Below are 72,089 nucleotides of genomic sequence, written 5' to 3'. Positions count from 1 at the left end.
CTGTACAACTTGAGGGGAAACCATTTATATAGACTATGGTGTAAATAGAGTTTCCTGGAACTACACAGAGTGGTGGTGATTAATATAAAAAGATGACCTAGGGAAGGAATATAAAGTGAAGAGAAAAGTAAGCTTTTATAACTACATTTTGAATAACTTCAACATTTAATTAAATACCAGGCAGGAAGGAAAGAGTTATTAAGGGAGAGTGAAGAGAAGCAGCAGAAAGCTGGGAGGAAAACCATAAGAGTGATGTTAGTGACACCAACTGAAAAGAGGACTTCTAGGGAAGAGTGGTCAGCAGGGTCAACTGCTGCTGAGAAGTCTAGTAAGATGAGGTCTGGACAAATGGTCATCCTAGTCTTGGTAGACTTAATAAAAGCTCTTTTGGTGGAATAATAAGGTTAGATTGGAATGGGTTGAGGAGTGAGTGGGAGGTGAAGAAATATGGACAATGGATGTGTCTTATGATGTGATATTTGAAAAATGCCCTTGCCTGGTCATGCAGGATGAGCCCCAGATAGGGTGATTTCAGTGCAGAGGGAGGTGGCAACTTTGCAATAACCCTAATTTGGAGGTGTTGGGCCTAGTAGTGGTTAGATTTCTGAGCAATAGGTCTTCCTTTTTTCTCTTTTTCTGCCATTTTATTGTCTTGAATATGACATTGGTTAGAATATCAATGTCCAAGGTGATGGCCAAAAGAATGATTTTGGAAAAGGGGCTGGAATTACCTGCACACACATTGAGTTGATTCTACTGTTATATCTGAATGACACTAATAAATTGGGAAAACATGGTATAGACCAGACACAGATTTTGGAAGGTCCTCTACTAATGTGAGGAACATATTCCTTAAGCCCTTTTGTTTAAATATGCCCTATTATTATTTTTCAGTGTATCCATTGCCCTTTAAGGTGTATCAATCTTCTGATCACATGCAACTTATGACGTTTTTCAGCCTAGTGTTCCCTAATGTTCATTGGGGTGAACTCCCAGTGTTCCCTAGTGTTCCTTAGGTGAGAATTATTTGGGTGGAAGAATCTAGAGAGCTCAATGGCTTTAGGATACATTTTTTGGGACTGGCAGATCCTCCTCCTGCTCTTGTGCTTATGGTTTCTGTGTATTGTTTGTGCACTTTAGGAGTGCCATTCAAGGACCATGAGAGGGAAAGTTAGGAGAAAAGAAATCTATATCATGGAGCTGCCTGCCACAATGCTTTTTAGAGAGCGCTAAGAATTGGAATTTATGTAAGTTCAGAAGAGGATCTTGTAAGTTTTTTTTTCAGATACATTTCCCCCCAAAATTAAAAAAATCTCATAGACCCAATTTGTGTGGCTCAGTTGGTTGGAGTGTCATTCCATAACAGAAAGCCTGAGGGTTTGATTCCCAGTCAGGGCACATACCTATGTTTCAGGTTCAAGCCCTGGTCTAGGTGTGTAAGATGTCCAGTCTGGGTGCTTCCAGCTCAGGTGTGTACACAGGAGGTAACTAATGTTTCTTTCTTACATTGAAGTTTCAATCCCTCATTTTCTCTCTTTCTAAAAGCAATAAAAATATCATAGAAAAAATGGTTTATATATGTTTGAGATAGCCCATAATATAAATTCAGTGCATGTTGCAATGTAGTTCACTGGAAGGAAATTATGCTAGCAATAGACATTTCTAAGCAGGGACCCTGGCACTAATTATTGCCTTCTTCTTAATACTCATATCTGCCAAATCTAACATGTTTTAACTTTATACAGAATAGTTGTGACACCAAATGTTAGTCTCATTTACACATAACTTGTGATTCAGGAATTCACTAAGTACATGTAAGCGATGTTAAAAGAGTAAACACATATTTGCTCTTCTTCTTTTTTTTTTTTTTTAAGATTTATTTATTTTTTTTTAGAGAGGGAAGGGAGGGAGAGAGAGAGAGAGAGAGAGAAACATCAATGTGCGGTTGCTGGGAGTTATGGCCTGCAACCCAGGCATGTACCCTGGCTGGGAATCGAACCTGGGACACTTTGGTTCCCAGCCCGTGCTCAATCCACTGAGCTACGCCAGCCAGGGCTGCTCTTCTAACATAATTCTGCACACACAAAGAGTTGATAACCTGAAAAAGTGAAAAATACATATAATAATTATGTGAAACAAAAAAATCAAGTGAAAGCGATACTGTTTTAGTGTTCAAAAGGAGAGTAAGGGTCAACAGATTCTCATTTCGCAAAGTTCAATAGATGCAGTTCTGCCCAGCTAGCCTTCCTTCAGTTTGGAATGAATTAAAGTTTGGAAAAGCTGTGGGGGTGGGGCCCCATATGACTCTTTGGGAGCAACTGGGAAGCTAATGAGAAAGAAAGAGGTCTTGTATTAAGGAATCTTATTGACAACATGCCTAACAGAAAAAAGGTCATCAATATTTTTATTTTTCAGTCTCTGAATATTTCCAAATCTTCTGGACTGTGTGTTCCCATTTGCAGTCTTTTATTTTTAGAATGAAAATCTCTTCAAGAGTTAAGCATTATTCTTTCAAGGAAAGCTCCACAACAACCCACATGACAGGCTCTTATTCTTGCTCTCACTATTACTTTACCACTTGCTTCTATTGTATTTTCTCTTTGAACATTCAAATGTCAAGCATTTGCAGGAGTTTCTGGGCAGGAAGACTTAGTCTGCTAAGTTGGTGATAGGCAAGTTATCAGATAGCTCAACCTTGAGCAACTATTACAGGTTGTTGATATTGTAATATTTTGGAATGACCTCCCAGTGATACCTCCAAATAGTGTCACAGCCATTTGAAATCTCTCAAGAATTGATGTCATGAAGGAATTCACTGACCAGCATGTTTAGAACTATTAAAAGATTTTAAGCAATGTTGCATGCATTCAGAGTTGAGAAGTTAAAGAAACAAAGAAGGAAGGCCTGTTCAATATGGAATTTTAAAATTCTTATTATAAAAACCATACTTGCTTATTGCAGACAACTTGGAAAAGACTCACGTAATGTTAAGAGAAAAATGTTCCTTTTATGGGAACTTTGTGTTTTTATGGTCTGTAAGTGTTGTTAGGGACTTGATTTCATGTTGTTATAGGACAACAGTATCTCATGCCACTGTTCTCCCCACTTTGTACCTCTATTGTAGTGTTTTTCCTTTCACAACATAGTAAACAAAATCACATGTTATTTGTGGGGTAAAATTAAAGGAAAGAATTGCTCAACAAATAAAATAACTATAAATGAAATATAATAAACTCAGGCTTATTATGGTTTTTCTTTTTTTTTAAGTTGTTCATAGCAAGTTTGAAGTAGCCAGTGTGAGCCAATAGTCATATCTCTAGCCATTTGTTTTTCTCTGTGGACTGCCCCTGAGCTGACTTTCAATTCACTAGAGACAATTTATCTCATACAACAAGATTTTTCACTTTCCCAGTTACTTTCAGCTTCAAACTGAAGTCAACTTCAGTTTGGCTATAATGATATTGAATATATTTACTCATTGTGTTTGTACTGGTGTTGGAGCTGTCCATGTGAACAGACTTGACCAGGTTATGAATTATAAATTAGTCACTCTCTACAATTTCTCCTGACAGCCATTTTATTTTCCTAAATCCAGTTTATAGAATATGGGTATACCCAAAAACATCATTTACCTTCAGACATGTTTAAATTTCTCCTGTCTTACACATATATACACACACACACACACACACACACACTCATTCACATGCCAACTTAGAAGAACTCTGGCTGATGTCTTTCATGTTTCCTTCTTGGAATGTGCCAGGATTAAAGGTTTTAGTATAAGAACACTTACAGTTTTTAAACTTGTCCCCCTTCTTGCAGGATCCTAGTTTTCCGTGTCTGGTGGAAGGAAGGTGAACTATACCGGGGGCATCAGGACAAGGGCTGTAAGAGCACTTGGAATTAAACGCTTGGGAGAAAGGTTTGGAAGAAGTTTTAATATGTCAAGGCAATAGAAGAAGAAGGAAGAAAGTGATATTAAGAAGTGTAAATGGGCACTGGCTGGTGTGGCTTTGTTGGTTGGAGCATCGTCCTGTAAATCAAAAGGTCATGGATTCAATTCCTGGTCAGAGCAAATGCCTGGGTTTCAGGTTTGGTTCCAGGTTGGGGAATATATGAGAGGCCACTGAGAGGCAACCAATTGATGTTTCTCTCCCTCTTTTTCTGCCCCCCTTCCCTTCTCTCAAAAATAAATAAGCATGTCTTCAGGTGAGAATATAAAAATTAAGGAAAAAGAAATGTACATGGGATCTATGTCCTTCATGCTATTTGAATTATTTTGAAATTATTTTGGTTTTATGAAGTTGGGATTCAACCTGAAGTATGGTATCATTTTTTAATATACTTATTGATTATGCTATTATGGTTGTCCCATATTTTTTCCCCTTTATTCCCTTCTGCCATGTACCATCCTCCCACCATCATTCCCCCACCTTAGTTCATATCCATGGGTCATACATATAAGTTCTTTAGTTTCTCCATTTCCTATACCATTCTTAACCTCCCCCTATTTATTTTGTACCTACCTTTTATACTTCTTATTCCTTGTACCTTACCCCCAATTCTGTCACCATCCCCTTGTTACAGGGTGCAGCCAAGAGGGGGGGCCCCAAATAGGCATTTGAAATGGGGTCCAGAACTTAAGGTGCCCAGGAGATTTTGGGATGTCTCCATTCCCCCCCCCCGGCCCCCAGGGTGTGTGTTGGGGGAAGGGACAAATGGAGCAGGGCCATTGAGAGCTGTTTTGCATAGCAACGGCCTTGCAGCTAAGCTCTAGCGTGGTCATTTGGCATATCTATAACCTTTGACTGGTTGCATAGATATGTTGAGTAGCTGTGATCAGCTCTAAGCCAGGGGAATGGAAGTAACTTCCCCACCCAGATGTAACTGGGGGGGCCAGGTTCCCTGAGTTACAGCGCCTGCGTGGGAGCTCAGAGAAGATTGGCTCCAGGACATGGGGCCACGCCTGCCCAGACTCATGATGGCAGCCCAGTAAAGCTGGAAGGACACGAGTTCTGGCATGTGAAGCCGAGTGTGGGAGGAGTTGGAAATGAGGCTGCAGAGGAAGATTGGCCGCAGGGATTTAAAACCCAGATTTGGCAGCCATTGAGGGGGAGAACCATGCTGCTTTGAGGAGGGGAACCACGCGGCAGCCATTGAGGAGGAGAAGCACTCAGACTTGACAGAGTGTAGACTCCTGCAGCCCTGAGAGAGGGAGAACCATGCGGCAGCCCTGAGGGAGAGAACCATGCGTCTTTAGCAGAGTGGAGACTCCTGCATCCCAGAGACAGGGAACCACGCAGCCTGGCAGAGTGGGGACCCCCACAGCTTTAGAAGGGGGAACCACCACCTGGTTTTAGCAGAGATCCTGGCGACTCAGCTGAGGGTGCTGGGAACCCAGGGAGGTCTCCCAGTCGAGATCGAGTACTAACTGGGAAGAACCAGAGGACTGCCTAAGCCATGGACTTCTATTTCCTTTCCTGAGATACGGTACTCTGGACTGGGCAAAGGGGGAAGGAAGGAAGGACTGTGTCTGTTTGTGGGTGTTTTTAGGGACTTTGGGATTTTGGTAAAGACATTAGGTCACTACTTTAAGTTGGTATAGCATTAAATAAACGTTTCCTTTCCTTTTCACAAATCTCTGGCATTGAGAGACGTCTTTCCTCAGGCGGCGGACATAACGGACCCGGGGCCTTCTTTCAATAATAGTATATCATCCCAGGCCCCCCTTGTTGTGTGTTCTGTAACACCCTCCCTGCTGATGACCCTCCATGTGATTTCTACTTTTGTGAATCTGTTCCTGCTCTAGGTTTCTTAGTTCATATTTGTTTTTTTAATTCTTTTAAATTTTTTAAAAATATTTTATTTATTTATTTTTAGAGAGGGAAGGGAGGGAGATAGAGAGAGAAAGAGAGAGGAACATCAATGTGCGGTTGCTGGGGGTCATGGTCTGCAACCTAGGCATGTACCCTGACTGGGAATTGAACCTGCAACACTTTGGTCCGCAGCTTGCACTCAATCCACTGAGCTATGCCAGCCAGGTTTTTTTTTTTTTTTTTTTTTTAATATTTTTAAATTTATTTTTAGAGAGAGGGGAAGGGAGGGAGAAAGAGGAGAGAAAGATCAATGTGTGCTTGCCTCTCCTGGGCCCCCTACTGGGGACTGGGCCTGCAACATAGGCATGTGCACTGACTGGGAATCAAACTAGCAACCCTTTGCTTCACAGTCCTGTGCTCAATCCACTGAGCCACACCAGCCAGAGCTGTTTTTTTTTTTTAGGTTCTGTTGTTGATAGTGTGAGTTTGTTGTCATTTCAATGTTTGTATTATGATCTTCTTTTTCTTAAATAAGTCCCTTTAACATTTGATATAATAAGGGCTTGGTGATGGTGAACTCCTTGAACTTGACCTTATCTGAGAAGCACTTTATCTGACCTTCCATTCTAAATGATAGCTTTGCTGGATAGAGTAATCTTGGAAAAGGTCCTTTCCTTTCACGGCTTTGAATACTTCTTTGAAGCCCCTTCTTGCCTTGAGGTTTTCTTTTTCTTTTAAGAAATCAGCTGAGGGCCTTATGGGAAGTCCTTTGTAGATAACTGTTTCCATTTCTCTTGATGTTTCCTTTTCTCTTGATTCTCTCATTATCTGTAATCTTGGGTAATGTAATTATAATATGCTTTGATGTGTACTTCCTTGGGTCCCACTTTTTTGGGACTCTTTGAGCTTCCTGGGCTTCTTGCAAGTTTATTTCTTTTGCCATATTAGGGAAGTTCTCCTTCATTATGTTTTCAAATAAGTTTTCAATTTCTTGGTCCTCCTCTTCTCCTTTTGGCATCCGTATGATTTGGATATTGGGGCATTTAAAGTTGTCCTGGAGGTTCCTAAGCCCTTCCTCATTTTTTTTTGAATTCTTATTTCTTCATTCTGCTCCAGTTGAATGTTTGTTTCTTCCTTCTGCTCCAAACTGTTGATTTGAGTCCCAGTTTCCTTCCCTTCAGTGTTGGTTCCCTGTATATTTTCCTTTATTTCACTTTTCATAGCCTTCACTTTTTCTCTATTTTGCCACCATATTCAACCATATCTATGATCATCATAATTACCAGTGCTTTGAATTGTGCATCTAATATGTTGGCTATCTCTTTAACAGTTGTATTTTTTCTGGAGCTTTGAACTGTTCATTCATTTGGGTTGTATTTCTTTGTCTAGGTGTTCCTATTACATAGTAAATGGCAGAGATTTATGTATTTTCCAGGGTGGGGTAACACACAATGCTGTGTTGTGGCACTGTATGTAGGGAAGTGGTCAGACAGGGAACATTGCCACTTGCTCAGTTCTCTGATGGCATTCAGTCATTTCCTCCATGACCCACAAGCAAATTGGGCCTTTCTGGTGCTGATTCTCAGGTGTGTGGTTTTTTGTATGTTCTAAGACCCTATGGGTCTCTCCAATGAACTCTCCCGTGAGGCTGAGAGTTTCTCCTGCTATCTCAATCCCTCTGTTTTTTCAATCAGAGGTTTTGAGGCTTTATTTCCCCATGTTAGGACCCTGGGTTGAGTGGTCTGTCTTGCTCCCTAGTTGTTCCTTTAGGTTTATCTGCATGCAAATGTGGGACTGCCAGCTCTACCAGCTGTCACCTTGCCTGGCCCTCCAGCTGCCACCTCACCCACCGTGGTCCTCCAGCCACTGCCTTGCCATGAGTCCTGTCACCCTGGCTGCCCATCTCTGCCCCTCTTACCAGTCTGAATAAATGTTTCTTCTTTAATTCCTTGATTGTAGGATTTCCATGCAGTTTGATTTTCTGGCAGTTCTGGTTATTTTTTTTTGTTGTTTTAAAGTTTATTGTCCTTCTTTTGGTTGTGCAAGGAGGCAAAGTGTACCTACCTATGCCTCCATCTTGGCTGGAAGTCAGAATCAAGCTTTTGAAATGCTCTGATTATATGGTCCAAGTAGGCACCATTCTTGTCTTCCTGGACTTCATATTTAGCCCCTGGAACTGTGACCCAAAGTGACCCCCACTTAAATACAGGATACCTAATTCTTTCCTGTTGATTCTTTTTTAAAAGTATGCTTTATTGGTTATGCTATTACTGTTGCCCCAATGTTTTCTCCCCTTTTTCCCCCTCATCCCTGCACTTCTCCCCTCACTCTTCAGCATTCTCTCCACCCCCACAGTTCATGTCTATGGGTTATACATATAAGTTCTTTGGCTTCTCCATTTCCTATACTGTTATTAACCTCCTCATGAATATTTTGTAGCTACCTATTCTGCTACTAATTCCTTCCACCCCCATTCTCCCCCTCTCCCTCCCCACTGATAACCCTCCATGGCTCTCCATGTCTGTGATTCTCTTCCTGTTCTAGTTGTTTGCTTAGTGGTTTTTTTTTTTGTTTGTTTGTTTTTTAGGTTGAGTTATTGATAGTTGTGAGTTGTCATTTTACTGTCCATAGTTTTTGATCTTCTATTTCTTAGATAAGTCCTTTTAACATTTCATATAATAAGGGTTTGGTGATGATGAACTCCTTTAACTTGACCTTATCTGAGAAGCACTTTATCTGACCTTCCATTCTAAATGAAAGCTTTGCTGGATAGAATAATCTTGGATGTAGGTCCTTACCTTTTACAACTTTGAATATTTCTTTGAAGCCCCTTCTTGCCTCCAGCTTTCTTTTAAGAAATCAGCTGATAATCTTAAGGGAACTCTTTCCTTTCCTCTTGCTGCTTTTAAGATTCTCTCCTTTAATCTTGGGTAGCTTAATTATGATGTGCCTTGATGTGTTATTACTTGGGTCCAATTTCGTTGGGACTCTCTGGGATTCATGGACTTTCTGGAAGTCTATTTCCTTTCCCAGACTGGGGAAGTTTTCCTTCATTATTGTTCAAATAAGTTCTCAATTTCTTGCTCTTCCTCTTCTCCTTCCAGCACTCCTGTGATTTGTATGTTGGAACACTTATAAAGTTGTCCTGGAGGTTCCTAAGCCTCTCTTCATTTTTAACATTGTTTCTTCATTCTGTTCCAGTTGGATGCTTATTTCTCCCTTTTGTTCCAAATCATTGATTTGAGTCCCAGTTTCCTTTCTTTCACTTTTGGTTCCCTGTATATTTTCTTTTATTTCACTTTGTGTAGCCTTCACTTTTTCCTTCATTTTGTGGCCTAGCTTAATCAATTATGTGAGTGTCTTGATTACCAGTGTTTCAAACTCTGTATTAGACAGGTTGTCTATCTCCTTGTTGCTTAGTTCTTTTTCTGGAGTTTTGATCTATTCTTTTATTTGGGCCACATGTCTTTGTCTTGGTGCACCTGTTACTTGTAAGGGGTGCAGCCTTAGGTATTCACTGGGGTGGAACATCCCCCTTCACTGGTGCACTGTGACACTGTGAGGGAGGTGTCAGAGAGGAAACAATGCCACTTGCTCTGCTCTCATCCCATTTTCCATCACTTCCCTTGCTTCCCACAAGCAGTTTGTGCCCTTTAGGTGCTGATTTCAGGTGGGTAGGTTTGTGTACATTTTAGGACCCTGTGGGTCTGTCCTTTGAGGCTGGGAGTTTCTCCTGCTGCTACAATCCCCACAGATTTTTTATAGCCTGGGGTTTTGAGTCTTTAGTTTCCTGCAGCAAAACCCTGGTTTTCACAGTCCATCTCACTCCCGCACTGTTCCCCTGGGCTTTTCTGTACATGAAGGTGGCAGTGACCTTGCAGTCTGCCAGCTGCCACTTTGCCCACCCAGTCCTCCAGCTACCATCTTGTCATGTCCTCTTTGCCCAGCTGCATGTCTCAGCCCCTCCTACGATCTGGTTGAATGTTTCTTTAACTCCTTGGTTGTTGGACTTCCATGCAAATGTTTTTTTCTGGTAGTTCTGGTTGTTCTTTGTTTTCAAATTGGTTGTTATCCTTCTTTTGGGTGTGTGAGGAAGGGAAGCATTTGTACATTTGCATCCATCTTCGCCTTTCTATTCTGTTGATTCTTAAATCACTCTTTGCTGTCATCATCAAGACTCCGGAAGATGCAGTGACTGTCTTTGGGTGACAGTCTCTTCTATCTTCACATTCTTTGCAGTACCTCTCTCTTCTCTCTCCATCATGTCCATTAAAGCAGCATGCTTGGTTAGCTGCTACACTTGATCTTAGCCAAAAGGCTTAGGAGCAGTTGGTTAGCTGCTTAGAGGAAGAAATATAAGATTTCCCTATGGTTGTTTACAATAGCTAGATCATGTACATATATGGCATATAAATATGTAATATTTATATTATATATATACACACTCAATATTTTTGGTGTGTGGAGGGGGACATGTTTCATATGTATTTTATATATACATATGTTGATATTTTTAGAATGTACAGGGATATGGACTTAAGCCATCACCTATGCAGGAACAAAGAAGATATGCATCACTGGCTAAATACCTGACCACGAGATCCCCCATATCAAAAAAGTGACTGAGGTATAGCTGGTGGCATCCTGCTGGAAACCAGTTGAATCTTCACTGCCCCGTCCCTGATCCCTCAAGCTTTCTACAGAATCAGCCCTTCCCGATCTGATACTCAGGACACCTGGAGCATATCAGCAGGGTGACTCACCCTTCCTCAGGGGTCTGCTACACATCTTAAAAGCCCTTCTACCATTTCCCTTGGGGCTGCCATCCATTTGGACTCAGCCCACCTGATCATAGTGTCCTGCCTGGAATAAAAGTCCTTAATTGCACTTTTCTGGCTTCAGGTCCTTTCTTAGTCACTTGGCTACCTAATGGATATATTATTTTATATATCAATATATTTAAACATTTATATATTGTTATACTTAATACATTTTTTATATTCCCCCTTATTTTCTATCTTTGTTTTTTTTTCTTTTTTGTACTTTCTAGGAGGTTTCCTGAGTTTTAACTTCTAGACCTTTTAATGAGTTTTTCATTTCTAATATATTTTTAATTTCTAAGACTTTTTAAATATTTGTTTTCTGACTACTTTAAAACATCAGGTTCTCTTTTTTTCCTTAAGTACAATAGTCTCCCTTCTTTCAATGTGTTTATTACTGACAGATTTTTTCTTTTTGTGAGCATTCTTCTTCCTGCATGGTCTGTTTCCCTAAGGCACTATTTTCTTTTTGTTTATTTTACAGTTGTCTTTCATAAAAAAGTTCTCCTCCAAAGTCTGATATTCTTTATTGCCTGCTCATATGCAAATATGGGGCATCAGAAGGAGATTGGAAACACTGTGTGTGTGGTCCACTAGAAGGTGATTTGGCAGGACAGTGTATAGGGCGAATTTCTGATATTAATAATTTTAGGTTTTTTTCTCTTGGGCTGATTAGATTTCCCAGAGCAGGCAGTTCCAGTGTCTTGCCAGAGGGCATACACCTGACTGTTAGTGTTATGAGAACTGAGTGAGAAAAAATTCTGGTGCCTCAACATCTTCCTGTTTTTACTTCATCTACCTGTTTTCAATGTGGATGTTTTCAATCCACCCTTAGTAGTGCCTGCTGTCTTTCCATCGAGAGATCTGTTTTACCCTACTTGGAGAACAGACTTTGTCAACTTGTGAGGGAGGGAGGATGAGAGATTTGGTGGATGGAAATGTTGGAATCTGAAATCTGAAGGCTTTAAAAAAACTGATTTTAGCCTGTCCTTAGTCTCTATTTTCAGGGGTGCCCAAGCCTTTTGGAGGTTCTAAGTTATAAATTGGATTGCTTTTTTGTTCATTTTTTGTTTTCTATTTACTGTCCCAGCTTTCCCCCATTACCCTCCTCTGTCCAGCCAAACTCCACTGCCACAGTCAATCCCCACACCATTGTCCATGTTCATGGGTCATGCATGCTCTTAGACTACTCCCTTCCTTTTCTTTCCACCATTATATCCCACCCTCATACACTCTGACCATTGTCAGTCTGTCCCATGTTTCTATGTCTGTGGTTTGATTATGCTGGTTAGTTTATATAGTTCATTACATTCCTTTTATAAGTGAGACCATATGGCATTTGTCTTTCTTGAAATTAGGTGTTTCTCTTAGCATGATATTTTCCAGTTCCACCCATTCTGTTACAAAAGGTAGGAGTTCCTTCTTTCTTTCTGCTGTGTAGTATTCCATTGTGTAAATGTACACAGTGTTTTGATTCACTCATCTACTGATGAGCACTTAGGCTTTTTCCAGCTCTTGGCTATTGCAAATAGCACTGCTATTGTAACAGGAAAAGACACTGGTGTTTGGGCTGCCTGTCACTACCAAATCCAATAAGCAATGACAGCGATTGAATCTTTTATGGGCGTTTTATTCAGATGGCCGGTGATCTGAGAAGATGACGGGTTCATATCCCAACAAGCCATCTTGCCTTCTCTTTCCTGGCCAGATCTTTTATAAGGGGGGTGGGGGAGGACAAGCAAGGTGCAGTGAGGGCTTTGAAATTCAGGGAGGATTAAGTGAGCAAAGCTTCAGCCTTCCTGTTCTCAGCAGTTAGCTGTTCCCAAGGGGTGGGGGAGGATCACACAGAAGGCCCGGATGCCTCTAACATGTCCCTAGGTGGTAATCTTTAGCCAGTGCCCCAGGAGGTAGGCTGCTTTTCCTAGGAGCCAGGATGGGCCTTATCTGTAGTTCCTGAAACAAAACCTTAACATACACATTACTTGCTAGACTTATAACTTTTTACCTTAAGCTAAAATTTTCCAAGTCTTGAGTCCCCTATCACTATGAACATAGGGGTAGGTACATAAGTTCTTTAAAATTGGTGTTTCAGGTTTCTTAGGGTATAATCCCAGCAGTGGAATCACTGGGTCAAAAGGCAGTTCCATTTTCAGATTTTGAGGACATTTCATACTGTTTTCCACAGTGGATGCATCAGTTTTCATTATCACCAACAGTGCACTAGGGTTCTCTTTTCTCCACATCCTCCCCAGCACTTGTTTGCTGATTTATTAGTGGTAGCCATTTGACAGGTGTGAGGTGATATCATTGTGGTTTTAATTTGCATCCCTCTGATGTCTAGTGATGTTGAGCATCTTTTCATATGTCTGTGGGCCATCTGTATGTCCTCTTGGAAGAAAAGTCTATTCAGGTCCTTTGCCCATTTTTTAAATTGCATTGTCTTCCTGGTGTTGAATGGTATGAGTTTATTTTGTATTCTGGAGATTAAATCCTTGCCTAATGTATCATTGGCAAATATGTTCTCCCATATGGCTGGTTCTGCTTTCATTTGATCATGGTTTTGCTACCCATGCAGAAGCTTTGTAATGTGATGTAGCCCTATTTATTTATATTTTCCTTGCCCTAGGAGATATATCTGCGAAAATTCTGCTACATGAGCTATCTGAAATTTTACTACCTATGTTTTCTATTAGGATTTTTATGATATTATGATTTGTATTTAATTCTTTTATTCATTTTGTGTTTTTTTCTGGTGTATGATGAACCACTAGGTGTAAGATTGGTGGTTAATTTCATTTTTTTTTTTGCCTATACCAGGCCAGCTCTCCCAGCACCATTTATTGAGGAGAATATTTTTGCTCCATTGTATGCTCATGCCTACTTTGTCAAATATTAATTGATCATAGAAATATGGACTTGTTTCTGAGATTTCTACTGTGTTCCATTGATCTATGTGTCTGTTCTTATGCCAGTATTAGACTGTTTTGAGTACAGTGGCCTTGTGGTATAGTTGGATATCAGGTAGTGTGATCCCTCTGATTTTGTTCTACTTTTTTCAAGATTGCTGAGGCTATTCAGCATCTTTTTGGGTTCCATATTCAATTTTTAAATATTTGTTCTAGATACGTGAAATATGTCATTGGTATTTTAATAGGCATTGCACCGAATCTGTAGATTGATTTGGGTAGTATGGATATTTTAATGATGTTAATTCTCCCAATTCATGAACACAATATATGTTTGTATTTATTTGTGTCTTCCTCAGTTTCCTTCTTCAGTGTTCTATATTTTTCTGAGTACAGGTCTTTTACTTCCTTGGTTAAATTTATTCCTAGGTACTTTATTTTTCTTGTAGCTATATTAGGATTTTTTACCTGATTTCTGTATATGGCATTTCCTTGTTGGTGTACAAAAATTCCCTCAATTTCTGAATAGTGACTTTGAATCTGCTATTTTGCCAGTTTCACTTATTAGGTCAAGTAGTTTTTTGGTGTAGACTACAGGGTTTTCTATACACACCATCAGGCCCTCTGCAAATAATGGTAGTTTCGCTTTCTCATTTCCAATTTCGATGCATTTTCCTTTTTCTCATCTGATGGCTGTAACAAGAAGTTCAAGTAATATGCTGAATGAGAGTAGTGAAATCTGACACACATTTTTGTTTCCTGATCTTAAGGAAAAAACTTTTGCCCCATTGAGTATGATGTTGGCAGATGTTTTCTTGTATATGGTCTTTATTATGTTGAGGTACACTCCCTCTATTCACATTTTGCTGAATGGTTTTATCATAAATGAGCACTGGATTTTATCAAATGCCTTTCCAGAATCTATTGATATGATCATGATATGATATGATTTGATTTTTGTTCTTTATTTTAAGTGCTGTATTATGTTTATTGATTTGTGAATATTGTAGCATCCTTGCAACCCTGGGATGAATTCCATTTGATCATGGTGTGTGATCTTTTTAATGTGTTGCTGGGTCCAGATTACCAATATTTTGTTGACAATTTTAGCATCTATCTTCATCAGAGTTATTGGCCCATAGTTTTCTTTCTTTGTTATGTCTTTATCTGGTTGTGGAATTAGGATAATACTGGCTTCATAAAAAGTGTTTGAGAGTATTCACACTTCTTGAATTTTTTTGGAATAGTTTGAGAAGGATAGGCACTAGTTCTTTTTTATAATTTTTTATTGTTGTTCAAATACAATTTTCTTCATTTTCGCACAAACACTTCCCCCCACCCTACTCACCTCGCCCTTCCACACTCAATCCTACCCCCCTTTGGCTTGTCCATGGGTATTTTATAAATGTTGTTTGATGACACTTTCCCTTCTTTCTCCAGTTATTTCCCTCCTTTCTCTCCTCTGGTAATTGTCAGTTTTATTTTATTTCAGTGTATGTGGTTATATTTTGATTGCTTGTTTGTTTCATTGATTAGGTTCTGCTTATAGCTGAGATCATATGATATTTGTCTTTCACTAACCGGCTGACTTCACTTAGCAAAATGCTCTCCAATTCCATCCATGCTATTGCAAAGGGTAGGAGCACTTTCTTTCTTTCTGCTGCACAGTATTCCATTGTGTAAATGTACCACAGTTTTTTGGTCCATTCATTTACTGATGGATACCTAGGCTACTTCCAGCACTTGGCTATTGTAAATTGTGTTGCTATGAACATTGGGGTGCACAGATTCTTTTGAATTGGTGTGTCAGGATTCTTAGGGTATAATCCCAGCACTATGATTGCTGGGTCAAAAAACAGTTCCATTTTTAGTTTTCTGAGGAAATTTCATACTGTTTTCCACAGTGGCTGCACTAGTCTGCATTCCCATCAACAATGTACTAGGGTTCTCATTTTTCCACAAGATCACCAGAACTTACTGTTTGTTGATTTGCTTATGATAGCCATTCTGACATGTGAATTGGTATCTCACTGTGGTTTTAATTTGCATCTCTCTGACAGTTAGTTATGCTGAACATCCTTTCATATGTCACTGGGCCCTCTTTATGTCCTTCTTGGAGAAGTGGTTATTTAGGTCCTTTGTCCAGTTTTTATTTGTATTTTTTGTTTTCCTGGAGTGGTGTCATGTGAGTTATGTACTTTGGAGATTAAACTGTTGTCTGAGATATCATTGGCAAATATGTTTTCCCATAGAGTTGGTTCTCTTTTTGTTTTGCTCATATTTTCTTTAGTCATGCAGAAGATTTTTATTTTGATGTAGTCCCATCTGATTATTATTTCCTTTATATCCCTTGCTCTAGAGAATAGATTGGTAAAAATATTACTGTGTAGGTTATCTGGGATTTTTCTGCCTATGTTCTCCTCTGGGACTTTTATGGTATTACAATTTATATTTAAGTATTTTATCCATTTGAGTTTATTTTTGTGGATAGTGTAAGTTGGTGGTCAAATTTCATTTTTTTTTTTTTTTTTTTGCATATTGCTATCCAACTTCCCTGACACCATCTATTGAAGAGGCTATTCTTACACCATTTACACTCCTGCCCCCTTTGTCAAATATTAATTGACCATAGATACTTGGGTTTGTTTCTGGGCTCTATCTTCTGTTCTGTTGATCTATGTATATCTTCTTATGTCATTATCAGGCTGTTTTGATTACCATGGCCTTGTAATGTAGTTTGATGTCAGGTATGGTAATCCCTCCTACTCTGTTCCTCTTTCTCAAAATTGTTGCAGCTATTCAGGGTTGTTTGTGGTTCCATATAAACTTCTGAATTGTTTATCTATGTCTATAAAATATATCACTGACATTTTAATAGAAATTGCATTCAATCTATAAATTGCTTTGTGGACTATAATGTGGACATTTTGATGATGATAATTCTTACAATCCAAGAACATGATATGTGCTGACATTTATTTATGTGTTCGTTAATGTCTTCAGTGTTGTATAGCTTTCTGAGTACAAGTCTTTTAATTACTTGGTTATGTTTATTCCTAGGTAATTTATTTTTCTTGTTGCTATAGCAAATGGGACTTTTTTAAAATTGATTTTGGTTTCTGATATTTCATTGTTGGTTGTAAAAAAATGCCTTCAATTTCTGAATATTGAATTTGTATACCTCCGTTTTGCCAAATTCACTGATTAGGTTGAATGTTTTTTGTGTGGATTTTATACTAAATTCTGTGTACACTATCATCATGTCCTTTGCAAACAGTGACAGTTTTTCCTCTTCCTTTCCAATATGTATGCTCTTTATTTCTTCTGTCTGATTGCCATGGCTAGGACTTTCAATGCTATGTTGAATAGATGTGAAACCTGACTTACTTGATTGTTCCTGATCTTAGTGGGAAAACTTTTAGTTTTTGTCCATTGAGTAAGATATTGGCTGTAGTTTTTTCATATATGGCCTTTATTATATTGAGGTATGCTCCCTCTTCTCCCACTTTGCAGAGTGTTTTTATTATAAATGGGTGCTGTACCTTATCAAATGTTCCTTTCAGACCTATTGATATGATCATGTGATTTTTGTGCTTGTTTTTGTTTATGTGATGTATTACTCTTATTAATAAGTGAATATTGTACTGTCCTTAAATCCCTGGGATGAATACTTCTTAATTACAGTGTTTGATGTTTTTAATGTATTACTGGATGGGGTTTAGCAGTACTTTGTTGAGAATTTAAGCATTTTTGGACTATAGTTTTCTTTCTTTGTTGTGCCTTTGTCTGGTTTTGGGATTAGGATGATGCTGGACCCATAAAAAGAGTTTGGTAGTCTTTTGTTTTGGATTTTTTGGAACAGTCTGAGAAAGACAGGGTTTAGCTCTTCCTTAAATGCTTTGTAAAATTCTCCTCTGGAACCATCTAGTCCAGGGCTCTTTGTGATGGGAGTTTTTTGATTACTGCTTAGATTTCACCAACTGTTATCAACTATTAAGTCTTTTTGCTTCTTCTTGGTTCAGTTTTGGAAGATTATGTTTTTCTAAAAATTTGACCATTTCACCCAGGTTTTCAAACTTCTTGGCATATAGTTGTTTGTAGTAATTTCTTACATTTGTATTTCTGTGGTATAAGTTGTAATTTCTCCTCTTTCATTTCTGATATTAATTTGGGTCCCCTCTCTTTTTTTCCTTTGAATGTGCTTAAAGACTTGGCCATTTTGTTTATCTTTTCAAAAAACAGCTTCTGGATTTATTGATCCTTTTAACTGTCCTTTTAGTCTCTATGTCACTTAATTCTGTTGTGATCTTGATTATTTCTTTCCTCCTACTTTCTCTGGGCTTTCATTGTTCTTCCCCCAATTCTTGTAGATGTAGGGATAGGTTGATTATTTGAAATTTTTCTATCATTTTTAGGTAGGCCTGTACCTCTATGGACTTCCTTCTCAGGACCATCTTTGGTGTGTACCATAAATTTTAGACTGTTGTGAATTCATTTTCATTGTTTCCAGAAACTCTTTGATTTCCCCCTTGATCTTATTATTAATCCATTCATTGTTTAATAGCATGCTATTCAATCTCCATGAGTTTGAGTGTTTTTGTATTCTTTCCTTGAGGTTGGTTTCTAGTTTCAGGCCCATGTGGTGTGAGAATATGCTTAATAAGGTTTCAATTTTCTTGAATTTGTTGAGGCTTGTTTTTTGTCCTATGGTGTGGTCTGTTTTTGAAAATGTTCCATGTGAATTAGAAAAGAATGTGTATTTTGCTTCTTTCAGATGAAAGATTCTATATATATCAGTTAAGTCCATTTGATATAGGGCATTGTTCAATGCTGCAATACCCTTGTTGATATTTGTTTGGAAGATCAATCTGTTTTTGACATTGGGTGTTAAAATCCCCTACTATAAGTGTGTTGCTGCCTATACCTTTCTTGAAGTCCTTCAAGATTTTCCTTATGTACTTTAGTGCTTCTGTGTTGTGTGCATATATGTTTATAATTTTATGTGTTCTTTATGGAGTCTTTCCTTGAGTACTATGAAGTGTCCTTCTGGGTCTCTTTTTATGACCTTGTTTTGAAGTCTATTTTCTCATGTATAAGTATTGCTACTCAGCCTTTTTTCCCCTGTCCATTTGCTTTAAATATTTTTTCTCAACCTTTCACTCTCAGTCTTTGTAGGTCTTTTTTTTCTGAGGTGGGTCTCGTGTAAATAGCATGTGTATGGGCCATGTTTTCTTATCCATTCACCTAACCTGTGTGTTTGGATTGGAGCATTTAATACATTTACATTTAAGGTTATTATTGATAGGTACTTATTCATTGCCATTTTATTCCTTTTGTATCTTTGCTCCTTTCTCTCTCACTGTTTTCTTTCACTTCTTAAAGCAGTCCCTTTAGCATATCTTGCAATGCTGGTTTGGTGGAGCTGTATTCTTTTAGCCTTCTTTTGTCTGGAAAACTCCTTATTTCACTTTCCACTTTAATTAAAAGCCTTGCTGGATATAGTAGTCTAGGTTGCAGTCCTTTGCTTTTCATCACTTGGGATATTTCTTGGCATTCACTTCTAGATTGCAATATTTCTGTTGAGATAGGAGTGGCTAGTGTAAACAGGGCTCCCTTGTATGTTTCTTCCTTTTTCTCCTTTGCTGCCTTTAAGATTCCCCCTTTTCTTTGAATTTTGTCATTTTAATTATGATTTTTCTTACAGTGGTCCTGTTTGGATTCCTCTTGATTGGGACTGTCTCTGCTTCCTGGACTTGTTTGGCTTTTTCTCTCATCAAGCTAGGAAAGTTTTCCATCATTACTTTTTTAAAACAGGTTTTGTACTTCTTGCTCCTGTTCTTCTTCTTCTGGTACCCCTATTATATGATATCATTCTGTTGTCCTGCATTACCCTTAACCCCATATAATTTGGTTTAAACAGAAAATAAAATAATATAAAAGTAAGTAAAGTGAGAGAAAGAAAGAAAAAGTAAGGAAAATAATTAATAATTAATAAAAATATAGGAGCCAAATTGGAGAGAAAGATCCAACACAGTACCATCAACAACAAACAAACTAAAATGAATATTGGTGGAATGGGAATAAGAAGGAAAATAGAAACAAAGAAAAGTCTAAGAGATGTTTAGAGAAACGAGAAGTGATTTTGAAATGATAGAAGGAGAGAGAATACTAAGAGTGAGGAACATAAACTAAGCTAAGAGAGGAAAAATTAAAGTATATGATGTGAGAAAAAAGAAAAAATGAGAATAAAGAAAAATAAAAGGATAGGATGAAAGAGAAACAGAATAAAGACAAACAATGAAAAAGAAAAAAAAAGGATGAGAAAGCCTAATTAAAATTTGACATGAAAAATGGCTTGAGAGGGAACCAGAAAAATTTGATATTTGAAATCCATAATTAGTGAAGCTCTAGAGATAAAACTAGGTAAACAATTCAGCCACAACTACCCTGCCCATAAGTAAGAAGCAAAGATTATTAAAGGTTTAGAGAGAACACAGGTGTTTTAAAAGCAGTGCAAAAGGATGTGAAATGACCCTTGCTAAGAAAATTATTCCACTTAACATTAGATAATAAAGCTTTTGCCTTTTTACACATAAGAAGAAAGCAACAACAACAAAAAAAGAAAACTGGTTTTGTGTGTTTGGACAGCGGAGAAATAGTAAGAGTATGGGATGGAAACAAATTTTAGCTAGAGAGAAAACAAAATTTGAAATGAAAGTGTGAGGAAAGAGGAAGGTAGGATGGGCTGAGGAGGGAGGGGCAAAATATGTGGATTGAAATACACTATAGTATAAAATCTAGTGACTTAATATGTACAAGCTTTCTGGACAAGAAATTAATGTTAAAAAGCTATGGAGGAAAGAAAATATTGCAAATCATGAAGAAGACCACAGTGGCTTTCATCTCAGTAGCTTCTTGTATTTACCACTGTTTGTTTCTTTCTGGACCTGCCTCTGGTGATGTCAGATGTTGTCCCCTTTTGACCTTCCGCAGCCTGTTTGATACTTCCAGAGATCTGCTGTCCCTGGCTGTCTCCTTCAATTGTTATTCTAGTCACTCTGCACTCAGCAGTTACATTTGAGCACTGTAGGGTAGGACTGAATCCCTCCTGTATTCCTTGCTATTGTTTCCCCTCAGGCTGTTTCTGCTTGGAGGGGAGTGGTCTGCCTGAGGAAGATGGTTGTTGTTGTATGGGGGTTGGGTCAGCACTGGGATCCCAGAGGCTACTTTCTCAGTTCTCTTCCCAAGGCCTCCATCCCCAGTCTCTCCTCAAGTCTCTCTAGTCTTCTCTGTCCCTCCTTAGTTAGGGATCTACTGTTTGTGACTATATCCTTTAGTTGTGAATCTAGTCAAGCAGTAGTCAGAAATCAGGGTTAAGCACCACAGGGCCAGGGCAGAGACCCTCTTGTGATCAGGGCTATTGTTTTCCCTCAGGCTGCTGCTTGGAGGTGAGTGATCTGCCTGAGCATGATGGCTGCTACCATATTGGGGATGACTCAGCACTGGGATCCTGTCTGATGCTCCTCAGTTCTTTCCCCAAAGCTTCCATCCCCAGTCTCTCCTCGGGCGTCTCTAAGTAACTCTGTCTCCACCTTTGCTGGAGCCCAGGGTAAGTGGTTACAAATGAAAATTTATGTGTTGGCCCTTTAAAGGGCTCTTGTGTTTCCAGCCATCTTTCTCTGCATCCCCACCACTCTTCACTGCTTGTTATCTGTGTACTTTTTGGGCTCTGGTGCTCTAGGTTGGGTGTCTCAGCTTAGGATTTAGACCTCATTCTTCTCAGGGGGATCCAACTGGTGCTTAATTATCCCTTCAGCACTTCCCTGTCTGGGCAACCTCTGAAGTCTCTATCACACTCTTTACCAGACAGGTTGTTCTGATGGTGATTCTTCTGTCTATTGGAGGTTGTACAGCTTCTCTTTCACCATTGCACAGTTGTTTGTTCCAGGTGGTTTCTCCACAATTAAGTTGTAATTTTAGATTGGCTCTGGGATGAAGTTAGTGTGACTTTCATTCATTCCTCTGCCATCTTCCATTGACCTGCTGCCATTCCTCCTTCAGCACCACCTGGACATAGCTCCTTTCTGGTGTGTGAAAGCAGCAGCCTTGTACTTTGGGCACCCTGGACCTCTTTTTTGAATGTTTGGTAAAATTAGCCTGTGAAGCCCTCCTTTCCAGGGCTTTTGTGTGCAGGAGTTTTTTTTTGGTTACTGCTTCATTTTCACTAGTCTTTGTAAGTCTATCAAAGCTTTCTGCCTCTTATTGACTTAGTTTTTGAAGACTGTATACTTCCTGAAAATTTTCCATTTTGCAAAGGTGGTCCAATTTCTTGGCATACAGTTATTTGTCATGATTTCTTACTATCCTTTGTATTCCTGCGATATCATGTTTTATTTCTTCTCTTTCATTTTTTGATTTTGTTTATTTGGGTCCTTTCTCTTTTTCTGTTGATGGGTCTGGTTAAAGATTTATCAATTTTGTACATTTTTTTTCAAAGAACAGCTCCTGGATTCACTGATCCTTTCAATTGTTTTCTTAGTCATTATTTAATTACTGCTCTGATCTTGATTATTATCTCCCTTCTATTCTCTCTGGGATTGTTGTTGTTTCTCTAGTTCTTTAGATGAAGGATTAGGTTTTTTTGAAATTTTTATATATTCTTATGGTAGGCCTGTAATGCTATGAACTTCCCTCTCCATACTGCCTTTGCTGTATCCCAAAGATTTTGGGTTGTTGTGTGTTCATTTTCATTTGTTTCCAGAAACTTTTTGATTTCTTCCTTGATCTCAATGTTTACCCATTCATTTTTAAATAACATATTATCCAGTCTCCATGTCATTTAATGTTTTTGAGTTTTTTCCTTGAAGTTGGTTTCTAGTTTCAAGTTATTGTGATCTGAGAAAATGCTTGATATGCTTTCAATGTTTTTGAATATTTTGAGGTTTGTTTTGTGTCCTATCATGTAGTCTATCTCTGAAAATGTTCCATGTACATTTGAAAAGAATGTGTATTTTTCTTCTTTGGGGTGAAAAAATTTGTATGTATTGGTTAAACCCCTTTGATCTAGTGTGGTTTTCAGTGCCACAATATCCTTGTTGGTTCTTTGTTTCAAAGATCTGTCAATTTTTTGACAGTGGGGTTGCAAATCGCCTAGAATAAGTGTGTTGCTGTCTACATCTTTCCTACAGTCCTCCAAGATTCTCCTTATATATTTGGGTGCTCCTTTGTTGTGTGCCAATGTGTTTATAATGTTTATAGCTTCCTGATGGCTTCTTCCCTTAAGAATTATGAAATTACCTTCTTTGTCTCTTTTTATGGCCTTTGTTTTGAAATATATTTTGTCTGATGTAAGTATCGCTATCGTGGCTTTTTTCTCTGTCCATTTTCTTGAAATATTTTTCCATCCCTTCACTTTCAGACTGTGTAGATGTTTCCTTCTGAGTGAGTATATACTCACTCGCATATATTTGTGTCTTGATTTCTTCTCCATTCAGCTACCTAATGTCTTTTGATTGGAACCTTTAATACATTTAGTTTTAATGGTACTACTGAAAGATATTTATTAATTGCCATTTTTTCATTTGTACCTATATTCCTCTCTGTCTCACTCTGTACCTTCATTATTTTAAAGCAGTCCATTTAGCATTCTTTGCAATGCTGTGTAGGTGGAGGTGTATTCTTTTAAACTTCCTTTTATCTGGGAAACTCCTTATTTCACCTTCCATTTTAATCAAGAGTCTTGCTTGGTAGTCTTGGTTGCATGTCTGTGTTTTTCATTACTTGATATATTTCTTGCCATTCCCTTCTGGCATGCAGTGTTTCTGTTGAGAAGTGAGGTGCTAGCTTTTTCAGAGCCCCCCTCATATGTTATGATCTGTTTCTCTCCTGCTTTTTTTAAGATCTCTCTGTCTTTAAATTTTGGCCTTTTCATTATGAAAAGGAGTAGGCCTCTTGGAGTAGGCCTCTTTGGTTTCATCTTGAATCAGACAATCTGTGCTCATTGAACTTGCATGGAATTTCCTCTCTGCAGGTTAGGGAAGTTTTCCATCATCATTTTTTCAAACAGGTTTCTATCCCTTGCTTTTTTTGTCCTCCTTCTGCTGTTCCTATAATTCAAATGTTGTTTTGTTTCATGTTGTCCTGAAGTTTCTATAGTCATACTTTTTGAGTATTTTTCATGCTGCTGCTCTACTAGGGTATTTCTTTGTACCTTGTCTTTCAGCTCCCTAATTCTGTCCTCTTCTTCATACAGACTGCTTGTAATTCCTTCTAGTGTATTTTTTATTTCAGATATCGTGTTCTTTATTTTTCCTGGTTCTTATTTATAGTTTCTATCTCTGTTTTCATGCTGTTGTAGTTTCCACTCAGTTCCTTGTAGTTGTCTGTGAGTTCCTTGAGCATCCTTATAACCATTTTGAATTCTATGTCTGATAGTTTGCTTGACTTCATTTTATTTTAGTTATGATACTGAGGATTATTCCATTCCTTTTGATTGGGTGTTCTTTCTTTTTCTCCACATTATGTCATTCTTTTTGTTTGTCTCTCTGCTTCAGGATGCTTTGCTTTATAAACTGTTTTTATGGGGTGGATTTCTGTGGTAGGAGCCTGGGACTCAGTGGTACAGTCTCTTTGATATTTTTGTCTGGAACTTTACTGTTGCCCTTCTTCTGTTTGTGTGGGCTTTCTTGTTGAACATGGGTTTTATTTGTTGGCTGCTTATTTATAGGTGTTTCTCCCCTACAGCCAGTTACTAGTAGTCATATCTCCCACCTTGTCCTGTATGCTGTTGTACAGGTGTTGATTAACAAAGCAATATTACCAGACAATCAAACCTACACCAGCAAAAAGAACCCATACCACATTAGCAATCTTAACCACAATTGAGCAAAGGTGAAGAGAGATTATGGATATTATATGACAAAAGGAATATGAGGTGACTAAAAAGGAGAAAAAGTTATTGAGTGGTAAGAGGGAGAACTGATAAATGTTGGGATAGAACTGAAGCAAAGAAAGGGAGAGAACAAAATTTAAAACATAAGTAATGCAGAAAAAGGCAATGGGAACAATGGGGTAAGCAAAGGGAAGAGTATACTATGAAGTGCAATAAAATTAAAATGATATTGGGCCAGTGGAGTGGAAGGGAAGATGGTGGCAAGATAGGTGGGAGCAGAGTCTACTTCTTCCTGCACACAGGTGGAACACCTAGCTAAACCTCTGAGGAAGAGAGTGAACAGGCAATGGTATCCCAGCATATATGAAGGTTAGAGACCAAAACTGTACAGGACACTGAAAAATAGACAGTAAGGAAGTTACTTTGAGATGATAAGATCCCTGGGAACAGCCCAGGAAACAGAGCACCTGCAGCCCTTGGCCCAGTGCCTGTATGGCTGGCTGCAGGATTTTTGGAAGAGAGTCAGGTCAGTGGCTCCCCCTGACCCCACCAAACAAGGAGGTTTGAGCAGCACCAGAATGGACCAGGATACTCGAAGTCACTGAGGGGAATAAAGATGAGGTGGCAAATGTGCAGGGGTGGTGTGCACCCACTGAGACTGTGGATGCTGGCTGGGCCATTACCAGAGAAATTGGTGAGCCAGGTGATACCTGGCAAAAGGAGAAGAGTTGGGCCATGATGGACTTTGATCCACATAGTCATTGGTCTGGCTGGAATGTTGGGCTATGTGAGAGGCCAGCCACTTGTTTGGAATGGCAGGCTGGAACAGGAGGAATTAAAAAAAAATGGCTCTTGGTGGCTGTTTAGGGAATTCACCCACAGTGGAATTCTCCAACAGCAGCTTCCCTGCCTCCCTGGGCTTCAACCCTGCAGCCTCTGCAGCCTCTGCCATGGGCCTACTGCTGCCTCCAGGACTGTGGCCTGTCTCCTATCCTCCCCAAAGCCACAGGGGCAGAGGATGTCCACACATGCTCCTTGGCCCCAGTGGCATGCACAGGATCCTGCCAACCCCAAGAGCAGCAGAATAGGCTACATGCACATGCCTGCCACTCTAGCCACCCCAGAGGCACACATTTTCATCTATCTCTGCAACCACAACAACACTCCCACCATGCAGGGCTGGACTGGATTGCTAACAGGTGCCACCCCCACCCCTGCAGAGGAGAGCAGCAGGGCTCAGGGAGCTAGTAGTTCCTAGAAAACTTAACTCAGTGGGGGAGCCAAACTACTCTGAAGAGACTTTCAGAGTCCCTAGCACCTAGGACAGCCACAAGCGAGAAGGTGGTGTGTGAGTTACCCCTAATTGGTGCACCTCAAGGACAGAAAAACTGGTGGTCTGAAGGTGTACACCTGGTGCAGAAGGCACTGGGGGCCAGGCAGCAAATGGAGGAATTGGGCTGGAGGTTGGAAAACTGTGAAGGTGCTGCCCAGACCTGGCTCCACCTGTGCAAAATCACAGGAAGGAAGAAAAGAGAACCCAACCCCCCTCAGGCTGCTTCAGCCAGGAATACCAGCAGAACTTGCTTGGCCAGTTTAAAGCCACCAGGGGGCGTTCTTTCTTTCTTTCTTTCTTTCTTTCTTTCTTTCTTTCTTTCTTTCTTTCTTTCTTTCTTTCTTTCTTTCATCTTTCTTTCTTTCTCTTTCTCTTTTTTCCCTCTTTTTCCCCACAAGTGAGAGAATAAAAACCTGGAGCTGTGAAAGGACCAGAATCAGAACCAAAGAGGGATCATCCCAACAAATGAGAAACTGAGACAAGTTTCACTTTGCTAATCCAGATAACTTGCAAGTTATTGTTAATTTGTATTATTATTTTTCATTATATTTACTTCTTTTATTTTTTTAGTATTTTTTCTTTCTCTTCCTGTTTAGTTTTCTTCATTTTATTTGTTCAATGCATTGTTTGAATGGTTTTCCTTGTTCTCTCTTTCACAGTGTATTTTTAATTTTCCTTCTTTCACTTCATTTGTGTTCCAATAGCACACTACTCTAGGTTGTGTACTTCTTATTTTTGTTATTCAGATCATATAGATTGTGTCATGTGATTGTTGCTCCATTGCTATTGTAAATAATTGTTGTTCCAAACAATTGTAAATACTATACAGCACCAGCCCTAGATTTTAGTTCATTATACTGCCTTCTGAAACTTTATTACTGTTGTGGTTAACTCTATTCTCTCACACACTGCACCTTATTTCTATACTTTACCCTCACTATATATCATACAATGACCTCCCACTAGCTGACTGTTTTATGGATCCAACTCACAATCCTTACCCCCCTAACAAGAGGCTTATCTTTTTTCCACCCTGACTAAAAGTGGCTAGTTGGGTGAAATAGCACGGTTAACATTATACTTATCCAAAGGATCTCCTATCTCTTCTCTGTGGATTGGTACTTTAAGTCCCATAGGATACACTCTAGCTGTCTTAATCCATTTGCCTTTCCCCTCCAACTGATCATGTAAAAGAGTAGGTAGGAGCTGTGAACACCAACATACCACCAACAAAGGAACCACGAACAGATAACAATGGAAAAAGGGAAAAGAGTGAGTGGAAGCCACAATAACATCCATCCAGGACCAATCTAAAATTACAACTAAACTGTGGAGAGATTATCCAAGACAAACAACGGAACAATAGCAAGAATGAGGGCTCAAAACCTTAGACAGACAGAAGAACCAGCTACAACACAACATGACTGCACATGCACACAAAAAAAAAACAAAAAAAAACAAACACAAAATGTGGTGGGCAGACTAACCCTCAGCCAACCAGCTGAGGGAAGGACCCACCAAAGAAAGACCTAACAACAATCAAAACCCAAATATCTCAGGAAAGCAAACATAAGTGACAGCCCAAGACCAGCAAGCTCAGGAGATGAAGGAGACTGCACTACTGAATCTTACAGGTCTCCTACCATAGAAGTTCATAGCATAAACCCAGGGAGTAAGAGGCAAAGGCTAACAAGAAGAGTCTCATAAATAATGGGAAGGCAAAGAAACAAACCACATAGGATAGAAAAATAGGAAGCCTCAGAAAGAATGTTAAATGAAATAGAGGCAAGTCAACTACCTGATATTGAGTTCAAAGCAATGGTCATAAGGAAGCTCAATGAGTTCACAGAGAATTACCAAAAACTACATGAAAACTACAATGAACTCAATGCAAACTATATCCACATGAAACTATCAACAAGGGCCAAGAGAAAATGAAGAACACAATTTTTGAATTGAAGAACACAGCAGAAGAATCAAAAATAGGCTAGATGAAGCAGAGGATCGAATCAGTGAGCTGGAGGACAAGATAGAAAAAAACACCCAGAAAGAGCAAGAAAAGGAATAGACACTCAGAAAGAATGAAGGGGTGGTAAGGAAAATGTGGAATGTAATGATATCTGTATAATAGGGATACCAGAAGGAGAAGAATAGCAAGGGATAGAAAACCTGTTTGAAAAAGTAATGATGGAGAACTTCCCTAGTTTGATGAGAGGAAAAGTCACACAAATCCAGGAAACAGAGAGAGTCTCAACAAGAAGAACTCAAAGAGGCCCACTTCAAGACACATCATAATTAAAATGGCAAAATTCCAAGACAAAGAGAATCTTAAAGGCATCAAGGAGAAACAAGAAGTGACATACAAGGGAGCCCCAATAAGATTAGCAGCTGATGTCTCAACAGAAACATTACAAGCTAGAAAGGAATGGCAAGAATATTCCAATAAATGGTGGGAAAAAGGCCTATAACAAGACTACTCTACCCAGCAAGTCTCTCAGTGAAGTGAAAGTCAAATAAGGAGTCTCTCAGACAAAATAAGCCTTGAAGAAAACAAGGCTTATTTTTATACATAGAGTATAAAAAATTGGCAATGAATAAGTACCTATCAATAATAATCTGAAATACAAAGGGATTTAATGCTCCAATCAAAAGACACAAAATAGCTGAATGGATAAGGAATCATGACCTACACATATGCTGCATACAAGATACCCACCTAAGAACAAAAGTCCCACACAGACTAAAAGTGAAGGGCTGGAAACAAATATGCTAAGCAAATGGACAGGAAGAAAACTGATGTAGCCATACTCATATTAGACAAAATAGATTTCAAAACAAGGGCCATAAAAAGAGACCCAGAAGGTCACTTTGTAATACTCCAGGGAAGAATCCATCAAAGACATAAATATTGTAAATACATATGCACCCAACATAGGACACCCAAACACATAAGGAAAATCTTGGAACTTCAAAAAAGATATTGACAGCAACACAATTATAGTAGGGGAGTTTAACACCTCACAGTCAAAAAATGGATAGAACTTCCAAACAAAATATCAACAAAAATATTACAGCATTGAACAATGTCCTAGATCAAATGGACTTAACTGATATATATATAAAGTGAACCTTTCATCCCAAAGAAGCAAAATATACATTCTTTTTAAGTGCACATGGAACATTTCCAAAGATAGACCACAGGATAGCACACACACAAACCTCAAATAATCAAGAAAATTGAAATCATGTCAAGCATTCTCTCTAACCACAAGAGACTGAAATTATAAACCAACCTAAAGGAAAAAAAACTCAAAAGCACTTGAACTCACAAAGATTGAATAGCATGGTATTAAACAATGAATGGGTCAAGAATAAGATTAAGGAAGAAAGCAAATAGTTTCTGGAAACAAATGAAAATGAACTCAACAATTCAAAGCTTATGGGACACAGCAAAGGCAGTCTGGAGAGGGAGGTTCATAGCAAACAGGCCTACCTGAAAAAGATGGGAACATTTCAATTAAATAACCTAACACTACATCTACAAGAACAGGAGGAACAACAACAAAGAAAGCCCAGAGCAAATAGGAGGAAAGAAATAATCAAGAGCATAACAGAATTAAGTGATGTAGTGACTAAAAGAAAAATTAAAAGGATCAATAAATCCAGAAGCTGTTTATTTTTAGAAGATAAACAAAATTTCCAAGCTCTTAACCAGATTCAAAATAAAAAGATAGGGACCCAAATTAATAATATCAGAAATTAAAGAGAAGAGATTAGAACTGATACCACAGAAATACAAAGGATTGTAAGAAATTACTACGAAGCACCAAATGTCAAGAAATTTGCAAACCTAGGTGAAATGGACATATTTCTAGAAAAATATAATGTTCCAAACCTGAAAGAAGAAGAAGCAGAAAGGCCGAACAGACTGATAACAACTGATGGAATTGAAGCAGTAATAAAAAAAAAACAAAAAACAAACAAACAAACAAACAAAAAAACCTCTTGAAACACAAAACCCCGGACTGGAGGGTTTCACAGGAAAATTTTATAAAGCATTTAAGGAAGAGCTAACCCGTATCCTTAAAAGGCCATTTTTAAAAATCCAAGAAGTTGGAAGACTCCCAAACTGTTTTTCTGAAGCTAGCATTATCCTATTCTTGTAACCAGATAAAGACATAATAATGTAAGAAAACTTTATGCCAACATTGCTGATGAACATAAATGCTAAAATCCTCAACAAAACATTGGCAAGCTGCATCTAGCAATAAGTTAAAGGATCATAAACCATGATCAAGTGAGATTCATTTCAGGGTTGCAAGAATGGTACAATATTTGCAAATTAATAAACATTATACATCACATAAACAAAAGGAAAGGCAAAAATCACATGACAATAGCAACAGATGCAGAAAAAGCATTTGATAAGATAAAAGACACTTTTAGGATAAAAGCACTCAGTAGAGTGGGAATAAAGAGAGCATTCCTCAAGATCATAAAGGCCATATATGAGAAACCTACAGCCAACATCATAGTCAATGGGCAAAAACTTAAAAGTTTTCCCACTAAGATCAGAAACAAGACAAGCATATCTGCTTTTATCACTCATATTCAATATAGTATTGGAAATCCTAGCCCAAGCAATGACACAAAAAAGAAAAAGAAATAAAAGGCATCCCTGTTAGAAAAAAGAAGCAAAACTGTCATTGTTTGTAGATGACATGTTAGTGTACACAGAAATCCCTATAGTCTCCACCAATAAGCTACTCAACCTAGTAAGTCGAATTTGGCAAAACAGCTGGATACAAAGTCAATATTCAAAAATCAAAGTCATTTTTCTACACCAAGAATGAAATATCAGAAATGGAAATCAGGAAAAAAATCCCATTTGATATAGCAACAGGAAAAATAAAGTACCTAGGAATTAACCTAATCAAGGAAGTAAAAGACCTGTACTCAGAAAACCACACAATACTGAAGAAAAAAAGGAAGACATAAACAAATGGAAGCATGTACCATGCTCATGGATTGGAAAGATTAACATAATCAAAATGTCCATTCTACTCAAAGCAATTTATAGATTCAACACAGTCCCTGTTAAAGAACCAATGACATATTTCATAGATATAGAACAAACATTTTAAAAATTTATATGGAACCATAGATGATCCCAAATAGCTGCAGCAATTTGGAGAAAGAAGAGCAAAGTAGGAGGGATCACAATACTTGATATCAAACCATATTGTAAGACCACTGTAATCAAAGCAGCTTGGTACTGGCATAAGAACAGACACATAGACCAATGGAACAGAACAGAGAGCCCAGAAATAAATCCAATTCTCTATGGTCAGTTAATATTTGACAGAGGGGGAAGAAGCATAAAATGGAGTGAAAATGCCCTCTTCAACAAATGGTGTTGTGAGATCTGGACAGCTAAATGCAAAAACAAAACAAAACAAAACAAAACAAACAAACAAAAAAAAAAACCCCTCAGTCACCAACTTACAATATACGCAAAAATAAATTCAGGGTGGATAAAAGACACAAATATAAGGCAAGACACAATAAAAGTCCTAGAGGAAAACATAGGCAGGAAAATCTGAGATATTCAATGCAGCAATTTTTTTTCACCAATATGCCCCCTAGAGGAAAGGACGTAAAGGAGAGAATAAACAAATGGGACCTCATCAAATTAAAAAGGTTCAGCATGGACAAGGAAAACAGCATTAAAATGGAAAGAGAACCAACTATATGGGAAAACATATTTGCCAATGATATCTCAGGCAAGGGTTTGATCTCCAAAATATATAAAGAACTCACACAACTCCACTCCAGGAAGACAACCCAATTAAAGAATGGGCAAAAGACTTGAACAGACACTTCTCCAAGGAGTACATACAGAGGGCCCAGAGACATATTAAAAGATGCTCATCAGAGAGATGCAAATTAAAACCACAATGAGATACCACTTCACACAGGTGAGAATGGCCATCATAAATAAAGCAACAAACAAGTGTTGGAGAGGTTGTGGAGAAAAGAAAACCCTAGTGCACTCTTGGTGGGAATGCTGACGCGTGCAGCTACTGTGTTAAACAGTATGGAATTTCCTCAGAAAACTAACAGTGGAACTGCCTTTTGACCTGGCAATTCCAGTGCTGAGGTTGTATCCTAAGGACCCTGAAACACCATTCTTGGCCTTAGCACCATATTCTTAGAAAACCCTGTGCCATGAGAGCCAAGTGGAGGAAGAAGCAAATGTGCAGGCTGAAGCACAAAAGAAGAGAGATGAGGCAGAGGTCCAAGTAAACTGCTAGCTTGTGTACCCTTGGAAGCCACATGAGCAGAAATAAGGGAAGCCAGAGGCCAGGGATACAGGTACAAATATTTGACAGTATGCCTGCTATCAAGAATTTGTCGATGGATGTAGAACATACATTGCCATCTGATCATTGCAACTGCCTTTAGAGAGACCCATGCTGCTCTTACAACAGCAATCCCTTTTGGTCCTTTGCCCTAGACCTGTGATATTCTAGACTGGTTCTGTTGTCATTTGTGGCTGAATGTTACAATAAATCATTTCTTCTTAGCTGAAGAAAAAAAATAAAGAAACACCAACCCATAAGAACCTATGCACCCCAATGTTCATAGAAGTACAATTTACAATAGTCAAGTGCTGGAAACAACCTAAGTGCCAATCAGCAAATGAGTGGATCAAAAATCTATGATACATTTACACAATGGAATTCTATGTAGCAGAGAGAAAGAAGGAGCTCCTACCCTTTGTGATAGCATGGATGGAACTGGAGAGCATTGTGCTAAGTAAAATAAGCCAGGAGGTGAGGGACAAATACCCTATAATCTCACCTTTAAGTGGAACCTAATCAACAAAACAAACAAGTAAGCAAAATATAACCAGAAACATAGAAGTTAAGAACAATCTGACAGTAACCAGGGGTGTGGTGGGAGGGGATAATGGGGAGAAGCGGGGAAGGATTTTGAGGAACAACTATAAAGCACACATGGACAAAACCAAGGAGGCATGGAAGCAGGGGAGGGAGGTGGGGATGGCTGTAGTGGTGGGGTGTAAATGCAGACAACTGTAATTGAACAACAATAAAATAAAATTTTTAAAAGAAAATGTATCAGAACAATGGGAGCAAAATTGCAGAACAACCAGGGTCAGTACCAATGACAGCTGAATGAAGTTTAATAAAGGTGCAATGGGAATAGAAATATTGTACACAAGTGAAAAGTGATACTGAGATATCTACCAAAAAAAGAAATGATCTTCAGAGAATGGGGGAAGAAAGCTAATAGGAGTAAAGAGTAAAGTCCAAGTTGATAATGGAAAATAAAAGAAAAAGAAATTTCCTCCCTCAACTGATCAGGGGCGGGGTGAAGACACAATGGAGTAAGACATTAGAGATAATATTCTATGGGATTTAAAGTACAAACAAATAGGAGTTCCACTGAAAAAGTACAGCAGTAAGCATGGTATTTCACCTAAGGAAGCTTCTGTTTATAAAAGGTGGAAAAGAAATAAGATTCTTATAAGAGGGGAAAATGAATGTGAGCTGACTCAAGAAAGAAGAGAACTTACTTATGCCAGCTTAGATGGAAGAGAAATAATGAGAGCAAGGGATAGGAACATGATGTAGTGTGAGAGAAAATAAAGTTTACACCAACAATAATAAGACTCAGGAAGAAGGTGAAATGGATTAAGACCAGGAAGGATGCTGTGAAGGATTTGGAATATCAACAATATGATAAAAAATATATGTAATTTGAATAAAACAAATAAAAGTAAAAGACCAAGAGTAGTGAGTTATTTGGAATAGTAGTGAATTGAAAGAAGAAAAATTAAAACTCAATATGGAAACGCAAAGAAAAATCCAACTAATCAAAACAAAATAACAAAAAACCTAAATAAACAAAAAGAAGAAAGAGATAAAAAATGCAAGTTCTGTAGAGCAAGGTGAAATTTGTCACATTGGTTCATGTTTGCCTGCTGATTTCTTTCTGGATGTGTCTCTGGTTTTCTCTCAGCTCCAGGTCTGTTTTACTCTTGGGTGAAAAAAAAGCCACCTGCTGATTGGTAATCTACCCAGCTGGTTTTGCAGATCTTCCTGGTTCCTGCAGGCGTAGGGAGCTGGGCCCCAGTTTTTCTTTCTGTGGTTTGGCAAGGATGGGGACTCAGTCTGAGCTACAATAATCACAGGTGCCCAATTTCCCGCACACACCCTCAGAGCAGTGTGCAACCTGCCCTCTCCACTCTGTGCAGCTCACCTGGCTGGTGCTGATAAGCCACCTCGCTTTACACCCTATTGTTCAATCTGTGAGGTGGACAGAGTCAGAGCAAATAGCACCCACACTCCCCCACTCTTTGTCAGCTGGGCTGCTGCATACTTAAGTACTCTGTCTAGTTCACCTCAGTCGCCCCTTTGAAAAATGCCTTCTTGGGGCACCACTGCTGCTCCGAGGCACCACCTGGCTTTCCACACACTCCAACTCTTGGCAAGTCCAGAGTTTGTCTCAGTTATGGCCATTGGCTACCCTCCTCTTCTCCAAGCTCCAAGTGCTGCTATTATCCCTTCTACTCTCTGGCACTGTCCTGGCTGGCAACCCCTCTGTGGCTTGGGTGCATTGCTAGCTGTGTGTGTTGTGTGCCCTTTTCTTTTTTATCCCCATTGACTTTCTATATTCAAATCTCTCCTGGCATGGGTTTGTGATTTGCCTATCCTGGGAGGGGAGGGAGCCATTGGGCTGCTATCACTGACCCAGCTCTCCTCTGATACTGACCACATGGCAGCTGCGCTTTCTGGCACTACACCTGGGGACTTTCCCCATCCACCTATAAAACCTCCCTACTGCCCTTTATGAAGCATCCTCTGCACAATCTGGCTTCCAAACTTCATATCAGCTAAGATTCTGTTGGTTGTTCACTGTCCTTTGGAAAATCAGCTAAGTGTTCCAGTTGGCTGCATGAGCAAGTGGGCTCAGTTCCCACCTACTTTGCTGCCATCTTCTGGATTACATTAATATTTTATGCCTCTTTGATTATTTTTTATTTGGACCATCTGTTCATTGATGAGAGTGGGGTCTTAAAATCCCATTCACTGACTGTGTTGCTGTTGATATCTTATGTAAAATTTTCCAAGATATTTTTACACATTTAGGTGTTCCTATGTTAGGTGCATATATGTTTATAAGGCTTATGTCCTCTTCTTAGACTACTAATTTAAGTATTATGTAGTGACCTCTTTGTCTCTTGTTATGACTTTTGCTTTGAAGTCTACTTTTTTCTGATACAAATATTGCTACTCAGCTTTTTTTATGTTCATTTGCTTGAAATATTTTCATCTCTTCACTTTCAGACTGTTTTGATGTTTGTACATACACTTTATGCTTCTTAGTCCCTGTACTTTATCCCCCATTCCACCCCCCCCCCCCCATAACCTTCCAGGTGATCTTTATTTCTGTGAATCTGTTCCTGTTCTAGTTGTTTGCTCAGTTCATTTTTTAGTTTAGTTTTATTTTTTTAGGTTCATTTGTTGATAGTTGTAAGTTTGTTGCCATCTCACTGTTCATATTTTTGATCTTCTTTTTTTGAGATAAGTCCCTTTAACATTTTATATAATAAGGGCTTCATAATGATAAACTCCTTTAACTCAAACTTACTTGGGAAGCACTTTATTTTCCCTTTCATTCTATATGATAGCTTTGCTGGATAGAGTAATCTTGGATGTAGGTCCTTGCCTTTCATGACTTTGAATACCTCTTTCCAACCCCTTCTTGCCTGTAAGATTTCTTTTGAGAAATCAACTGATAGTCTAATGGGAACTCCTCTGTAGGTAACTGTCTCCTTGTCTCTTGCTGCTTTTAAGATTCTCTCCTTATCTTTAATCTTGGGTAATGTAATTATGATGTGCCTTGGTGTGTGCTTCCTTGGATAAAATTTTTTTTTGGACTCTCTGAGCTTCCTGGACTTCCTGGAAGTCTATTTCCTTTGCCAGATTAGGGAAGTTGTCCTTCATTATGTTTTAAAATAAGTTTTCAATTTTGTTGCTGTTCCTCTTCTTCTTCTGGAACCCCTATGATTTGGATTTTTGAATATTTACAGTTGTCCCAGAGGGTCTTAAGACTCTCCTTATTTTTTTTTTTTTTGAATTCTTGTTTCTTCATTCTGTTCCAGTTGAAAGTTTATTTCTTCCTTCTGCTTCAAACCATTCATTTGAGTCTCAGTTTCCTTCTCTTCAGTGTTGGTTCCCTGTACATTTTCCTTTATTTTACTTTGCATAGACTTCACTTTTTCCTCTACTTTGCAACCATACTCAACCATTTCTGTGACCATCCTGATTACCAGTGCTTTGAACACTACATCTGTTAGGTTGGCTATCTCCTTATCATTTAGTTGTATTTCACTGGGGTTTTGATCTGTTCTTTCACTGGAGCTATATTTCTTTCTCTCTGTGCACCTGTTTTGTAGTAAGGAGTGGAGCTTTAGATATTTGCCAGTTTGGGGTAACCCATGTCATTGTATTCTGGTGCTGTATGTAGGGGAGTTGTCAGACAGGGAACAATGCCACTGGCTCAGCTCTCTGTCAGCCTTCAGTCACTCCTTCCAACAACCCAAAAGCAAAATGGGCCCTTCTTGTCCTGATATCTAGGTGGGTAACCCTGTGGGTGATTCTAAGACCCTGTGGGCTTCTCCAACAAACTCCTGTGAGGTTGGAAGTTTCTCCTGCTGTCTCAGCCCCACAGGTTTTTTCAGTCAGAGGTTTTGAAGCTTTATTTCCCCATGCTGGAACCCTGAGTTGGGTTGTCTGTCATGCTCCATAGTTGTTCCTCCAGGTTTATCTGCATGCAAGTGTGGCACTGCCAGTTCCACTTGCTGCTGCCTTTCTACTAGTCCTCTCCATCCTGGCTGCCCAACTCTGCCCCTCCTACCAGTCTGGAGGAATGTTTCTTCTTTAACTCCTTGGTTGTTGGACTTCCATACAGTTTGATTTTCTGGCAGTTCTGGATATTTTTTGTTTTTAAATTTGTTGCCCTTCTTTTGGTTGTATGAAGAGGCAAAAGGTATCTACCTACATCTCCTTCTTGGTCAGGAGTCATTACTGATAGGTGTTTTATCATTGCCATTTTATTCCTTTTTACCTGTGTTCACTCCTTCCCTCCCTCCCTCCTTCCCTTTCTCCCCATCTTAAAGTAGTCCCTTTAGCTTCTCTTGCAATTATGGTTTGGTGGAGATGTAGTATTTTTCCTTCTTTTTTTTTTGTCTTGGATGCTCCTTATTTTGCCTTTCATTTTAAAATAAGAGTCTTGATTTGTAGAGTAGCTTTGGTTGTAGTTCTTTGCTTTTCTTTACTTAGAATATTTCATATCTTTGCCTTCTGTCTTGTGGTGTTTCTTTTGAGAAATCATCTGATAGCTTTATCAGAACTTACTTGTATGTTAATAGCTGTTTTCCCTTGTTTCTTTTAAGATTCTCTCATTGTCTTTAAATTTTGCCATTTTAATTATGGTGTGTCTTGGAGTGGACCTCTTTGGGTTAATCTTGATTGGGGCCTTTTGTACTTCCTGAACTTGTGTGAATTTTTCCCTCACAAAGATATGCAAGTTTTCTGTCATTATTTTTCAAACAGGTTTTCTATCCCTTGCTCCTTTTCTTCTCCTTCTGGTATCCCTGTGATGGGCATAGTTGCATTTTGTGCTGTCCTTCCACTCTCTTAAACTATCATTGTTCTTTTTCCGTCTTTTTTTCATTCTGTTGCTCTGACTGGTTGTTTTGTTCTAGCTCATTTTCCAAGTCACTGATTGAGATCTCCGCTTCATGTAGCAAGCCTTTAATTACTTCTAGTGTACTCTTTATTTCAGATTCTATTCATTATTTCCTCCTGTTTTTCATAGTTGCTATGTCTTTTTTTCATGCTTATGCAGTCCCCACTGAGTTCCTTGAAGCTCCTTTATAACAATAAATTTCCTTGTATTTCTCCCTGAGTTCCTTGAGCATCCTTATAACAATTACTTTGAAATCTATGTCAGATAGGTTACTTGTCTCAATTTCATTTAGCACTTTCTGGAGATTTCTCCTTTCCTTTTGATTAGGGGATGTTTGTCTCCTTATTTTAGTTTGCTCTTTTTGTTTGTTTCTGTGCATTAGATTCATCTGCTTTGACTTCCTGTCTTCCTGGAGTGGCCTTCTGTAGTAGGATACCAGTGGGGCTCAGTGGTGCAGTCTCTTTGATCTCCTGAGTTGGGGACTCTAGGGAATCCCTTTTTGCAATTTATGTGGTATCTCTTGTTATAATTGGATTTTGGTTGTTGGCTTCTTCATTGGTGAACTCTTCCCTCTGTCTAGCTGAGAGTCACAGTCCCCACCACATTTTATATGCTGTCATGCATGTGCTGCCAGAAGAAAACAACACAACTCAGCAAATAAAATCCACATCAGTAAAAACACTCCCCAACTACAATTGCAACATCAACAAAAAATGAGCAAAAATTATTAAAGGTGAAAAGAAAATAAGATTATAAGAAAGGAAAAAATAATATCAGGTGATTAATGAAAGAAAATGATTTTGACAGTGTAGAGGGAGGGTAAATAATGAGAGTAAGGAATAGAAACAAAGCAAAGAAAGGGAGGAAATAAAATTTACAACATAAACAAAAAAGAAGGGAATAGAGCAAAAGGAGTAAGAAGAAGATGAGTATAAGGTGTGAAATAAAAAAATAAAATTCAGTAACCAAATTAGGGAAAAACAACCAGTGTAACAATATCCATGACAAATGAGGAAATATTAATAAAGGTGGAAAGAGAATAAGAATGTTAGAAGATAAAGGAAAGATAAGAAAAAAAGATTATGAATTGTCTAAAGGAAAGAAAAATGATTTTGAGAAGGTGTAAGGAGGAGAAATAATAAATATAAGGGCTATAAACAGGCTCAGAAAGAAACAAAATTTAAAACAAAAATAAGAAAGTGCAGGAAGAAGGTGAAATGGAGTTAGACAGGGGAACAGTAAAACATATGATTTGAAATAAAGAAATAGTGAACATCTATGAATAAAATTGAAGAAATTCAACAACACCACAATATCAATGACAAATGAGAAAAGATTAATAAAGGTGGAAAGAGAAAAAGATATTATGAGAAAAAGAAAAAAGTATGATAACTAAAGAAAGAATGATTTATAGAGAATATGGGGGGGAATAGTAAGAGTGAGGAATAGAAACAAGGCATAGAAAGTGAAAATAATAAAATAAAATTTAAAACAAAAATAAGAAAGGAAAGGAAGAAGGCGAAATGGAGAAAGAGTAAGGAAGAGTAAAATATGAGATTTGAAATACAACTAAAATAAAAAATAGTGAAATAATAGGAACAAAATTGATGAAAAATAAAAAAAAATTAAAAAACTATGCAGGAGAAAAAAATAACACAAATAATGAAAAAGAATGAGGTATAATTCATTTCAGCAGAGTCTGGTGTTTGCTTACTGTCTTCTACTTCTGGATCTGTCTCTGGTAATGTCAGATGGTGTCCCAATCTGGCTTTAGGCAGCCTGTTCAAGGCTACAAGCTATCCACAATCTGTGGCTTTCTCCTTTATACTTGGCTGGTACTCCCTGTTCTGCCTGCCTGGCTTTTTATCAGGATAAAACTCAGGGGTGGTTCATCTAACATTTGACAACACCCATGTACCATTTCCAGCTGCCTCTACAGGGGGCTTCTGGTGCTATGAAGAGCTTGGTATCCTTGGTTCTTCCCTTGAGAAGCTGTTCAGTCTTGAGAAAAATGGTAGATGTGTTTCCCACCCCTCCGCCACACATTTGTTCTGTTCCAGACTATTTCCAGTCATGTGTATTTCTGATGAATTAGCTGTTCATTTCATGTGAGAGGCCGATCTGTGTAAAATGGTCAGCTCTCTCTTGCTTGGCATTGATGGTAGCTCTGTTTGAGATTGAAGGCTGGGTGGGGCCCTGAATGCCCCTTTCTGCATCAATTTCTAATCTCTGCCTTGCTGTTTTTAGTGGAATAGGGGCAAAGGAGGAGCCAGTAGCTTGTTGAATCTGACAATGTTCATAAAGGGCTCTTTTGAAGATTATCTTTCTTTCCCCTGTGGATATGATCCCAACAAGAGGTTCTCGAGCCTGATCTTGCTGTTTTGCAAGTTTCCAATCCTTAAATTGGAGTTTGGGCATATCTTCCTCTTCCAAGTGCTTTGTGTTCCACAGCCTGAGGAAACTTGCCTAGCTGCAAAGACTCTCAGATGCTCAGCTCTTGCCTGTCTAGCTCCCAGCCCACTGCTCCCACAGGATGCTCAGATCCAAACTCTCTATTCTGTTCACAGCTCCCCACTCTCCTGCCCTGCTGGATGGGATTCCACAATTCCATTGCCTTTCAGCTTTCTAACCTTCTTACCCAGCTGGATTCTGTGGGTACAAATTGTGCTTTCAATCTGGTTTCTTTGCTGGCAGGGTAGCTGTTCATTCATATGGGTTACCTGCCCAGCCATGCTTCTGCTTTCCTTTTATTTATTATTTATTTATTTATTTGTGGATTTATTTATTTATATTATATTATATTATATTATATTGATTATGCTATTACAGTGCTCTCCTTTTAAAAAGTTCTGTGTGGGATCCACTCTGCAGAGCTGAGTCACTGTCTGGTTCTCCATGTACTCCACCTCTCCAAAACACAAAAAGTCACTCTCAGGATTGTCCATAGCCTGCTGGTGTCTCACAGTTTTAGATAATAGAATTTATCTATGAAACTCTCCAGGTTAGCATTGGAGCAATGAACATGTTTCTCGCTGTGTGTGTGTGCAGCCTGAGACTCCTAGACCCCGTATGTGCTCCCAAGTCTCTCCTGATTAGGGTTGGGGTTTCCCTGTGTGGCACCAAGGCACCCTACTCCAGGAGGGGATGGAGTTACTCAAGTGTATTTTCTGTCTGGTTTGCTCCTTAGCTGCAGGTGCCTTGCATGGGGTATATCCGCTTCAGTTTATAAAATCTCTTACCAGAGCATCCTCTTACAGTGCAAAGAATCTTCTGTACTCCTTGGCTTCAGAAATTCATATCAGCTGAGATTCTGTTGATTGTTCAGGTCACTTTTCAGATTATCAGCCAAAAATCTGTGCTGAGTGTGTGAGCAAGTGGGCTCAGCTTCCACTTACTTAGCCGCCACCTTCCTATTTCTAAATTGAGTTTGCTCTGAGTTTTCTCCAAGTGCCATATTAGGGTTCAACATTCTTTGTTCTGTGATGTCAGTTACCATATTTTCATATTTTTAGCTTCCAAATTTTTTTGCTGTTATCACCTCACTCATGTTCACATTTCTCTTTATGGGCTTGTACCATTAAGAAAATTTCTTCATTATTATTTTAGTAGGGTTCATTGGATGAAGCAAATCTATAAGTGTGTGTCCAGTCCATCATTTTCAACAACAAACAAAACCTTTTACAGTGATTTTCTTTTGCCAGTCTGACACCATGCTATACCCTCTAAGACTGGAGCATTGATGTTGAGCCAAACTTACGCAAGTATTTTCACTTGAGGGGAAATTATTTTTTTCTTTTAAAGATTTTATTTATTTATTTATTTATTTAGAGAGGGAAGGGAGGGAGGGAGGGAGAGAGAGAGAGAAAGAAACATCAATGTGTGGTTGCTGGGGGTCATGGCCTGCAACCCAGGCATGTACCCTGGTGGGAATCGAACCTGCGACACTTTGGTTCACAGCCCGTGCACAATCCACTGAGCTATGCCAGCCAGGGTGAGGGGAAATTATTTTTAACTTGTTTCTTACTTCAGTTCCTCAATCTAATACATTTTAGTTGAAATGCTTTATTTATTTTTCAGGCATGACTCCAGAAGTCTAAATTCTAGCAGTAGACACAGCTTAGGCTCAAACTGGTACCCCTTTCTCTTATTATAACCTCCTCTCTCAATAGAAAAGTCAGGTCTGCTGTTCAAATTGGTCATGGTTTTACACTTCTGGTTTGTAATAGAAGTACATTTTTTCCTTGTTTGAGTATCAAAATCCTAGTTTGGGACACTGCACAGGTATTGCATATTTTAGAGGTTCATTGGTAGAAACCTGGTTGGAGATTCTCTGATTTTCTAGAATATTTGTTTCAAAAGATTCATTTTTTATGACAAGAGATTCATGATAAATACTGAGTAATATGCTAAAGTTTTATATATACACATATATAGTTATTTTCTGAATTGTATTTTCAAAGTATTCATGTTGACATGGCTGCTAACACAATACAGCATTAAGAAAATAAATATATAATGCATAGATCAGTATAACATCTAGAGAGGTCTATATAAAAAATTAAAACTATCAAGTTTGGGACTTACATCCTACAGAAATATTGGTCCTTTGTATAACATAAGCTGCCAAAAAAGATATCCAAAGTGACACAAAACCCAGGTTTAGTTGCCTGCTGCTTTAAAAGGAAATACTAACTGGAATATTGGGAAGATGGCAGCAAGGTAGGTGGAAATGGAACCCACAGATAGATATCTCTGTGCACAGATAGAACTCCTAGCAGATTTCCTGAGGAACAGAGTGAACAGCCAATGGTATTCCTGCATATATGAAGATTGGAGGCCAAAATTGTAGAGGACATTGAAAAACAGATGGTAAAGAGATTGATTTAGGATGGTATGGTCCCTAGGACCAGTGAGGGGACCAGGGCTGCAGCAGCCCCCAAACTGGCACCTGCTGGTGCCTGCCACAGGATCTTTGAAAGAGAGCCAAATCAACAGCTCCCTCCCCTGTCAAACAGTGAGGACAGAGGGCACAAGAATGGACATGGATGCTTGAAGTCATTGGGGGGAATAAAGACAAAGTGGGAAACACACAGGGGCTGTGTTCACCCACTGAGACTGTGGATGTCAGCTGGGTCATTACCAGAGAAACTGGGGAGCCAGGTGATGCCTGGAGAAGGAATAGTTGGGCAGTGATGGACTATGACCCCAATAGTCTCCAGTCTGGTTAGAAAATTGGGCTGTGGGAGAGGCTGGGCACTTGTTAGGAGAGCTGCAGGCTTGAACAGGAGTATTTTGTTTAAAAAAAAAGGCTCTTAGAGGCTGTTTAGGGAAATATCCCGCAGAGGCCACCCCTGCTGCCCCGGCTGTGCCAGTGCAGCTACTTGGCCATAGCCACTGCCATGGCTGCACTGCTGTGACCAGAACTGTGACTGTGCCCCTGACACCTCAGTAGTAGAGGCTGCTCTCGGGGGCCCCCATAGCCACAGCAGAGCCCAGACCCCTGCACAGTGGGGCTGGCTCACTAAGAGGAAGGAGGAGATGCTTTCCACAGAGGAGAATTAACAAACAGTCCCCAGAAAAACTTAACTCAGCGTGGGAAGCTGAACTACCCTGAAGACACTTTGAGAGTGCCTAGTGCCTAAGACTGCAAAGATCAAGGAGGTGGCATGTAAGTTGCTTCTAATTAGTGCACCTCAAGGGCAGTACAACTGGTTGATTGAAGGCACCAGCCTGGCACAGATGGGCAGTGGGGACCTGGCAGAGAAGTGAGGAACTGAGCTAGAGCCTGGGCAACTGTGAAGATTGCAGCCCAGACTTGGACCCCATCCTCACACAACCATAGGAAGGGAGAAAGGTGAAGCCCAACTCCCCCTCAGCATGCAGTAGCCAGGAAAACTGGCAGAACTCATTTGGCCAGTTTAAAGTCAGCAGGAGACTTTTCTTTGTTCCCTACCCCACCAAGTGAGACAATACAACCTGGAGCTGCAAAAGGACTAAGTCAGACCCAAAGAGGGATCACAAGGTTAATCCCAACAACAGAGTAACTGAGACAAATTTCACTTTGCTATTCCAGAGAACTTGCATGTTGTTGTTTACTTATACTATTATTATTTTTCATTATTTTTACTTCTTTTATTTTATTAGTATTTTTTTTTGTTTCTCTTCTTTCTGTTTAGTTTTGTTTTATTTGTGTGTTTAATTTCACTCTTTGATTTTCTTTGTTCTCTCCTTCACAGTGTATTTTTAATTTTCCTTCTTTCACTTCACTTGTGATCCAATAGAACACTACTCTAGGTTGTGTACTTCCTATTTTTGTTATTCAGATAGTTTTTGTCATATGATTGTTGTTGCAGTATTATTGTAAATAATTATTATTCCATACAGTTGTGAATACTACCCTGCCTGGATCTTACCCCTTTTCACTGTATTCTGGAACTTTATTACTGTCGTGGTTAACTCTATGCACTTGAACACTACACCTATTTTCTATCCTTCCCTCTAACTATATTTCATAATATGACCTCCTAAAACCTCACTGTTTTCTGGATCTAACTAACAATTCTTCCCTACTCTAAGAAGAGTCTTATATCTTTTCTGCCTTTTCTAAAAAGTGGCTAGTTGGGTGAAATATCATGGTTAATGTTATACTTATCCAAGGGATCTCCTATTTCTTCTCTACAGGTTGGCACTTTAAATCCCATAGAATTTACTCCCTGTGTCTTAATCTACTTTGCCTCTCTCCTTCAACTGATCACATAAAAGAGTAAGTGGGGGCTGTGAACACCAACATACCTCCTGGAAGAGAGAACCCACCAACAAAGCAACCACTGACAGATAACAACAGAAGAAGATGAAGGAGTGACTGGAAGCCACACTAACCTCCACCCAGACCAATCTTGAAATACAACAAAATGGTATTGTATCCCACAACACCCAGAAATTACCCAGAATAAACAACTGAACAATAGGGAGAGAGAAGCCTGAAAACTTCATACAGACAGAAGAACCAGCTTCAACACAACCTGTCCACACCTGCACAACAGAACACAAGACATGGTGGATGGAGTGACCCTTAGTTAACCAGCTGGAGGGAAGGACCCACCAAAGAATGACCCAACAACAATCAAAACAAAAGACATACAGAGAGTCAAGATAAACAACAGCCAAAGAACAGCCAGTTCAGGAGATCACAGGATACTGCATCACTGAATCTCACAGGTCTTCTACCATAGAAGTTCACACCAGAAAACAGGGAGTTGGAACAGATCAATTTAAGAAGCAGAGGCTAACAAGAAGAGTCTCACAACAATGGGAAGACAAAGAACAAACTCCCGCATGAAAGGAAAGGAGGAGGCTCAGAAAGGATGCTAACTGAAATAGAGGCAACTCAACTATCAGATACTGAGTTACAAGCATGGTATAGGGAAGCTTAATGAACTCACAGAGAATTACCAAAACTACGAAGAAACTACAATGAAACTCACTGCAAGCCCTATCCACATGAAAAAGGAAAGAGAAAATACCAACAAGGGCCAAGAGGAAATGAAGAATACAGTTTCTGAATTGAAGAACGCAGTACAAGGATTTGAGAGTAGGCTAGATGAGGCAGAGGATCAAATCAGCGAGCTGAAGGACAAGGTAGGAAAAAACACCCAGAAAGAGCAAGGAAAGGAAAAGAGGCTAGAAAGCATGAATAGGGGTTAAGCGAAATTCAGGATAACCTGAAACATAATAATATTTATATAATTGGGATACCAGAAAGAGAAGAAGAGCAAAGGATAGAAAACCTGTTTGAAAAAGTAATAGTGGAAAACTTCCCTAAACTTTCCCTCTGGCAATGATTCAAGACTAGTTTTTTTACAAACTCAGGTTAATAACACTGTCCATATACTTGAAACATGACACTTGATAAATTTCCAAAGCCTAAGGCTTTAAGTCTTTATAGCGAGAGTAGTAGTATGTGATGTAATCATTATGGTGTGCAAGATTTTTATCTGCCTGTGGATACCAACCATTCTTTCCTAATTCTTGGGCCTTGAGGTTTTGATGGCATTGATTTCAACCTCTGAACCAAGAGGCAGGCACAAGACCCAGACCTGAGCCACCAAAGTATTCCATGTATATGATTGTATTGATGGCTTAGGAGTGGACATGTGGCTCAGCCCACCAGTCTGAGCTTGCACTGGAGCTCTTGCTTGACCTGTCCAGATGAGGTGCAGTAGTTTTGATGGGTCATTATCTGTAAAGACAATATATGTTTAAAGTTTCCAGGAGCTCTTTTTGCTACTCCTTGGCAGGGGGAAATCTGGAAAATGAGTCAACACAGAGAAAGCATGGCTAAGGGATGAAGAAAAAGAATCAGGTTCATGATGATAGTAACATTTACATTACTCTAACACCTAAAACCAGAAATGCCCCTGTATTTTCTAATTAGGGGATTCCAATATATGTTGTACTTTTAAAAATGCTAGTTTAATGCCTGCAGTTAAAAGAGTCTTGACTAGTATGGTAGTGTTGGTTTCCACTAACTTCAATTTTTCTGCTAACCTATATACATTAGTCAGGTTTTGGATGGCAATCAAGGTGAAATATCCAACTGAATTATTTAACTTGATAGTTGCTAAATATCTTCTTTGTACTACTGTGTGGACACCAGTAATGATGAACTGACATTCTATCTACAAGTAATTCATTTTGACAAATTGTCTACCTCCTAGGGTCCGTAAAATGGTGATGAGGTTATCCAGTTCATAGAGACACTGTAGTAAGTACTTCACATAAGTCCTTTAGGGTTCCTGCATATACTTAATTGTAATAGCAAAAGTGATTTTACTGTCATTATAAGAGGACTATTAACCTCTCAGTTGATCATAATGTAGTAATAATTTACTCAAACATTATTTAATTCTAAAACAATTTTTAAACTCTAAATTAATCAAAATAGATATTTCAACATAAAAATCTGAGAAATATCCACATAGTTTTATTTGTGTGTGTGTGTGTGCACTGAGGTTACAGACATGACTTATTTATGGAATGTTGCTATCTAGTATTCTAGAGTATTGGTGTGGCAATTCCTTTTTGTTAAAGTACATTTTATTGCTCATGCTATTACAGTTTTCCCAACTTTGCCCACTTTATCCCCCCTCTGCCCTGCACCTCTAACCCTTCAACATTCCCCCCATTCCTTAGTTCATGTCCACAGGTTGTACTTATAAGTTCTTTGACTTCTCTGTTTCCTATACCATTCTCAACCTCTCCCTGTCTATTTTATGCCTATCAATTATGCTTCTTATTCCCTGTACATTTCCCCCAATTACTCCCCTCACCCACTCCACAGAAAACCCTCTTTGTTGTAGGGGACCGGTTGCTTTGTTTCAGTCTGGCAAATCTGACTCAGCTCTGTATGGAAAACCTACAGGAGCAAAGTGATGGGCAGGAGCCAGACCTTTGAACCGAGTTTTCCCATGGGAATCAGGCCTAAAAAATGCATACTGACTGTTATGACTTGCTCTTGCTAAAACTCCATCACCCTGGTCTAAAACAACAAATGTGTATTGCCTGTATTCAAGATAATTTGCAAAGCCTGTGTGAATTCTCCCAAGGACAGAGCAAATCAACTTGTTGCCATTCTCCTCTGCATGTTATTTTCACTTCCTTGATTGTACCTAAAATGTGAACAATAATATTCTATGTAATAGATAATAAATCTTTCTCTCATGTAAGACCCAAGAAAAACAATAAAAGCCTATCTAGGCAAGGGTCGAGGTGCTCTCCTCTTGCAAGAGTGGCTGAGGCATTCATAGGTGTTCTTCTCTTGAGAGAGTAGCCATGCCATTCCGTTTCTCCACAGGATTGCTGTCACCTGTGCATTTATTTCCTCTTTCAGCCACAACAGGCAGACTCTGCTGGCTGGAGTCTGCCACACCCTGTGATGTCCATTTCTCTGATTTTGTTCCTGTTATAGTTATTTGCTTACTTTTGGTTTTTCTTCTCTCTCTTTTTTTTTTTTAGGTTTCATTGTTGATAGTTGTCAGTTTGTTGTCATTTTACTGTACGTATTTTTGATGTTCTTCTATTTATGAAATAAATCCCTTTAACATTTTATGTAATAAGGGCTTGGTAATGATGAACTCCTTTAACTTGATCTTATCTGGGAAGCATTTTCTCTGCCCTTCCATTCTCAAAGAGAGCTTTGCTAGATAAAGTAATCTTGGATATAGGTCCTTGCCTTTCATGATTTCAAATACTTCTTTCCAGCCCCTTTTTGCCTGTAAGGTTTCTTTTGAGAAAGCTGCCAATAGTCTTATAGGAGTTCCTTTGTTGGTAACCATCTCCTTTGCTGTGGTATTTTTAAGATTCTCTATTTTTAATCTTGGGTAACTTAATGATGATGTGCCTTGGTGTGTTCCTCATTGGGTCCAATTTCTTTGGGACTCTCTGGGCTAACTGGACTTCCTCAAAGTCAATTTCCTTTGCTAGATTGGGGAACTTTTCCATCATTATTTGTTCAATTTATTGCTCTTCCTCTTCTCCTTCTGGAACCCCTATGATTCTGATTTTAGAGCATTTAAAGTTGTCCCAGAGTTTCCTAAGACTCGCCTCATTTTTTAAAAAATTCTTGTTTCTTCATTACATTCCAGTTGGATACTTACTTCTTCCTTTTGTTCCAGATTGCTGATTTGAGTCCAGTTTCCTTCTGTTCACTGTTAGTTCCCTGTATATTTTGCTTTATTTCACTTTGGGTAGCCTTCATTTGTTCCTTCATTTTAAAATCCAGCTAAATCACTTCTGTGAGCATCCTGATTACCAGTGTATTAAACTCTGAATCAGATAGTTTGGCTGTCTCTTCGTTTGCTTAGCTCTTTTTCTGGAGTTTGATTGGTTCTTCCATCTGGGCCGTATGTCTTTGTTTTAGTGCACTTGCTATGTTGTAAGAGGGTGGGGCCCTAGGTATTCATGGGGCGCTACCCTCTTTGCTGCATTGTGGTGCAGTCTCTGGGGGAGGTGTCAAAGAGGAAACAATGAGGCTCACTTGCTCTTCTCTAGGCCTGCTTTCCAATGAATTTTCTTGTGTGAGACTATGAGTTTCTCCTTCCATGGAAACCCCCATAGTAGTTTACAGCTAGCTTTGAGTCATTGGTTTCCTTTTCAGTCAGTCCTGCCTACCCCAGATGGTCTCCCACTTTGCTTCATGTCCTCTCTACTCAACTGCTCATAACCCATCTCAATCCCTCCTACCGGTCTGGTTGAATGTTTCTGTAACTCCTTGGTTGTTGGAGTTTCATGAATTTTAACTTTCTGATACTTCTGGTAGTTTATTGTTTTTAGATTTGTTTTTATCCTTCTTTTGGTTGTGCAAGGAAGTGAAGTGTTTCTACCTATATCTCCATCTTGTCCAGAACTCTGGTGTGGCAATTCCTAAAATATTTTAAAAATACAGTTTTTCAAGTAATGTTAATATTGATGCCATATATTATTAGTGAAAGTTTTTTACTGTAGCCAAGTGCTAGAAACCAACCTAAGTGCCCATCAGTAACTGAGAAGATCAAACAACGGGCTACACTTACACAATGGAATACTATGCAGCAGAAAGAAAGATGGAAGTCCTCCTCTTCATGACAGCATGGATGGAACTGGAGAGTATTATGCTCGTTGAAGTCAGCCAGGTGGTAAAGACCAAATACAATAATCTAACCTGTAAGTGGAACCTAACCAACGAACAACAAAGGAGCAAAATAGAACAGAGACAGACAAATAATGTACCAACTGACAGTGACCAGAAGTAGTGGGAAGGAGATAATGTTGGGAAAGAAGAAGAAGGGGCAGTAAAGGAACATGTATAAAGGACACATTGGCATGGAAAACTGTGGGAGTGGGAGGTAGTATGGGCAGGGCAGGCAAGAGCAATGGGAAAAATGTGGGACAACTATAACTCACAACAATAAAAAAAGAACGTTAGTGTCTCCAATAAATATGCATACCAAAATTAAGATATATTTCAGATATTGACTTGCCAAATGCTCCTCTAACCTTTTTTTTCTTTACATATAACATATCCTAGAACTCTTTCTGGTCTACTTAAGTTGGCCCTATGTTCTTCTAACCTACTATTCTTTTCTTTCTTTATTTTAAATATTTTTTAAAATTTATTTTAGAGAGAGGGGAAGAGGAAGGAGAAAAAGAGGGAGAGAAACATTCAATGTGTGGTTGCCTCTTGCACGTCTCCTGCTCAAGGACCCAACCTGGCCCACAACCTAGGCATGTGCCCTGACTGGAATCAAACTGGCAACCCTTTGACTCACAGGCTGCTACTCAACTCACTGAGCCACACCAGCCAGGGCCCTATAATTCTTTTTAAAAAATAGTTTTACTGAGATATAATTCGCATGTCCAATTAAGCTACAATTTATGTTTTCCACTCCATTATTATTACAAAGAAAATAAACTTTGTTCATTTTCTTAAATGCACTTATCAAAATTTATAATTACCTATTTTCTTGTTTATTGTTTATGCAACATGGCTCAATTCTGAAAAAAAAAATAATTTGTGCATTGGGAAGACACAGACCAAAATAAAGGCAGTACAGGATTATGACTATTGCTTTCTTTAACATTTTTGTGTTTTCTAAAGTTTCTACAATGAGTATGATTTAAAAAAATATTAGTAAGTGGAAGTTACTTTCATAATAGACTTCAGTGCAATATGGGTGAATACTAGCAATGTAATATTTAGCTAAAAAGGCATTTCACAAGTTCTGGTCAACATAGAAGGGTAGGTAGACACACTTTGCCTCCTTGCACAACCATGGAAAGAATTACATCAAGATATCTAAAACAAATAACACCCAGAACCATCAGAAAATTAAGGTGTATGGAAGTCTGACAACCAAGAATCTAAAGAAGCCACATTCATCCAGACCGGTAGGAGGGGGTGAGTTTCAGAACCAGGGCAGAGAGGATGTGGTGCAGTATGGAGAGGAAATGATGGCAGCAGTGGAAGTCCCACACTCATGTGTGGTGGATATAAATTGGGAGGGATACCTTGGGAGTGAGCAATCCTAGCCCCAAGCCAGACACATAGCCCAGGGTTTCAGCACCAGGAAGATAACCACCATTATTTCTGTCTGTAAAAACCAGTGGGGGTTGAGGTGGAAAAGAAATTGCTGAATTTTCATCCCTTACAGGTCTGGAAGGGGCTTAGAACATACACACAAACTCTGTGGCAGCAGCTTGAAGGGCACCAATCACATACAGAAGGTGGCTGAGAGGACTGGAAGTAGGACAAGTGCCCAGCAGGTCTTCAGAAACTAGGTGGTAGCAATAATACCTCTAAGAGCCCTTCCGCTCCCACATGGAACCAGAAAGCACTGAAGAAGGTTGCCACACCTTGGCTATAGGAGAGCATACTGCATGGCGTAGGCCCAGCTTCCACTTGGAGATGCACAGGACCCATGCCCACAGATAAGTTGTCCCATGGGGAATCAGGCCTGCATTGTACCTAGACTGCTATGAGACTTGATTTCGATAAAACTCCATCACCCTGAATTGAGACAGGAAGTGCTTACTGTAACTACCCAAAATCCATGCTAAAACTCCCCAGTATGGGGTGTAACCAGTCAACCACTTTTCGCTTTGCATTTGCAAATATCCTTCTTCTGTGATGTCATAGGCAGCATCATCTCCTTTCTTTTCTGTAAAATATAACCACCTAAAGCAAACCTGTGCATAGTAAATGAGGACCATCATGTAATGGGCCCAGAAAAGAAATAAAGGCCAGTCACAGTGTTGTGGAAAATCCACCCACACTTGGGAAGATAATGAAGTACAAACTTTATTACACACGCGGGGCTCAAGGGGGGGTTAATTCCCAAATCCTGAGCCGAAAAGGCTGGGTTAGGGGTCCTTTTATATACCAGTTACACAGGTAGAAAGGTAGGGGGAACCAGCTGCTGAAAGCAAGCATTCAGAAGTAGGGGCAAGGTTAGTGACCTTCAGATAACGTTACTTAGCAACGTCTGCTGGCCGGCTCCTTACCTAAAAATAACTTTTACTCAGCTTTTGTCCCTACAAAACTTGCAAGTGTTACAGAGAACAGTTTCTTTTCCTGCCACAACAGCAAGGGTAGGGGCATTTCTCCTCTTGAGAGAAAAGCCATGCTGTCCCTTTTCCTCCACAGGACTCAGTAGTCCCTGTGCATTTCTTGTGCCTCATCCACACTGTGGTGGACCCCATGAGCCAGGGTCCACATCACCAGGCAATTACCTGGGCTGTAGCAAACAACTTACAGGTTCCTTTTCTACATAGGGCATCCTACTGATACAGGGAATAAAGGCAGCTCCACCTAATAAACAAAACAAACACAGGGAGGCCACCAAATGGAAGAATTTGGCCCAAATGAAAGAACAGAATAAAACAACAGAAAAAGACCTAAACAAGGAGTGAAGTATAGCCAGTGCCTGTGCAAGGAGGGGAACAAAAGGGGTTCTTTCTCTCTGGCAGTACCTCAGCCAGGTGGGAGTTGTGAACACCAGAATACCTGCTGGAAGACAGAACCCACCAAGAAAGGAACCACCAACAGACAATCAAGGAAGATGGTGACAAAGTGAATGGAAGCCACACTAACTCCACCCAGGACCAATCTGGAATTACAAAAAAATGGTGGAGAAATTACCTAGAACACACAACTGAAAAATAGTAAGAGACAAACCTTAAAACCTAGGACAGACAGAAAAAACAGCTTCTACACAACATGTCCACACATGAGCAACAGCATACAAGACATGGTGGTGGGAGTGAGCCTCAGTTAACCAGCTGGAGGGAAGGAACACCAAGGAAAGACCCCAAAACAATAAAATACAAATACATCCAGAGAGCCAATATAAATGACAGCCCAAGAGCAGCAAGTTCAGGAGATCAAGGATACTGCACCACTGAATGTCACAGATCGTCTACCATTAACATTCACACCATGAACCCAGGGAGTCAAAACAGATCAATTTAAGAAGCAGAGGCTAACAAGAAGAGTCTCATAAGCAATGGGAAGGCAAAAAAACAAACTCTATATGAAAGGACATGAGGAAGCCTCAGAAAGAATGCTAAGTGAAATAGAGGCAAATCAACTATCAGATAGTGTGTTCAAAGCAATGGTTATAAGGAAGCTCAACGAGCTCACAGAGAATTACCAAAAACAATATGTAAACTACAATGAACTGAATGCAAACTATATCAAGATGAAAAAGGAAAGAGAAACTATCAACAAAGCCAACAAAAAAGAAGAATACAACTTCCTTTTTTGTTTTTGCATCAAGCAATTTATTTATAGCTATAATCCTCAAGTAACAAATCTTTTAAAATTACTTAGTTTTTAAAGGCTTGAACTATTAAACCGAATTATTCAGTGTTTTAAAGGCTTGAAGTATAAAAACTTAATTTATTTATGGAACATAATTAAGATCACTTTATTTTTAACAAAAATTTTATTTAATCATTGTTCAAGGACATTTTTCTGTCCTTTACTCCCATCCCAGCCCACACACCCACCCCTCCCCACATTCCTCCCATTTCAACCACCCCTAGTTTTTGACCATGTGTCCCTTATATTTGTTCCTGTGAAACCTTCCCATTCTTCCCTGAAATTCCCCTGAAATTCCCTTCCCTCACCCCTCTGGTCAATGTCAGCCTGTCCTCTATTTAAGGGCCTTTGATTATATTTTCCTTGTTTCTTTGTTTTATTGTTTAGGTTCCTGTTAAAGGTGAGACCATATGGTATTTGTCTTTCACTGCCTGGCTTATTTCGCTTGGCATAATGCTTTCCAGCTCCATCCAAGCTGTTGCAAAGGATAGGAGCTCCTTTCTTTCTGCTGCATACAATTCCATTGTGTAAAAGCACCACAGTTTTTTGATCCATTCATTTACTGATGGGCACCTAGGTTGCTTCCAGCACTCAGCTATGGAAAATTGTGCTGCTATGAACATTGGGGTGCATAGGTTGTTTTGGATTGGTGTTTTAGGGTTCTTAGGATATAGTCCCAGCAGTGGAATTGCTGAGTCAAAAGGCAGATCCATTTTTGGTTTTCTGAGGAAATTCCATAGTGTTTTCCATAGTGGTTGTACCAGTCTGCAATCCCACCAACAATGCAATAGGGTCCCCTTTTCTCCACAACCTCTCCAACACTTGTTGTTTGTTGCTTTGTTTATGATGGCCATTCTGACTGGTGTGAAGTGGTATCTCACTGTGGTTTTAATTTGCATCTCTCTGATAGCTAGTGATATTGAGATTCTTTTCATGTGTCTCGGGATCCTCCATGTGTACTCCTTGGAGAAGTGTCTGTTCAAGTCCTTTGCCCATTTTTTAATTGTGTTGCTTGTCTTCTTAGAGTGGAGTCGTGTAAATACTTTATATATTTTGGAGATTAAACCCTTGCCTGAGGTGTCATTGGCAAATATGTTTTGCCATACAGTTGGTTCTCTTTTTATTTTAATATTGTTTTCTTTAGCCATGGAGAAGTTTTATATTTTGATGAGATCCCATTTGTTTATTCTTTCCTTTATGTCCCTTACTCGAGGGTACATATAAGTAAAAATGTTTGTGCATGAAATATTTGAGAATTTCCTGCCTGTGTCCCCATCTAGAACTTTAATGGTTTCATGGTTTATATTTAAGTCTTTTATGCACCATGAATTTACTTTTGTGTATACTGTAAGTTGGTGCTTGAGTTTCATTTTATTTTTTTGCCCATAACTGTCCAGTTGTCCCAACACCATTTGTTGAAGAGGCTATTTTTATTCCACTTTATGCTGTTGCCCCCTTGGACAAATATTGGTTGACCTTAGAGACTTGGGTTTATTCCTGGGCTCTCTGTTCTGTTCCATTGGTCCATGTGCCTGTTTTTATGCCAGTACCAGGCTGTTTTGATTACAGTGGCCTTGTAATACAGTTTAGTATCAGGTATTGTGATCCCTCTTACTTTACTCTTCTTTCTCAAAATTGCAGCCGCTATTCAGGGTCATTTATGGTTTCATATAAATTTTTGAAGTTTGTTCTATGTCTGTGAAATATGCCATTGGTACTTTAATAGGTATTGCATTGAATGTGTTAATTGCTTTGGGTAGTATGGACACGTTGATGATGTTAATTCTTCCAATCCATGAACACAGTATGTTTCCACTTGTTTGTGACTTCCTTCATCTTTCTTCAGTGTCATGTAGTTTTCTGAATACAGGTCTTTTACCTCTTTGGTTAGGTTTACTCCTAGGTACTTTATTTTTCTTGTTGCTATATCAAATGGGATTTTTTTTCTCTTGATTTCTGCTTCTGCTGTTTCATTGTTGGTATACAAAATTGCCTTTAATTTCTGGATATTGATTCTGTATCCAACCATTTTGTCAAATTCATTTATTAGGTCAAGCAGTTTTTTGGCCGAGTATATAGGATTTTCTATGTACACTATCATGTCATCCGCAAACAGTGACAGTTTTGTTTCCTCCTTTCCGATTTGGATGCCTTTTATTTCCTTTTCTTGTGTGGTCGCTGTGGCTAAAACTTCCAGTACTATATTGAATAGAAGTGGTGAAAGTGGATTGCCTTGTCTTGTTCCTGATCTTAGCAGAAAAGATTTTAATTTTTTCCCATTGAGTATGATGTTGGACATAGGACTCTCATATATGGCCTTTATTATGTTGAGGAATACTCCCTCTATTCCCACTTTGCTGTGTGTTTTTATCATAAGGGGGTGCTATACCTTATCAAATGCTTTTTTCCACATCTATTGATATGGTCATGTGGTTTTTGTCTTTGCTTTCGTTTATGTGATGTATTACATTTACTGATTTGCTAATATTGTACCATCCTTGCATCGCTGGGATGAATCCCACTTGCTCATGGTGTATGACATTTTTAATGCATTGTTGGATGCAAAATAGTTTGCCAGTGTTTTGTTGAGGGTTTTAGTGTCTATGTTCATCAGTGATATTGGCCTGAGGTTTTTCTTTTTGCTGTGTCCTTATCTGGTTTTGGGATTAGGATGATGCTGGCCTCATAAAAAGTTTGGCAGGCTTCCATCTCTTTGAATTTTTTGGAATAATCTGTGAAGGATAGGGGTTAGCTCTTCTTTAAATGCTTTGTAGAATTCTCCTGTGAAACCATCTGGTCCAGGGCTTTTGTGTGTCGGGAGTTTTTTGATTACTGCTTCAATTTCTTTTGCTGTTATTGGTCTGTTCGGGCTTTCTGCCTCTTTTTCATTGAGTTTTGGAAGATTATATTTTTCTAGAAGTTTGTCCATTTTAGCTAGGTTTTCAAATTTCTTGGCATACAGTTCTTCAGAGTAATTTCTTACAGTCCTTTGTATTTCTGTGGTATCAGTTGTAATCTCTCCTTCATTTCTGATTGTGTTTCTTTGGGTCTTCTCTCTTTTTTTCTTGATGAGTCTGCTTAAAGGCTTGTCGATTTTGTTTATCTTTTCAAAGAACCAGCTCTTGGATTCATTGATCCTTAGAATTGTGCTTTTGGTCTCTATGTCATTTAATTCTGCTCTGATCTTGGTCATTTTCTTCCTTCTACCTGCTGTAGTCTGTCTTTGTTGTTTTTCCTCGAGTACTTGTAGACTTAGGGTTAGGTTGTTTGTTTCAAATGTTTCTATTTTTTTTTTTTTTTAGGTAGGCCTGTATTGCTATGAACTTCCCTCTCAAGACTGCCTTTGCTGTGTCCAATAATTTTTGGGTTATTGTGAGTTCATTTTCATTTGTTTCCAGAAAATTTTTGATTTCTTCCCTAATTTCATTCTTGAACCATTCATTGTTTAATAGCATGCTATTCCATCTCCATAATTTGTAGTGTTTTAGTTTTTTTTCACTTCGGATTGGTTTCTAGTTTCAGTCCCTTGTAATTGGAGAAAATGCTTATTATGATTTCAATTTTCTTGAAATTGTTGAGGCTTGTTTTGTGTCCTATCATGGGGTCTATCTTTGACAATGTTCCATGAGCATTTCAAAAGAATGTGTATTTAGCTTCTTTGGGATGGAGGGCTCCATGTATATCAGTTAAGTCCATTTGATCTAAGGCATTGTTCAATGCAACAATATCTTTGTTGATATTTTGTGTTGAAGATCTGTCCATTTTTCACAGTGGGGTGTTAAAATCCCCCACTGTAATTGTGTTGCTGTCCATATCTTTCTTGAAGTCCTCTAAAATTTTCTTTATGTATTTGGGTGCCCCTATGTTGGGTGCATATATATTTACAATGTTTATGTCTTCTTGGTGGATTCTTGCCTTGAGTATTATGAAATGACCTTCTGTGTCTCTCCTTATTGCCCTTTTTGGAAGTCTATTTTTTTTAGACATGAGTACTGCTACCCCAGCTTTTTTTCCCTTTCTGTTTGCTTGGAACATTTGTTTCCAGGCCTACACTTTCAGTCTGTGTAGGTCTTTTATCCTGAGGTAGGTGTCTTGTAGGCAGCATATATGCGGGTCATGCTTTCTTATTCATTTTGCTATTCTTTGTCTTTTGATTGGGGCATTTAATCCATTTACATTTAAGGTTATTATTGATAGGTACTTATTCATTGCCATTTATTTGCCTGTATTTCTCTCTTTCTCTCTCTGTCTCTCTCTCTCTCCTTTTTCCTTCCTTTCCTTTAAGCAATCCCTTTTGTATCTCTTGCAGAGCTGGTTTGGTGGAGGTGTATTCTTTTAGACTTCTTCTGTCTGGAAAGCTTCTTATTTACCCTTCTATCTTTAATGAGAGCCTTGCTGGGTAAATTAGCCTTGGTTGCAGACATCTGGTTCTCATTACTTGGAATATTTCTTGCCATTCTCTTCTGGATTGGAGTGTTTCCATTGAGAAGTCAGCTGTTAGCCTTATTGGGGCTCCCATGTATGTTACTTCCTGTTTTTCCCTTGCTGCTTTTAATATTCTCTCTTTGTCTTGATGTTTTGCCATTTTAATTATGATGTGTCTTGAGGTGGGCCCCTTTGGGTTCCTCCTGTTTGGGACTCTCTGTATTTCCTGGATGTGTGTGACTTTTTGTCTCATCAAATTAGGGAAGTTTTCCATCATTAGTTTTTCAAATAGGTTTTCTATCCCTTGCTCTTCTTTTCTCCTTCTGGTATCCCTCTTGTATGGATATTATCACATTTCATATTATCCTGAGGTTCCCTTAACCTTTTTAATTTTTTCAGTCTTTTTTTCCTGTTCTTGGTCTTTCTGGGAAGTTTTTTCTACCCTTTCTTCCAGCTTACTGATTTGATCCTCTGCTTCATCTGGCTTGATTTTGATCCCTTCTCCTGTATTCTTCAATTCAGAAATTGTATTCTTCATTTCCTCTTAGCCCTTGTTGATAGTTTCTATGTCCTTTTTCATATTGATGTAGTTCGCAGTGCGTTTGTTGTAGTTTCCCTGTAATTTCTCGTAGCCCATTTTGAGCTCATTGAGCTTCCTGATAATCATTTCTTTGAACTCAATATCTGATAGTTGAGTTGCCTCTATTTCATTTACCATTCTTTCTGTGGCTTCCTTCTTTCCCTCAATTTGGGGATTGTTTCTTTGTCTTCTCATTGTTCATGAAACTTTTTTTGTTAGCCTCTGTTTCTTAAATTGATCCATTCTTGCTCCCTGGGTTTATGGTGTGAATTTCTGTGGTAGAATACCTGTGAGATTCAGTGGTGGAGTATCTTTCAGGTATCCTGGTGTTCAAAGCTTCCCCCTACTCTTTTTTGTGATCAGTTGGAGGGGTAAGGCAAAATGGTTTAGGGCAGCAAGGGAGTGTTCTATGATATTTACAGTAGCAGCCAGTAGAGAAGAGATAAGATATCCTTTGTACATGTATTGCTTTAACTGTGATCTTCCATCCCACTAGCCACTTTTTAGAAAGGATGGAAGGAAGATAAGACTCTTGTTGTGTCAGGAAGGATTGTGAGTTGGGTCTAGAAAGCAGTGAGGGTGTGGGAGGTCAGATTCTGAGGTAGGGTGAGAGTAAACAATGGTAAATATGGGTATTGTGTGAAACAATAGAGTTAACCACTACAGTAATAGAATTCAGGAAACTGTGAAGTGGGCTGAGATCTTGGAGGAGTGTTGTGTAGTATTTACAATTGTATGAACTAGGTCTTATTTACAGTAATATTAAAGCAACAATCATATGGCAGAAACTATGAGATCTAGAAAACAAGAATAGGGAGTATAGAACCTTGAGAGGTGTACTAATGGAACACAAATGAAGGACAGCAAATTAACAATACACTGTGAATGAGATAACAGGGGAAACCTATCAAACTATACAGTATACCAGCCAAGCAAAGAAGACTGTACAGAAAGAAGAGGAATACCAAAATACTATTAAAATAAAAAATGTAAGAATAATGAAAAAAGGTAATACAAATATGCAATAACTTGCAGGTTCAAAAAAGAAAATGAAAGAAACAGAAGATGGAATGAAGAAGAGATAAATTTGGAAAGGAAGGGATAATACTAGATTGAAAGAGAGAAGCATAAGGAACTGAGAGATATAAAAATAATAAGAATTAAAAAATAAAGTTACTTTAAAAAAGATAAAATCAAACTATGAAACAGACAAAAAAACCCCAACACAAAACCTCTTGTTGGTTTCTAACTGGCCAAACCAGTTTTTCTGGTCTTTGTGGCTTCAGCAGGTTGAGGGGCGATTTGAATCCCTTTTCTCCCTTCCCAGTCAGAACTCAGTCTCTTGCATACTGTACCCAGAGCTAGTTGTGCATTGTCCCCAGAGCTGGTCTGTTGCCTCTCTGAAGGGCCCTGCGTGTGGGTCTCAGCGTTCCTAAGCACGCTCTCTGGAGCTCATCGCCATGGGCTCCAGGATCCTGTGGAGCACTGGAAGCTTTTCCAGGTTCATGGTGTGAGCACTGGGGATCCTGAGAGGCACACACTTCCCCTGAGTTCTACACCAAGTCACTGGGGATCCTGTGGAATGCCCGTGCCTTTTCTGTGTTCAGGGCTCTGGGGTATGGATCTCCCACAAAACCACATTATCTCCAGGTTGGGGGCACGGGCAAATGGCTAGGCTGCCCTTGGCACAGAGGCTGGGGCACACACTCTTCCCAGTGCAATGCGTGGGTGCTCAAAGCCCGAGTGTGATTGTCTCTCAGTCCTCACTCTCCTCTCTGTGGCTTCAAGGAACGAGGCCTCCCCCAGTGTTGCTCAATCCTTGTTTGGCCAGGTCTCCCAAGTGCCCTTAGGCAGACCTGGATGCACCTGGCCTGGGGCTGCAACCTGGTTCCTGTGCTGAGCCCTGGGCCCTTATTATCTTCAAGCAGTCTCTTTACCATCTGGTTTTTCAATGTCCGCTATAATTTTTGATCTCCAATTTTCATAAAGATTGTGATATTGTTGGCTTTTTGCTCTGTTCCTCTGTAGATCAGTTAGTTTTTCTCCTGTGTGCAGGGAGAAGTGGAATATGCTCCCTTCTACCATGCTGCCATCTTCCAAGTCCCCAGTACTTTTTTTTTCTTATTGCTATATCAAATGGGATTTTTTTTTTTACTGATTTCTATTTCTGATATTTTATTGTTGGTGTAAAAAAAGCCTTTGATTTCTGAATATTGACTTTATGTTCTGCTGTTTTGCCAAATTCACTTATTAGGTTGAGTAGTTTTTTTCAGTGGAGTCTATAGGATTTTGTATCTATGCTATCATGTCATCTTCTAACATTGACAGTTTTGTTTTCCCCTTTCCAATTTGAATGCTTTTCATTTCTTTTTTTGTGTCTGGTTTCTGGGGCTAAGATATCCAAAACTATGTGGAATAGAAGTGGTGAAAGTGGATAGCTCCAATCTTAGTGGAAAAGCTTTTAATTTTGCCTATTGGGTATGATGATGATGTAAGTTTGTTGTATATGTCCATTATTATATTGAGATATGCTCCCTCTACTGTCACTTTGCTGAGTGTTTTCATCATAAATGGGTGCTCTACCTTAACAAATGCTTTTTTACATCTATCGTTATCATCATATGATTTTTATCTTTCATTTTATTTATGTGATATTTACATGTATTGATTTGTGAATATGGTACCATCCTTGCATCCCTGGGAAGACTCACCCCTGGTCATGGTGTATGATCTTTTATAATGTATTACTGGATGTGGTTTGCCAATATTTTTTTGAGGATTTTAGTGTGTATGTTCATCAGAGGTATTGGCCTGTAGTTTTCTTTCTTCATTGTGTCTTTATCTGGTTTTGAGATTAGAATTATGCTGGCTTCATAAAAAGCATCTGGGTTTCTTTTGTCTTCTCATTTTTTTTTCAATAGTCTGAGAAGGATAGGGGTTAGCTCTTCCTTAAATGTTTTGTAAAATTCTCCTGTGAAGTGTGAAACCATCTGGTACAGGGCTTTTGTGTGCCAGTAGGTTTTTTTTTCTGCTTCAGTCTTACCACCTGTTATTAGTCTGTTCAGGCTTTTTGTTTCTTCTTCATTCAATTTTGGAACATTATATGTTTCTAGAAATTTGTCCATTTCACCCAAGTTTTCAAATTTCTTGGCACATAGTTCTTTGTAGTAATTTCTTACAATCATTTGTATTTCTGTGGTATCCATTGTAATCTCTCCTCTTTCATTTCTGATTTTGTTTATTTGGGCCCTCTCTCTTTTTTTCTTGATGTATCTGCTTAAAGGATTGTTTATATTTGTTTATCTTTTCAAAGAACCAGCTCCTGGATTTATTGTTCATTTGAATTGTGCTTTTAGTTTCTATATCATTTAATTCTGCTCTGATCTTGGTTATTTCCTTCTTTCTACTTGTTCTGAGCTTTGTTTGTGATCTTTCCTCCGAAGCTTGTAGCTGTAGGGTTAAGTTGTTTGAAATGTTTCTATTTTTTTTAAGTAGGCTTGTATGCCTATGAAATTCCCTCTCAGGACAGCCTTCACTGTATCCCTTAAGTTTTGGACTGTTGTGTGTTCATTTTCATTTGTTTCCAGAAACATTGATTTCTTCCTTGATCTCATTATTAACACATTCATCGTTTAATCGCATACAATTCAATCTCCATGAATTTGAGAGTTTTGAGTTTTTCCCTTGCATTTGATTTCTAGTTTCAGGCCCTTGTGGAATGAGAAAATACTTGATATGATTTAAATTTTCTTGCATTTTGAGGCTTGTTTTCTGTGCTATAATGTGGTCAATCTTTGAAAATATTACATGCACATTTAAAAAGAATATATGTTTTGCTTCTTTGGGATGAAAAGTTCTGCATATATTAGTTAAATCCATTTGCTCTAGGGTATTGTTCAGTGCCACAATATCCTTGTTGATATTTTGTTTGGAAGATCTATTTATTTTTGACAGTGGGTCATTAAAATTCTTTTGGTGGTACCATGGTACCATTTATTTCCAAAACTTATATGAAATGGAATTTTTAATCCAGGCAAGTCCTGGAGCAGGGTAGTACATAGATGACCAACAGGAGCCACAGTCTAATGTTGCTTTCCTCTGTTCTGAGACCAGATAATTGTGCTAAATGTTGAGTCCATGTCTGAGGTGGATGTTAGAGTGTTGGAGTGTTGAAGAGAAAGAAATAATACTACCTGCTGGTGCTAAAGGCTCACACTAGCCTTAGAAAGTAGAGGGATATGTGTGTGTGTGTGTGTGTGTGTGTGTTTGTGTGTGTTGGGCAGCATAAGAGATAAGGGAAGCTGGTGGTAACAAACTTTCTTCTTTTCCTCCACACATTTTCCTGGGGCTTTAGGCTGCCTTTTTTTGACAGTAGCTCACCTTTGTTTGTTCTTCCTCCCTATGGAACACCTCAATGTTCTGTTTATTGCTGTTTTCTCTAGTTAAAATTTTGGCCCCATTGAATGAGATTGCTCTTAATGTTCGTTTTTATAAGATTTACTTGCATATGCCTATGTGTGTGTGTTTGGAGTGGCACATACATATATGTTTGTAATGTATTTGTAATGGGAAAGATATCCCTACTGATTCACTCTGTGTTCTACATCTGTAAGAGAAGATGCTGTTTCCCAGCTTAAATTTAGTAGGGAATTAAAGTGGGCCCTCTGTGGGTTTAGACAAGGTATAGGGCCAACTTAACAGATGTTGTTTTATCTTTTATAATTTTCCATCAACCTTCTGTCATTGAATGGTGGAATAAAGTCATGAGAACTTTCCTTACATTACTAAGAAGGTTTGTTATTACATAACAAATCTACTAGCATCTATTTATATACATATTGCATTCAGTAGAATTTTTAAAGATCTCATACTTTAATGCAAAGGAATAACTCCTTCTACTATGTAGAAAAGCTAGGGTAAATTTAGAAGCTTTAAGCATTCTTCAAATCACATATAATAGTTCTTACATTCTGACCTCAAGTTCCTTGGGGTCAGCATGTAAGATTTTTTTGATAGCATTGTTGTCACTTTGAATGTGACATTCAGATTGATATAAATATGTGGATGATAATTAAAAGTAGAGTTTTGGAACTTAGGTGAGGCCCAGAGGTTTGAAATTTGGGAGTTGTTGATATGGATATAGGTAAAATCACTGAGGGATAACTGAGAAGAGAGGCTTCCCAGGACAAATCAGAATAGAAGTGAGAGCTGCAATAATGTGTGGGCTATACCCTTAATGACCTTGTGATATTGTTAGACTGATAACAAGTATATGTGAACTAATGGTATAACACTGCAAGTTTAAGGACCAAGTTTAATGGAAAGTAGAATGTTGCTGATAAGAAGTTTATCAGCCTGTCTTTTTCATGCAAAAATGGAAATTAATAAAATTCAACTTACTAAAGATTTAATAACTGTGTTAGTAAATATGTGTTCCATGCTAAAAAAGAAAAATCACAGATGAAATAGATCAGCTTTTACTGTCAAGAAGTGAGGGGGAGAGACGTGCAAACCACCGAATTGTAACATACAGATGAATGAAATAAGGGCTATAATAATTATGAATGTAATGGAGCTTAACAGAAAGAGCAATTAATTTCAAAGTGGTCTTTGAAGGAATTTTCACAGAAGAAAAAGAAGGGTGATTAAGATTCCAATAGTAAGCAAAGAAGTTAGAGGAGATAATCTCAGCATGTAGACCCTTCTCATTCCCTAGGCAGAAGGCACCAAAGGGCTAAATGAACTGAACTTACTGGTCAAATACTGGATATTAGGGAGATATCTGGCCACTCTCCTTGTGTGACCTCTCTAACCTCTACATCCCAGATGCCGCATAAGAAAACAAGAGCCTCCAAAATACAAAGCCTTCCCCATAACCTGTGGTTACTGATACCTTCTAATAAGAACTTCCCAGTGATACAACAATTACAATGGGTATATTGCAGTTATTTATATATGAGAGAGAGAACCCCAGAATGAACAGTGCACCTCACATAGTACTCCTGTTGCAATATAGTGGAAATCCTTTAATAGCACTGAGAACATTTAAACAAGATATTGCCTATGAATATGATAAAAAGTATTGCTTTAGTAGCAGAAAAAGGAAAAAACAATAACACACCAAATCTGACCAGTTTGATGAGAGTTTATTCTGCAGGCCATGCCCAGAAGAACAAAAATGAAAGAGGAGGGTCCTGTTCTTAAGAAAGACACTTAATGGAGTGATGTAAGAGTTCTCTCTTTCTTTCCATGGTATGAGGTTACAGCAAGAAGTTGACAGTCTGCAAGATGGGATGAAGGCCCCCACCACATACCAAACTGGCTGGCTACTTGATCTTCAACTTCTCAGCTTCTGAAATGTGAGAAACAATCAACAAAAAGAAATAAAGTAAAAAAGAAAGACACTTAAGTCTTTCCCTGGCATGCACAAGTTTGTCAGTGCATTTTTGAGGTTTTTGTGTTTGAAGAACTTTGCACACTGGGTGCTGAATTTAGCCTTTAGTTCATCTATTTAGTACATGGATTTTATTTTAAAAGATTCTCTCCATTTGTTTTATATATGATCTCCCATCTTTGTATAGTATTTAGTTAGTACAGGGCTATGTTAGAAATCTACTTCAGCAAGTTCTTGCTTCCTTTTGATAGCCTCTATACAAAAGTTAAGAGCTAATCCATTTGCTGTCTTAACAAAAGAAGCCCTTGGAGAGAGATTAAAATAAAGTAATTAAAGAAAAACATAAGTAGAATATCCTTTCCTGTGTGCAATTTTGTTTGACTATCTTAGACTTAATAGCTTCCTTTAATTTACTACTTCTGTACTGTCTTAGTCTATTCTGGTGGTTATAACAAAATACCACAGACTGTGTGGCTTATAAACAACAGAAATTATTTTCTCATAGTTCTAGAGTCTGGAAGGCCAACATCATTCTATCAGCATAGTGGGGTGAGGGATCAGGTCACAGACATCTTTTTGTATCTTCACATAGGGTGAAGGAGTTGTCTGAGGCCTCTTTCCTAAGGTACTTAATACCAATCATGAGATGCCTCCCAAAAGTTCCTACCATCTAATACCATCACCTTGGGTATTGGGTTTTCAACATATGAGTTTTGTGGAGGATGCAAATATTAAGACAAAACATGCACTTTCTAATTACAACTGCTATATATCACAATGGATAATAACAATTTAATTATTGACATTGTCATCTATTCCAATGGACTGTGAGTGAAAAGAGGGAAGAGCCTATCTTGTTAAGTAGTTCCAACACTTAACAAGGTCCCAGGCACATGGTATGATCTCCATGAACCTTTTAATACTGAATAAATGAATATTAGAGAAATTGTTGTATCCTAAAAATCCAATTTGGATTTTTTTTTACATGCACACACTTTATTGATGTATAATTTGTACACAATAAAACAAAATCACTTTTTTAAATTACGAAATAATTATTTTTAATTTTCTTTATTTATTTAAAAAATTTTTAAAGATTTTATTTATTTATTTTTTAGAGAGGGAAGGGAGAGAGAGAGAGAAACATCAATCTGCGGTTGCTGGGGGTCATGGCCTGCAACCCAGGCATATGCCCTTACTGGGAACCTGTGACACTTTGGTTCGCAGCCCGTGCCCAATCCACTGAGCTATGCCAGCCAGGACTATTTTCTTTATTTTAATCATTGCTCAAGTACAGTTTTCTCCCTTTTATTCCCATCCAGGCCACCCACCCAACCCTCCCCCTTCTCTCCGATTACCACCCTCCCCCTATATTTTGTCCATGTGTCCTTTAAATTTCTTCCTATAAACCCTTCCCATTCTCCCCTGAAATTCCCTTCTCTCTCCCCTCTGGTCACTGTCAGCCTATCCTCTATTTAAGGGCCTTTGATTATATTTTGCTTGTTTCTTTGTTTTGTTGTTTAGGTTCCTGTTAAAGGTGAGACCATATGGTATTTGTCTTTCACTGCCTGGCTTATTTCGCTTGGCATAATGCTTTCCAGCTCCATCGATGCTGTTGCAAAGGGTAGGAGCTCCTTCCTTCTTTTTGCTGCATAGAATTCCATTGTGTAAAAGCACCACAGTTTTTTGATCCGTTCATTTACTGATGGGCACTTAGGTTGCTTCCAGCACTTAGCTATGGCAAATTGTGCTGCTATGAACATTGGGGTGCATAGGTTGTTTTGGATTGGTGTTTCAGGGTTCTTAGGATATAGCCCCAGCCGTGGAATTGCAGGGTCAAAAGGCAGATCCATCTTTGGTTTTCTGAGGAAATTCCATAGTGTTTTCCATAGTGGTGGTAGCAGTCTGCAATATCACCAACAGTGCAATAGGGTCCCCTTTTCTCCACAACCTCTCCAACAGTTGTTGTTTGTTGCTTTGTTTATGATGGCCATTCTGACTGGTGTGAAGTGGTATCTTATTGTGGTTTTAATTTGCATTTCTCTGATAGCTTGTGATATTGAACATCTTTTCATGTGTCTTTGGATTTTCTGTATGTCCTCCTTGGAGAAGTGTCTGTTCAAGTCCTTTGCCCATTTTTTAATTGTGTTGCTTGTCTTCTTAGAGTGGAGTCGTGTAAATACTTTATATATTTTGGAGATTAAACCCTTGCCTGAGGTGTCATTGGCAAATATGTTTTGCCATACAGTTGGTTCTCTTTTTATTTTAATATTGTTTTCTTTAGCTGTGCAGAAGCTTTTTATTTTGATGAGATCCCATTTGTTTATTCTTTCCTTTATGTCCCTTACTCGAGAGTACACATAAGTAAAAATGTTTGTGCATGAAATATTTGAGAATTTCCTGTCTGTGTCCCCATCTAGGACTTTAATGGTGTCATGATTTATATTTAAGTCTTTTATCCACCTTGAATTTATTTTTGTGTATGGTATAAGTTGCTGCCTGAGTTTCATTTTTTTTTTTCACGTAGCTGTCCAGTTTTCCTAACACCATTTGTTGAACAGGCTATTGTTACTACATTTTATGTTGCTGCCTCCTTTGTCAAATTTTAATTGACTGTAGAGACTTGGGTTTATTTCTGGGCTCTCTGTTCTGTTCCATTGGTTCATGTGTCTGTTTTTATGTCAGTACCAGGCTGTTTTGATTAAGTGGCCTTGTAGTATAGTTTAGTGTCAGGTATTGTGATCCCTCCTATTTTATTCTTCTTTCTCAAAATTGCAGCTGCTATTGGGGTTTGTTTATGGTTCCATATACATTTTTGAAGTGTTTGTTCTATGTCTGTGAAATAAGCCATTGGTACTTTAATAGGTATTACATTGAATGTGTAAATTGCTTTGGGTAGTATGGACATGTTGATGATATTAATTTTTCCAATCCATGAACACAGTATATGCTTCCACTTGTTTGTGTCTTCCTTGATTTCTTTCCTCAGTGTTATGTAGTTTTCTGAATACAGGTCTTTTACCTCTTTGGTTAGGTTTATTCCTAGGTATTTTATTTTCCTTGTTGTTATAGCAAATGGGATTTTTTTTCTTGATTTCTGCTGCTGCTGTTTCATTGTTTGTGTACAGAAATGCTTTTGATTTTTGGACATTGACTTTGTATTCCACTGTTTGCCAAAATCATTTATTAGGTCAAGCAGTTTTTTGGCCGAGTATATAGGATTTTCTATGTACATTATCATGTCATCTGCGAACAGTGGCAGTTTTGTTTCCTCCTTTCTGATTTGGATGCCTTTTATTTCCTTTTCTTGTGTGGTCGCTGTGGCTAAAACTTCCAGTACTATATTGAATAGAAGTGGTGAAAGTGGACAGCCTTGTCTTGTTCCTAATCTTAGTTGAAAAGATTTTAATTTTATCCCATTGAGTATGATGTTGGCTGTAGGTCTCTCATATGTGGCCTTTCTTATGTTGAGGAATGCTCCCTCTATTCCCACTTTGCAGAGTGTTTTTATCATAAATGGGTGTTGTACCTTATCAAATGCTTTTTCTGCATGTATTTGTATGATCATGTGGTTTTTGTCTTTGCTTTTGTTTATGTGATGTAGTACATTTACTGATTTGCGAATATTGTACCATCTTTGCATTGCTGGGATGAATCCCACTTGGTCATGGTGTATGATCTTTTTAATGTATTCTTGTATGCAGTTTGCCAGTATTTTGTTGAGGATTTTAGTGTCAATGTTCATCAGCGATATTGGCCTGAAGTTTTTCTTCTTTGCTGTGCCTTTATCTGGTTTTGGGGTTAGGATGATGCTGGCCTCATAAAAAGAGTTTGGCAGGCTTTCATCTCTTTGAATTTTTTGGAATAATCTGTGAAGGATAGGGGTTAGTTCTTCCTTAAATGCTTTGTAGAATTCTCCTGTGAAACCATCTGGTCCAGGGCTTTTGTGTGTTGGGAGATTTTTGAACACTGCTTCCATTTCTTTTGTGGTTATTGGTCTGTTCAGGCTTTCTTCTTTTTCATTGAGTTTTGGAAGATTATATTTTTCTAGAAATTTGTCCATTTCATCTAGGTTTTCAAATTTCTTGGCATACAGTTCTTCATAGCAATTTCTTACAATCTTTGGTATTTCTGTGGTATTAGTTGTAATCTCTCCTCCTTCATTTATGATTGTGTTTATTTGGGTCTTCTTTCTTTTTTTCTTGATGAGTCTGCTTAAAGGCTTGTCGATTTTGTTTATCTTTTCAAAGAACCAGCTCTTGGATTCATTGATGCTTAGAATGGTGCTTTTAGTCTCTATGTCATTTAATTCTGCTCTGATCTTGGTTATTTTATTTCTTCTGCTTGCTCTGAGCTCTCTTTGTTGTTTTTCCTCGAGTTTTTGTAGACATAGGGTTAGGTTGCTAGTTTGAAATGTTTCTAATTATATTAGGTAGGCCTCTATCGCTATGAACTTACCTCTCAGGACTGCCTTCACTGTGTCCCATAAGTTTTGGGTTGTTGTTCATTCGTTTTCATTTGTTTCCAGAAACTTTTTGATTTCTTCCCTAATTTCATTCTTGAACCATTCATTGTTTAATAGCATGCTAATAAATCTCCATGATTTTGAGTGTTTTTGGTTTTTTTTCATGAGGTTGGTTTCTAGTTTTGGTCCCTTGTGATCTGAGAAAATGCTTGGTATGATTTCAATTTTCTTGAAATTGTTGAGGTTTGTTTTGTGTCCTGTCATGTGGTCTATCTTTGAAAATGTTCCATATACATTTGAAAAGAATGTGTATTTAGCTTCTTTTGGATGGAGGGCTCTGTAAATATCAATGAAATCCATTTCATCTAGGGCATTGTTCATGACACAATATCTTTGTTGATATTTTGTTTGGAAGATCTGTCTGTTTTTGACAGTGGAGTGTTAAAATCCCCCACTATAATTGTGTTGCTTTCAATATCTTTCTTGAAATACTCTAAGATTTTCTTTATGGACCCCTATGTTGGGTGCATATATATTTACAATATTTATGTCTTCTTTGTGGATTCTTGCCTTGAGTATTATGAAGTGACTTTCTGGGTCTCTGTTTATGGCCCTTTTTTGGAATTCTTTATTTTGTCTCATATGAGTATTGCTACCCCGGCTTCTTTTTTCCTGTCCATTTGCTTGGAAAATTTGTTTCCAGCCCTTCACTTTCAGACTGTTTAGTTCTTTTATCCTGAGGTGGGTCTCTTATAGGCAGCATATGTATGTGTCATGCTTTCTTATTCATTTGGCTATTCTATGTCTTTTGATTGGATCATTTAATCCATTTGTGTTTAAGGTTATTATTGATAGGTATTTATTCATTGCCTTTTATGTATGCATGTTCCTCTCCCTCTCTCTCTTTTTCTTTTTTTCCTTAAAGCAGTCCTTTAGCACCTGTTGCAGAGCTGGTTTGGTGGAAGTGTATTCTTTTAGACTTGTTTCATCTGGGAATCTTCTTATTTGGCCTTCTATCTTGATTGAGAGCCTTGTTGGTAAACCAGCCTGGGTGCAGACCTCTGGTTCTCATTACTTGGAATATTTCTTGCCATTCTCTTCTGGATTGGAGTGTTTCCATCGAAAAGTCAGCTGTTAGCCTTATTGGGGCTCCCTTGTATGTTACTTCCTGTTTTTCTCTTGCTGCTTTCAATATTCTTTCTTTGTCTTGAAATTTTGCCATTTTAATTATGATGTGTTTTGAGGTGGGCCCCTTTGGGTTCCTCTTGATTGGGCCTACTTGTGTTTCCTGGATTTGTGTGACTTTTTCTCTCATCAAATTAGGGAAGTTTTCCATCATTAGTTTTTCAGATAGGTTTTCTATCCCTTGCTCTTCTTCTTCTCCTTCTTGTATTCCTATTATATGGATATTATTACATTTCATATTGTCTTGCATTTCTCTTAATCCCTCTTCATTCTTTCTGAGCCTCTTTTCCTTTTCTTGCTCTTTCTGGGTGTTGTTTTCTACTTTGTCCTCCAATTCGCTAATCCAGTCTTCTGCTTCATCAATCCTGCTTTTCATTTCTTTTACTGTGTTCTTCACTTCAGAAATTGAATTCTTCATTTCCTCTTGGCCCTTGTTGATAGTTTCTATTTCCTTTTTCATGTTGATATAGTTTGCAATGAGATCGTTGTAGCTTCCCTGTAGTTTCTGGTAGCTCATTGTGAGTTCATTGAGTTTCCTGATAATCATTGTTTTGAACTCAGTATCTGATAGTTGAGTTGTATTTATTTCATTTAGCATTCTTACTGAGGCTTCTTCCTTTCTCTTCATTTGGGGATTGTTTCTTTGTCTTCTCATTGTTTGTGAGACTCTTCTTGTTAGCTTCTGTTTCTTAAATTGATCTGTTCTTGTTCTCTGTGATTATGGTGTAAACTTCTGTGGTAGAATACCTGTGAGATTCAGTGGTGCAGTCTCCTTCACATATCCTGGTGTTCACAGCTTCCCCCTACTCTTTTTTGTGATCAGTTGGAGGATAAGGCAAAATGGTTTAAGACAGCAAGACAGTATTCTATGATATTTACAGTAGCAGCCAGTAGAGAAGAGACAGGATATCTTTTGGCTACGTATATTATTAACCGTGATCTTCCACCCCACTTGCCACGTTTTAGAAATGATGGAAAGAAGATAAGACTCTTATTGGGGATGAAAGGATTGTGAGTTGGATCTAGAAAGCTGTGAGGCTGTGGGAAGTCAGATTTTGAGGTAGGGTGGGAATAAAGATTAGTAAGTAGGAGTACTGTGTAAAAGAATAGAGACAACCCCCACAGTAATATAGTTCAGGAAATTGTGAAGTGGGCTGAGATCAGGGCGGGGTTTTGAGTAATATTCACCATTGTATGAAACTAGGTCTTATTTACAGTAATATAAAGCAACAATCAATGTGGCAGAATGTATGAGATCTAGATAACAAGAATAAGGGGCATAGAACCTTGATTGGTGTACTAATGGAACACAAATGAAGGACAGTAAATTATCAACACACTGTGTCTGAGATAACAGGGGGCACCTATGAAATGACAGTATATCCAGCCAAGCAAAGAAGATTATATAGAAATAAAAAGAATACCTAAATACTATTAAAATTAAAAATGTCAGAAAAGTGAGAAAAAGTTAATACATATTTGCAGTAACTTGCAGGCTCAAAAAAAAAAAGGGAAAAGAAGCAGAAGATGGAATGCAGGAGAGATAAATTTGGAGTGGAAGGAATAATACTAAGATGAAAGGAAGAGACACATAAGGAATTGAGAGATATAAAAATAATAAGAATTAAAAAATAAAAAGTCACTTAAAAAACAAGATAAAATCAATCAAACAACAACAACAGCCAAAAAGAAACAAAACAAAACAAAACAAAACAAAAATCTCTTGTTGATTTCTAACTGGCCAAACCAATTTTTCTGGTCTTGCTGGCCTCAGCAGGCTGAGGTGTGTTTGGATTGCTTTTCACTCTTCTCAGTCAGAACTCAGTGAGTCTCTCGGGTACTGTCTCCAGGGCCAGCAGCGCACTCTTCCCAGAGCCAGTCCAACATCACCCTGGTGGTCCCTGGATGTGGATATGGGTGCTCCCAAGCACACTCTCTGGAGCTCACTGTGGAGGTCTCCCAGGCTCCGGAGCCCCGCAGAGCTCCTGCGTCTTTTCTGGGTCCATGGTGCAAGCTCCGGGGATTTTGAAGGGGCATGCACTTTCACCAATTTCCCTGTTGCAGGCTTCAGGAACCCCCTGAAGCCCCTCGTCCATTCTGGGTTCACAGCACTAGAGTCAGGAATCCCGAAGGGG

The 72,089-nt window shown here is 38.6% G+C and overlaps 1 long non-coding RNA gene across 1 annotated transcript; it reads left to right on the top strand.

Annotated features, from left to right (window-relative positions):
* Positions 1 to 51,292: 51,292 nt before the first annotated feature.
* Positions 51,293 to 51,803, top strand: LOC118497258. The gene is made up of 3 exons (XR_004899780.1): positions 51,293 to 51,335; positions 51,482 to 51,485; positions 51,679 to 51,803. It is a non-coding gene; the product is annotated as an uncharacterized LOC118497258 (long non-coding RNA).
* Positions 51,804 to 72,089: the final 20,286 nt, after the last annotated feature.

Source organism: Phyllostomus discolor, chromosome 11 (assembly GCF_004126475.2).
Source record: "Phyllostomus discolor isolate MPI-MPIP mPhyDis1 chromosome 11, mPhyDis1.pri.v3, whole genome shotgun sequence".
Taxonomy (NCBI): Eukaryota; Metazoa; Chordata; class Mammalia; order Chiroptera; family Phyllostomidae; genus Phyllostomus; species Phyllostomus discolor.
This window is presented reverse-complemented; position numbering and strand designations above follow the sequence as displayed.